We start from the raw sequence: 72,089 nt of genomic DNA, 5'->3' as shown, positions 1-72,089 counted from the left end.
GCTGCTAACCGGCTAACGGCTAACAGACACTAAGAACAGTAGCCTACTATTTATGCGCGTTAAAAGTACATGATACAGTTCGCTTTCCAATATTTTCTTGAGGGTTTTACTATCCACACTGTCTTAACCGACAAAGACGTGTGTGCAGTAAGAGAGAATCAAGTAAATAATGTATTTACCTTATAATAAGCTCCATTGGAGCCACGGACCTCCACCGTCAATTCCTCCATGTTGAGCGCGAAGAGGATGCTGGGTAAAGTTCTCGAACTCTACAGGGCTCAGCAGTGAACCCTGAGGAACTCCTCCATACTACAGACAGTATTTCAGACTGAGATAATGAAGTATAAAACTGTGCTATTTACTTAAAAAAAAAAAAAAAAAAGTAATATTTATACTTTACTCAAGCGTAGGTTCTGTTTGCGTTTATTTTTACTTTCACTATATTTTGAAAGGAAAACACACATCAAAGATTTCTTAAATTCACCATGAAATCAAAACTGACAATTCTTATTTCTTAAAGCTGCAGTCCGCAACTTTTTTGTGTTAAAAATTTACAAAAATTATATAATGAGAATATACAACATGAATCCATTTTCCAAACCGTGTTTTTGTCTTATCCTGAATCATTATGGTACACTTATAATAAGTGTTTATATTCGGACTATTTCAGACCAGACTGGTAGGACCGCCGCAGAGTATCACAGTAACTGCGTGACTCGCCATAGACATACACAGAGAAAAGTAGCTCTGGCTAGAATGTTCCTCCGCAAGACGCGTGCAGTTCTGTTTATTAACCGCTAGAGGGCCAAAAATCGCGGACCGCAGCTTTAATGGAATATTGAAGAATTTATTATAAATGCTTTATCCATGCGCATTATTTTTTAATGACATGTGTCCTCGTAATCTTGAATCAAAATAACTTCCATCTCTTTTCTGATGACGTGTTTACTGGCACAAGGGCGGGACAACCTGTCACCAATAGCAAACCACAACCATCTAATAAATTCTCCATGGACAAAATCAAGTCCTGGGCTACCTTTTTTTTTTTTTTTTTTTTACTTCTTCTTCTTCTTCTTCTTGTTCTTCTTCTTTTCTTGAGCCATCTCACTCAGATACATATTTTTGCCAGTGGTGCCACGATCCATTATAAATTGTCATGAGTCACTCTCTCACTGATATACCTGATGATTTTAGAGTTAATTGCATAATATGCCATTTATCATTGTGGAAAAAAAGTGTTAGTGTCAGTTTATGTTTTGTTGTTGTTGTTGTTGTTGTTGTTGTTTCCCTTATAATACTAAATATAATATTAGAATTGCGTGTATTACAACCATCTGGGAAAAGATGTGAGATCCACCAACAGAGAGGTTTCAGAATCTCGATTTTTTGATTGGTTAAAATAAATGGAGAACATCTCATGCTAGTGCTAAGCAATTCAAATTTATAATAAGTTATAATAATTTTCATTGGACCATTAAAAAAAAAACTGATTAAACAGATAATGTGTGTTAATAGCATTTATATAGCATCATAATCTTTCATAATCTAACGTTTTTATGAGGTGTTAAAGGTGATAGAGAGGATTTTTTTCCTCAACTGAGAAACCAAAGACTGTTAGTGAGTTTTTGAAATGAGTGCATGCGTAAGAACAGCCCCCCTCCTTCACAGCTCATTTCAAGAGAACGCCTCCCAAAACTCGTGCACGAGTATTGGAACACGAGTGTTTACCACCGGCATTCGCTGTGTTGTGTTAGTGGATTCATTATGTCGGACTCACCGCAGGTAACTCATAATCTGCAGTTGTTACTCCTGTCTCCTGACAAAAACATCGCATGCGGCGCCTGTGGAGTGTGGAAAGTTACTGGAGCGCACAGCCGCGCTCGTCTCTCACAAGGAACGTCACGGCAGTGATTGACAAGCGTAAACGATTGGCTGATGTTTTTAAGGCCCTACCTCGTGCACAGATGAAGTATATTAATATTATTCCTTTCAGTGCACCTAATAAATAGTCTTTTATCAGTTAGTAAAGACAGCTTCAAGTAATATTGCAAAAATGTATAAAACAAAACATCCTCTTTAGCACCTTTAATCAGCGACCAAAAAGTAAAAATAATTTAACCTAAAACAGCTAACTTAACATGTATGCTGTAAAAAACAAGCATTTAATTAATTTCTCTTTTGCAAGTTTTGCACAAATATTTTTTAAGTAAATTTTTAAATATGGAATTAAGTAACTATACTTAACTAAGTTAAGTAAAATTGCCAAAGGAAATAAAGTAATTTTAACTTGTCCAGTAAAAGGTTGAATAATTTCTACTTAGTTGAAGTTACTTTTGCAGTACATTTTACTCAAACAACGTAACACTGAATTAAACCATGCTTGTAAAGTTTATGCTTTACTTTGAAACGTCTAAGTAATTAATACAATAGATATTGAGTAGATACCATGTCTACCTAAAAGTTAGAAATAATGCGTTATTTGAGAGAACTCAATACTTGGTTCACAATACACAATGACGGTAACATTCGATGGATCGTTTTGAGTGTGAATGTGGCATTTTGAGTAGAAAATTAACTCTAAATGTCACAAAATGGCAAGTTACTAAATATAACCACAAAAGCAGTGATAAAACAGTGTAAAAACAGTTGGAAAACAGCGAAAAAATTCAACCTCATTAATTATTCAAAGCCCAGTGCATGATGGGAACACCAGTATCAGAAAAGTTGAGTTGTTAGAATTGTTAAAAGAATTGTTACTTAATTTTACAATGTTGATATTTATTTAAATTTATTTAAATTGAGAACTAATATAGAATTTACCTATTTTTTTTATTATTCTTGTCTGAACTAACTTTTTCATGTAAAAATTATTAGTTTTTTCTGTAATATTTACTTCATAAAATAATTTTTATCAGTGTACTTTTCTTTAAACAAATATTTCATTAAAACAGGTTTATGTGGTTCATGCATAAAAGAAAATTAATAATTATTGCACAATAACTTTTACATTTTCTATAGAAAATATGAGTTCTAAATGGTTGTCATGGCATTGCTATGCAGTTGCTAAAGTGTTGTCAGTGTTTTAGTGCATTGTTTTGCGGTTACTAGGGTATTCTGGGAGGTTGCCAGGACACTGCAGTTGCTAAGGTGTTCTCAGTGGTTTGTAGAGCATTTCTAGGCAGTTGCTAGGGTTTTCTGTTTGGTTGCCAGGGTGTTTGTAAGCAGTTGTTACAGTGGCATCAGTGTTTTTTATCCATTACTATGCAGTTTTCTGGGTGTTCAGGGTTGCCAGTGTTGTGGAGAAAAAAAATTCTTCCTTGCAAATGAAGCTCAAGAGGCAGAGTTCCAGATGTCAAAATAAGACTTTATTGAACGCAGCAACAAAGCTGAGATGCCTGCAGCTCTGAGTTTGTCTCTGGCCAGGGTGTAATTCTTATACCCTTTTCTTATCTGTTATTTTACAATAACCATGTGACTTATCTCTCTGGTAAGATTCACCCTCAGTTTCACAAAGTTAGGTCTTTCTTTTCTCTCTCTAATAGTTGCAGCCTGCCAAATGATGGTCAACCCTAACATAGGTAAGATGTAGCATTTTCCAAGGAAACTCAGCTCCTTCCCAGAGGAGGGAAGCCTCACCATGACATCTGTACACAGCCACCTGTGGTGTCCTGAAAAAAACCCTAACTTGAAAGAATACTCAGTGACTTTCTCCAATGCTCCTGACCTTGTGACAGTTATTACAGTCATGTAATAGGCCATGAGGCCTAATATCTGCCTGTTATATTATTCAAACTATTTCTACAATGGTTTTATAATTAGATTGATAAAACACTAAGTCATTGCTAAGCAGTTGCTAAAGGGTTCCCTGTGTTTTTAGTGCATTGTTTTTGCAGTTACTAGGGTAATATGGGTAGTTGCTAAGCTGTTGCTAAGCTGCTGTGTAGAATGTTGTTTGTTATGCAATAGCTTATGTCTTCTGGGTAGATGCTAGGGCATTGCCATGTGGTTACTAAGGTGTTCTCATTGTTTTTAGAGCATTTCTGTGCAGCTGCTATTGTTCTCGGTGGTTGCCAGGGTGTTGCTAAGCAGTTGTTTGTGTTTACAAATGTTAAAGTTGCTAAAGTTGTTATATTGTTTTTATTGCTAAGTAGTTACAAAGTTGTTCTCTGTGTTTTAATGCATTGTTTTATGTTACTATGATGTTCTAGGTGGTTTTCAGGTCATTGCAGATGCTGAAATGTCTCAGGATTCTCAGTGTCCTCCTCCAAAAAAAAAAAAAACCCGATCCTATAGGTCGTTTTTCAAGCATCTTATTACGACCTATATTTACATTTTAAAGTCATGCGGCCTCTAGCTGGCATAAAAATAATGACAGTGTTGTGTTACATCTGTCGTTACCAATCAAAATGCATGTTCATTTAAATACAGTGTGTGGACTTTTTACACCATTTGTCCTATTTCCATTAAGAAAAACTAATTTTTTATTAACAACTACACCCACACCACCCCTAAACCTACCCTTAGTGATTTATAGTGCATATACACTTTATGAGCACATGTGTTCCCTGGGATCGAACTCACAATCGCATGATCACATGATTGCATATTGTTATATATTGCAATGCTCTGCCAGTTAAGCCACGCAAAACCCGAAATATGACGCAGATAAAAGGGAACAATGCATTAAAATGAAAGTGTCCTGTTGTCGATAGGGATGCAACGTTAGCAAATGCTCCTATGGGTCGTATTTCAGAGAAATGACACACAACCTAGGCGTATTGGTTGGAGAACATGTTGCAGTTGGCAGTTGCTATGATGTGGTGTGGAACAGCTTGGTTGTAGTTGCAGTGTTTTCAGTGTTTTTATCAATTGCTTTGCAGTTGCTGAATGTTTTGCTGCATTGTTTTTGTGTTTTTCTAAGGAGTTATGGATGGTTGCTAGAGCATTACAGTTGCTAAGGTGTTCTCAGACGTTTGTAGAGCAGTGCTATGCAGTAGCTAGGGTGTTTCTAAGCAGTTGTTACAGTGTTTTTAGTCCAAGGTTTTAGGTGTCATGAGTAGTTGCCAGGGCATTGCAGATGCTAAAGTGTTCTCTGTGAATTTTAGAGCATTGTTATGCAGTTCCTAGGTTGTGGTGGGGAGTTGCTTGGGAATTGCTAAGCAGTTGTTGCAGTGTTTTCAGCGAACACTTTGCGGTTGCCATAGTGTTCCATTTTAAGTGGAAGAAAGAGAATTGATATGCAGAATTATTAATAGCTAATAGGGGTGCCAAAGGGCTGAATGAAGCAAGCAGACGTGGGACTGAAGTAGGGGTGGGTGATTATGACCAAATTCTAATTTCCTGATATGAAAAATTTTATTTCACGATAACAATATTGTGGCGCGGGGGGGGGGGGGGGGTGGTTTAGCGAGGTCTGCAATGGGAGAGAGCGTCAGGAGACGCACACTGAGTGAGTAGGTTAAATGTAAATCACGAACACCTGTTTCTCATTCCAGTGATTGGCGATTATGAAGTGATACGTTCTGATAGGAGAGGAGCATGTAAAATTTACCACCTCAATCTCCTTAAAAAATGGAATGAGGCAGAATCAGTGATGTTGACGACGATTAGCGGAGAGGATGATCTCGAACCAGAGGCGAATGTAAAAAAACAATCCCTCACTATGGCCCCAGGGGGAGATCACCTCTCGCCCTCCCAGCTCACTGATTTATCTAAATTACAAGCAGAGTTTGCTGACGTGTTCTCTCCCCTACCGGGTCGTACGGATCTCATTCAGCACCACATCGAGACAGAGCCGGGCGTGGTCATTCGCAGCCAGCCATATAGGTTACCTGAACACAAGAAAAAGTAGTAGTAGTAGTGAAAAAGTAGTTCAGGCAGAATTAGGGGCAATGCTTCAAATGGGAGTAATAGAAGAATCCAGCAGTAACTGGGCGAGCCCGATAGTTTTGGTTCCCAAAACGGACGGCTCAGTGCGGTTCTGTGTGGATTATCGCAAGGTGAACGCACTGTCGAAGTTAGACGCGTATCCAATGCCACGGGTGGACGAATTGCTTGACCAGCTCAGTACGGCTCGATTTTATTCGACACTGGACTTGAAAAAAAAAGGGATATTGGCAGATCCCCTTGTCGCCATTATCCAAAGAAAAGGCTGTTTGGGGCACCGGCTACCTTTCAGCATCTCATGGATACAATTTTGTGAAGGCTGCTCTATGTGGCGGGCCATTGCTTCACTCTCCTGATTTTTCTCTCCCCTTTGTGTTGCAGACTGATGCGTCGGACAGGGGGCTGGGTGCTGTCCTGTCCCAGGAGATAGAGGGGGAGGAACGGCCGGTGCTGTACATTTGCCGTAAGCTTTCTATGAGAGAAGCTAAGTACAGCACCGTGGAGAAAAAGTGTCTTGCCATCAGGTGGGCCATCCTCACCCTCTATCTCCTGGGATGGGAATTCACCCTCTGTTCGGACCACGCTCCCCTGCAGTGGCTCCACCGCTAGGATACAAGCCACGCAATATCGCTTTCATAACGCAGATGAATCGCCTTCGATAATGAACGCGATATTGCATGGCTTGTCAGTGATCTACGGCTCTGTCTATTCAATGCCGCTCCATTTGAAAGCAGGTGATGGCGATTTAGTGGTAATCAGGGAACCGGCTTTACTGCAGAAATGCGCGTGTCAAACCGATATACCGGTCAGCCCTACTCGTTGGTACCTGGTTTTACAGCCTTTTAAGTTCAAGATGGTCCACAGGCCAGGTGCTCAGTGGGTTAAATGTAAATCACGAACACCTGTTTCTCATTCCAGTGATTGCCACGAAGACAGGATAAAATGCCGTGAGAAGCAGGAGTGTGTGAGAGAGAGGGGAACTGCTGACTGAGACACTGGTCATGACAACAAAACTGAAGTGAAGCCCTTTGTGGATTGTGTATACCGAGACTGGAGTGAAGCCCTTTGTGGATTAATTATTTTGTTGTTGTGCGTTGCACAGTCTTTCTGTTGGACATTATTGATTTATTGAATAAAGCTCAGTCAGCAGTTAAACGCCGACCGTGTCCTTTTCCTTCCCTATGAACTCTGATCGTACTACAGATATATATCACGATAGTTATTTTTTGTTATTTGATCTCATTTCTGTTATTAAAAAGCAAATTACACACAATAGGACAAATACAATATATATGAATTAAATTAGGTTTTTCAGGGACAATAGGTTTATTTAAAATGTCTGTTAGTACAGAAATAAAATATTGCATAGTCTTAACTGAATGAACTAAATATTAATGTAGTCTTATTGAAGCTAATAAAAAGATATTCAGTCAAAAGCAGTAAGTTATTTTTTATTTTGTTTCATTCACATTAATGACACAGAGCAGCAGGTTGGTACATTAGGCTGCTGTCACTTTAAGACCAAGCGCACTGATCCATTATACTGATACATATTCAAACTTTCACTTGAGACTTAACCGAAGGTTACATGAATACTCCACACGATGGGCCTTTTGACATAATTGCCTGTGTATTCGACCATTCAAGTGCAATAAGACATGAAAGAGAACTGAATTTTCTAATAAAGTCTTATTAAGCACAATAAGCACAATAATGAGTCCAGCCCTCAAGGTTATGATTATCGACACTATCCTCGACAGAAAGGTAAAGGGGGAGGTGTTGCTGTAATTTATAGTAATATTTACAGTATTAGTCAAAAGTCTTTCAAATATAATTCCTTCGAAGTGATGGTGCTTTACGTAACATTATATAAGTTGACATTTGTGTTGGCTACTGTATACAGGCCACCAGGACACCATACAGACTTTATTAAAGAATTTGCTGATTTTCTATCAGAGTTAGTACCAGCTGCAGATAAAGTCCTTGTTGTTGGTGATTTTAATATCCATGTAGATAATAAAAAAGACTCATTGGGATCGGCATTTATAGACATTCTAAATTCTATTGGTGTTAGACAACACGTGTCAGGACCCACTCATTGTCGTAATCATACTTTAGATCTAATATTGTCACATGGAATCGATATTGACGCCGTTGAAATGACGACATCTCAGATCATTATCTAGTCTCGTGTATACTACATTTAGTTAAAGAGGCTAAATTGCCTCCCTGCCATAAATATGGTAGAACCATCACTTCTACCACTAAAGATCGCTTTATGAATAACCTTCATAAAGCGAAATGATCAGTTTCATCGCCTTAGCATACCGGACAGCTTAGAAAACCTCGATGTTGCAACAGAAACTATTTCCTCTGTCTTTTCCAGTACATTAGATTCAGTCGCTCCTTTGCGTTTAAAAAAGATTAAGGAATTTAATCCAATGCCATGGTACAGTGAGCAGACTCGGGCCCTAAAAACTGCAGCGAGAAAAATGGAGCGTAGCTGGAAGAAAACAAAACTAGAAGTATTTTGCATTTCGTGGAGAGAGAAAATGATTGAGTACAGAAAGGCCTTAAAAACTGCTAGATCTGCCTATTTTTCAAAACTCTTAGAAGAAAATAAATACAACCCTAGGTATTTATTTGATACAGTGGCTAAATTAGCAAGAAATAAAGCTTCAACTTCTGATGTTTCCAAAGAGCACAGCAGTAACGACTTTATGAACTTCTTTACTTGCAAGATTGATAATATTAGAGAGAAAATTATAACCATGCAACCGTCTACTACAGTATCGTGTCAGACATTGCATTGTAGTGTCCCTGAGGAAAAATTCATTTCATTTACTGCTTTAGGAGAGGAAGAATTGTCTAAACTTGTTAATTCATCAAAATCAACAATATGTATGTCAGAACCTATACCAACTAAGCTATTGAAAGAGATGCTTCCAGAAGTCATAGATCCCCTTCTTAATATTATTAATTCATCTTTGTCATTAGGATACGTACCAAAAACTTTTAAGCTGGCTATTATTAGACCTCTTATTAAAAAACCACAACTAGATCCTAAAGAATTAGTCAATTATAGGCCAATCTCAAATCTTACTTTTCTGTCAAAAATACTAGAAAAGGCAGTTTCATCACAACTATGTTCCTTTTTAGAAAGAAATAATATCTGTGAGGATTTCCAGTCAGGATTTAGACCGTACCATAGTACTGAGACTGCTCTCATTAGAGTTACTAATTATTTGCTCTTATCATCAGATCGTGGTTGTATCTCTCTATTAGTGTTACTGGATCTTAGTACTGCATTTGACACTATCGATCACAATATTCTCTTAAATAGACTTGAAAATTATGTTGGCATTAGTGGAATTGCATTGGCATGGTTCAAATCATACTTATCTGACCGTTATCAGTTTGTAGTAGTAAACGATGAGATATCATATCAGTCACAAGTTAAATATGGAGTACCGCAAGGCTCAGTACTAGGACCATTGCTTTTCACTCTGTACATGCTACCCTTGGGAGATATCATTAGGAAGCATGGCGTTACGCTGATGATACTCAGCTCTATATTTCTTTGCGCCCTGACTAAACTTACCAATTCACAAAATTAACAGAATGTATAGCTGATATAAAAAACTGGATGACCAGTAATTTCCTACTACTAAATTCAGAAAAAAAACAGAGATTCAAATTTTTGGACCGAAAACTACTTCACGCAGTAACCTAGAATACTGTCTAACACTTGATGGCTGCGCTGTTGAGTTTTCGTCGTCAGTTAGGAACCTGTGTATGCTCTTTGATATCAATCTTTTATTTGAAGGCCATGTTACTAGCATCTGTAAAACCGCTTTCTTCCATCTTAAAAATATATCTAAACTACGACATATGCTCTCAATGAAGAATGCAGAACAGTTAGTTCATGCGTTCATGACCTCAAGGTTAGATTACTGTAACGCTCTACTGGGAGGTTGTTCCTCCCGCTTGATAAATAAACTACAGCTCGTACAAAATGCAGCAGCTAGAACTAGGAAGTATGAACATATTAGCCCAGTTCTGTCGTCACTGCATTGGCTTCCTGTTAAACATTGTATAGATTTTAAAATCTTGTTAATTACTTACAAAGCACTAAATGGTTTAGCCCCCAGTACCTAAGCAAGCTCTTAATGCATTATAGTCCTTCACGTTAATTGCGATCTCAGAATTCAGGCCAGCTGATAATACCTAGAATATCAAAATCAACCGCAGGTGGTAGATCCTTCTCCTATTTGGCACCTAAACTGTGGAACAACCTTCCTAGCATTGTTCGGGATGCAGACACACTCTGTCAGTTTAAATCTAGACTAAAAACGCATCTCTTTAACCTGGCATACACATAACACATTATATATTTATATTTTCAAATCCGTTAAAGGATTATTAGGCTGCATAAATTAGTTCAACCGGAACCGGGAACACTTCCTATAACACCAGATGTACTCATTACATCAGAAGAAGAATGGCATCTACGCTAATATTGGTCTTTCTGTTTATCCCGAGGTTTACCGTAGTCAACCGGATTCGGGGCCGTTTCCAGATGAGACTGAGGACCGGTGCCTTGACACGACCACAACACAGCCCTGAAGTATCAGCAGAGATCGAGTCGACTAGATCATCCATTGTGAAGACATCATCAACATGACAGCCAGTGCCACAGTTTCCTCAAAATTATAATCACGATTATTAATCATGTTTATTCTATCAAAAGAGTAATGTGACTATGGCTATTTTGCAAGTTCTTTACCAACCTACACTTCACCCAAAAGGCCTGTAGGTGGCACAAAGACTTAAATTTAACCAACTATGATAACTTCGTTAGATGGTAAATCAATACAAAACATGGTTTTGGTGAGCGCTTTGTAATATGTATTCACATTAGATTTTATAGCAACACAATTCGTTTGCAATAAGAAAAACCAGATTCAAATTGCCCGGCAAATTCGTAAAGCAAAGAAAATTCATTTCTAGCTGATTAACATTATGAAAACTGGTAAAACCTTTGGGAACTTCAAAAGATAAAACAGCGAAATTCCTAATATTACTTCCAATATTTCCAAATTATGTTCATTTTCATAGAGCGGGCCAATATCGTGACGATTATTTAAAATCAATCGAGAGAAGCAGATATCGTTATCGTGATAAAATACGATTAATCATGCAGCCCTAATTTAATTTAATGTGACTTGACATTTGATATTCAACAGTATCCTTGACATTTATTCAACAGTGCTTTTGGACAAGAGTTCATAAACAGCCTCTGGGGCTGATTCAGGACAGGACGAGAGTTAATTGACTGAGAGTGCATCGCTGGACGCCACCACTGGGCAAGAAGCTGAAGCAAATCCAGTCATCTCGTGAGGTTCTGCAGCGTATGCTGCCACCTCTAGGGAAATTGCAGAGGGTGTCGCTACCTCCAGAGGTTCTGCAGCATAAGCCGCAACCTCTGGAGATTCAGCGGTGTTGTACACAGCCCAGATACACCATAAAGCAACCCCCATTATGGGGAGCACTGCATACAGGGGAATCAGTTCAGGAGCAGGAGGGCTAGAGTGAACTGGTTTGGGGATACTAGCTGTGCATGCTGACATCAACGCTGCCTCCTCCATGCTGGATGCCAATCTAGGACGCTTAATGAAGGGTTCCCCTGACAGAACAGAGGAGGTTTGCAGTACAACAACCACGACAGGACATGGTTCTGGGTCGGCAGACATGATGTGGCGAGGCTCTAGAAGATCTGCTGAGGCGTGACGAGGCCGTGGAAGACAAGTCATGCCGATGCTCTTGAAGATCAGATGAGACAAAACAAGGCCCTAAAAGATAATCTGAGAAGTGACAGGGCTCTGGAAGATCTGCTGAGACATGATGAGGCTCTGGAAGATCTGCTGAGATGAGACGAGATTCTCGAAGAGCAGCTGTGAGTTGACTTGACTCAGAAATGGCAGCTGTGACATTACAGGACGTTATCGTCTGCACCATATTGCAAATGGGCTCTGCTGTCGCTGCCATTATGCGAGCGTGCTCCGGTGCGCCAGCCATTACCGGCCCAAACGCGATATCACATTCCTCCTCCACGACACCCACAGTGATTTGAGAGCCAAAAGTCAACAAAGCAAAGTCCAAAAAAACAACTCAATGATGAATGCGGCCCCCCGCATCTAAGCTCAGATCGTAGAGGTTGATTAAGGCCATCACAAAAATATATATATATCAAAAGACTGGTAGATCAGAAAAGTTGGTAGCTGGCTAAAAATTTACGAACATAGATCTCCATTGATTACGGGCCATGTCTAAGAGCTGACAAAATTATTGCCTTGTCATTCCTGGCCAGTGTTCCTCGGAAAATTGGGCCAGGATGCTGGGATAAACCCCTACTCTTTTTCGAAGGACATCCTGGGGTTTTTAATGACCACAGAGAGTCAGGACCTCAATTTAACATCTCATCCAAAACATTTATGCTTTTAATCACTCTGATGTGTCAATAGTGTTGTGATATGCATATATATTTACATACTACGATATACACGATATAGAAATATCTCTAACGATAGACCATGGTAACGATTATACCATGATAACGATATATATATTCATACTACCATTAGCTGGGTCTCTCGCTCTGCTGTGGGCTCTGGCTCCTTATCCACGGTAGGCTTGGGCTCTGGGGCTGGAGTGGTGAGGGATGTAAAGTGGGACTGGACACTGGAGACAAAATCCTCTTCAACTTTGTCCACCTTAAAAGGGGATCCGTTTACCCACAAGGCGAAGTTGATATATTACCCAAGGGTCCAACAGGAATCCCCCTTCGGCATTACCATCCAAATCTCGTCGTCCAGTCCGCTCCTGAACCTCTCCATCAGTGTGAGGTTGTCGCAGATAGTGTGATGGCTTACGTTGATGAACTCCTCCACATAATCCTCCAGGGTTCTGCCATTTTGAAAAATAAACACATAGTCCTATCTGGTCCATCAAAGAGACTAATTGGGATTTTATTGAGACCCACTATATCAATTTTTTAGGGTCCAGTATTCTATAGTGTTTAGTCCAAGGATGAAGAAGAATAGATGTTTATTAAACAAATTAATCCAATGAGGGGAAACACAAATGAAACAGTGTGCCATGCACAAACAATATCGGACAATGAACTGAAAAAATAAAAAATAAAAAATAAAAACTGAGGGACTTAAATACACAAGGATAATGCACTAAAATACAAACAGGTGTGCTTAGTCAGGGCTTATCAAACCTGTCCTGGGGACCCCTCACCATTGCACATTTTGGATGTCTCCCTCATCAGACATACCCAATTTAAGTCTTGCAATCTCTACTAATGATCTAATGAGTTAAATCATGTGTGTTAAATGAGGGGGACATACAAAATGTGCAGTGGTGGCAGGTCCCCAGGACAGTTTTGAGAAACACTGTGCTAAATAATCAAAAACCATAGTAACCAACTAAGAGAGGGAAAATTAATCAAAGTAAACAAACTAAAAGTCCATACAAAAATTGTGACATTTACACACTTTTCTGACACTTTTACATCATACAGTGCTTATTTTTAACACTTAAAACAATATTTTATGTAATAATAATAAAAAAATCTAATTCTTTATTTATTTTTTAGAAACAAAACAAAATATCTTAATTTAATCATTTTAATGATGAAATTATATAATATTGAGTAGTCCTGTAAAACCAACCAAACATAACATGTTCTGGATATGACACATTTAACTATCAATTAAAATAAATTTGAATGGCATCTTATATCAAAATGTCATCTCAAGTATTTTAGATATATTTTAGGTTGACTGTTGATAAACTGGTCTTGAGCACTAACAGAATGAGATCACAAATCAAGTGCAAGAAGTTGAAAAAATAGAGCAAATCTGATGCTGACATCTAGTGGTGAAATACCAATAATTTTATTTGGATATTCTCATAAGCTGATACCAGCCACTAATATTTGTTTGAAAAAGAGAAAGTTTGAAAAAACAATAATAGACAATAAATTGTCAAGCAAAACAATGACCTCTTAATATTATTATAAGTAATATGCCTATATTCATATTTATGTATATTCTATATACCAAACAATCTTTCAGAATTTATATTTATGTAAAATTATTATTATACACTTAGCATTACTTACTAACTTTAACATTGATTATTATTAATAATAAAAAAATTGTAAAATCTAAAAATCTAAAAATTGTAATTTATGTTGACATAAATTATTACTTGAATAGGCAAGGTCACTTAAAACTAAACTTACCTACATATTTTATTTATGTAACACTTATTCAATATAGATTTATATTCATATTTGATATGCATTAAGCATTTACATGCATTAACATGTTTGGGTGCCCAAAGCTCAGGCAAATTTATTCAGCAAATGTTATTCATCATGAGAGCTTCATGTTTCTGGGAATAAATATTTGGGGCAAGGTCCCCGCAATCACTCGCACCCCAGATGTGTAAAATCTCCAGGCAAATAACCTACAGCGTGTGCCGGTGCAGATGTTTGACTGGGTTCACCAGCGCTTTGCCATATAAGCATTTATGGTCTGACTGATAGTATAGCCCCATGTTCAGACTTAAACCAGTTTACGAATTCCATTATGCTAAGCCCGAGCACTCTCACCGCTGATGAATGATTATAAAAATACATAATCTCCCGTGGTACCATCATTGCACTATGACAGGGAAATTTCATTCATTCTATCCAATTTTTCCCTTATTTAAAAAAGAAATTACTGGCCGCCAGTAATCAGATATACAGGCAGGCTGTTTCTGGAGTTAAGCCCAACTTCTATTAGGATTTCGTCTTCTCCCATTTTTAGGAAACATGCGTACACACTGAGATACTCCAGGGCTCATTTGGCCAAGCCCCATCCTTAGTTTCAATGGTTTTAATGTGTTTATATGCTGAAATCCATCTTCAATATTTCAGTCAGAGTGCTGACAGTCTTAGATGCTAACAAAAATCATTATTAGTAAACTCAATTTAGTTCAATATAATAGCATTTCCTTCTGAAAAAGTTCACTTTTGCTTACTTTAACTTTAAGGAAAGAATAAACTTAAGTGCAAACTGACTGAAATGTATGGTCACTTCATTGCATAATTCCAATTAAATAAAAATGAATTTTAGGTTAAATTTATATTAAATGCAGTTTGCTGAACTTTAAATTGTTTTCTGACCCACTTAAATAGGACTAAAGTACATCTTTATATGCAATTTCATAATTATTTCTATTGTCTTTGAAATGGTTAAAGTCTTGCTGAATGTAGCTACTGACAAGCATTTATAGTAAACTAAAATGTACTTTAATGTCATTTCTATTGAAACTTGCATGCCATGTAATTAAATATATTTGTAATTACACATTTGTAAAGCTGAATTTGCAAATTACTACATTTTAAATACATTAACTTTTTAAGTACACTTAAGTGGCCTTTTATTTCATTAATATTGTATTATCTGCTAGTACAGGTTTTTTTATATATATACTTTATATTCACAAGGATCCGTCTTCTCAAACACACCTCGGTTTAGACATTTTCAGCTTTTCTTTTTAAAAGAAAATCCTTTGTTATGCAAAAATTAATGCCCTATTATTATTAAATAAACTCATTTTACATTTTCTCAAATTTCATCCCATACCACTTTGGTATTATGGCACATAGTTTGCAAACATCAATATTTTGAGTTATACCCATAAAGCACTTGACTCTAAAAAATCTTCCTCAGTGAAAAATGCTAATTATTTTCTCATAATCAGACAAAAATGAACAGGGTGACATGGGAGTGAGCGTATCTGTTAGTTTGTGCCCTGCACATGTCCAATTTCTCTTCAATCTGCAATGCATTTTTAGCTATAATTGAAAATTAGCCGTACATCTTTTTTTTGGGGAAGGGTAATTTATCACAGCCCATTGTTCCTCCATGACACTTTAGCCCTGCCGCTAACAAGGCTTTGGGAGCCGAGGGGTTGAGCCACGACGAGCAATTCTGGTGTACGGATGCATTTTCGCTGCTTTGTTGCTAATTGTGGCCTCCTTTCTATTGAACAGTGAGTCGTGTAAAAGAGCTTGTTGGCTCGATGCAGTGGAGCTCTCCGGTCCTCTCCGGCTATTATCAAAGATACTCTTGATCTTTTCAAAAGCAGGAAATAGATTTTTTTCCCTCCTGTACAGGAAAAAAAGTAATTTGCAATGCATCCATTAGTTCTTCATTAAAGCAAGATTAAATTGCACTGCAAATCACATCTGCCTTTGGATGATTAAAGGGTGGCATTTTATAGGCTAAAACTAATTACTAGTCCAAATGAATGAGAGTAAAAAAACAGGCATGTTTTTACATTAGATAGTGTGGCTTGTAATTAGATTGAAGCTAATTCCACTATTTCATCTCTTTTAATGAGATGAGACTGTCCTCATCTTTCCCCACGTTTTTGTCAAGCCACACTATAACGGCTCCAAATGTATAATTTCGATAATACTGAGAGTTTATAATAATGAAATTTCCAAGTAACCTGCTACAAGGTTCCATCTAGTATTGAATTATTACACATGGGAAATGAGGGGAAAGGGTTTTAAGGTCGTGAAATGATGTTTCCAGCCAGAATATGATCACATGCTTCTGCCTTTTTTATTCTGTCAGAGAAAGTCTCTTGTTATGCAGCTGGAATGTGTGATAGGTGGTTGCTCTATCATTGGTTACTAAGGTGTTCTGCATGGTTGTTAGGGTACCACTAAAATGGTATGTGGTCACTATGTGGTTGCTTGGTTGGTTGCCAAGTTCTGGGTGACTTGGGTGATTACTAGTGTGTTGCTAAGTGATTGCCATGGTGTTCAGGGTGGATGCTATGGCATTTGTAGTCAATGCAATGTTCTAGGTCAGTGCTAGGGCATTAGTAGACCATTACTAGGGTAGTCTGGTCTGTTGTTGAGTGATTAGTAGGGTGTTGCTATGTGGCTGATATAACATTCTGGGTTGTTAAGATATGTCAGATTTCTAAGGAGACTTCTCATCACCTTCATCAGTCTGCAAGTTTGAGTTTAGTTATGCTAAGTGGTTGCTGTGGTGTTCACCTTGTTGTTAGGCCTTTGCTTTCCGGTTGGAAGCTATAATGGGTAGTTTCTCTAGCGTTTTTAAGTGTTTATGGAGTGCTCTGCTTGGTATCTAGGGTGTTGATATGTGGTTGTTATGGTATTGGTGGTTGCTAGATAGGGAACTGATATTAATTGCTTAGGTGTTCAGGGTGGTTGCTGGTAAGAAGGTATAATAGTTGGTTGTTCTAGTATTGCTGAGTGCTTACAGAGGTGTTCTGTGTGTTTGCTAGGGTGTTGCTAAGTGGTTGTTTTGGTGTTCGGGGCTAAGGTTTTGCTATGCGGTTGAAGAAATGATGAGTGGTTGCTAGGGCATTGCTAGGTGGTTGCTTTAGCATTGCTAAGTGGTTACCAAAGTGTTCTGCATAGTTGATAGGCTGTTGCTAAGTGGTTGGTATGGTGTTTAGTTTTGTTGTGGTTGTTCTGGGGGTTGCTAGGGCTTTGCAGTTGCTAAGGTGTGATGGGGCATGATTCCTGGTTGTGTCTCATACCTGCAAATTAGTCACAGTTTTGCATCAAAATATGTAATTTTTGAGTAGATCCGAAGAGTTTTTTTTTTTTGTTTGTTTGTTTGTTTTTGTTGCGAGCACAATAAACCTCACAAGAATCAAAAACGGCCTACTTTCCCACAGACTGGAGTGAGACCATAGACGTCTTTCGAGCTGTCGTGATCTTTATTGGCGCCCTGTGGCATGACAGATCGCTGTAGTGCTTCAGTTCAAGCAGAGAGCACGTGAACTGATCATCTATTCCGATTTAGTTACACGAAATAAACATGAATGAACATCCAAAGGTATGTCATATGTAATCACTCAATCAGTGTTTCAACCGCGGAAAGGCGTCAATAAAACAGCTTGAAAAAATGTCTCATTTACCGTCACATTTACCTCAAAGCCGTTCAATATCCAAAAATGGAACAGAAATAAAACAGTTCTGTTTATCAACCGCTAAATCGCCAAGTTACGGACTGCAGCTTTAATATGTGCTTTAATATTGAATGTATAAATCCATTTTATGAAAGCCACCATTTAAATGTTAAGGCCTATATAAAAAATGAGTAAAAACATAATTATGTCATTAAAAATGTATTTATAAAAATTATAATGTTATAAAAATTTCCTTATGTGCATTTTATATGTAAGTAGCTTACAAATAAATTAATTACTTTTTTTTTTTGAAGATTTTTTTTATTGAGTTTTAACATTTAAAGTACATTCATCACCCCACCCCTTGATGGCATATATTTATATATAAATAATAACAATAATAATATATATATATATATATATATATATATATATATATATATATATATATATATATATATATATATAATAACAAAAGTTCTGTCATTAAAGGAATTAGGTGTCCATGTTTGTTTAGTCCATAAATTATAATTTAACAAGAAAGTCTGAAAGTGAACGTTTAGCTAATAAACATGATAAATGTGGCACTAAGCCCATAAAAAGAACTAAATAAATAAGTACATGCTGTAAGAATACCAGACCAAAAAAATAAATAAATAAATAAAAATACAATATACATTTAAAAAAAAAAAAAAAAAGGGGGGGGGGGGGGCCACAAAAATAAGAAGAGGTTCAGGCATGTCACTCCATCTTAGAGGGAGGAGAGTTGTTCAAAATATCTTATGAAGGGGGACCAAATAACCTGAAACTTACACTTCGAACCTTGAATCGTATATTTAATCTTTTCCAACTGAATGTGAAAGATTACTTCTTTCATCCAGCTGCTATGGGTTGGAGGGTCTGCCCTTTTCCACTGAAATAATATTAAACGCCTCGCCAGTAGTGTAGTAGAAGAAATAACAAATAAATTAATTTTAACCTTAAATATTATAGTGATGTACCAACTGTGGTTCCTTGTATAGTTTACATTTTTTTTTTTTTTCTTTGAGGAAATTTGTCATGTACTGTATAGGCCCCAAATTAATCAATATTGAATCGAAGGTAATCAAATTGAAATCAAATCATAAGCTTCTGAATTAAAATCGAATAAAATTGTAAAATTTGTGTCAATACCCAGCCTAGGGTCAATAATTTTTTTTTACAGCAAATGTTTTTTTTTTTGTTTTTGTTTTTTTTTTTCCAATTTATTTTCTTGTCAGAGTGCACCAGAATGCTCCATTTACATGTTAAAATAACTAAACCTTTCAAACATGTCACCTTTTTCACCCCTTGTGAGTTTTCAGGTATGGTTTCTAGGGTGAGGCCTTTTTTTTTTTTTTTTGTGGTGGTGTTGGTGGTGTAGTTTTATGGAATGTGTGATAGGTGGTTGTGGTGGTGTTGGTGGTGTAGTTTTCATCCGCCAGGCAAAAGTCGTAAGGCTGATCTCTTAGAACAGTAATAATGCCTCATGATTTGAGGTATCTTTCATGTCTTTAGCACAAACCATGTGGCATGGTTACATAGGTTGACGTCTTTGTTCAGATAACAGACCCAAAATATGAACAGCCTTACTAATTGATATAATGAATTGCCCTAAACATTAATCACATAATATACATTGATTAAATTGATTAATCTGCTATTTTTTTCTGGAATAAAGATACACAAACTCATGCAAAATTCTGCTCAGTAATGATTAGAGTTGAAAAATAGTTGACTTTCCCTAAATGTATGAACATGGCACTTTTCCAGCAAGGCCCAGACAACCTTTCCTTGCAAAAATATATGCAGTAGCACTAATTTTTACAGCCGGAATTGCCCCATTTCTGCTGAAGCGAGATTTTGCGCCACAGTCCGCAGTCGTTCCAGGAATTCAAACCTCATAAGGTTTCAGCAGAAGCTTATGCTAAGCTTGTTAGTGTTTCTGATGCCACGTGTGATAGCGCCAAAGAATTACCATAAATCAGCAGAATTAACTATGATCTTCAACGGCATGTTTAAAACTGGCCAACACAAGTTTGCAATATGCTGCACAGAATATTATGATAACAAACCATTCTAAATGCCCATAATCTGCTTATGTCCGGGGTTCATATATATTCCGAATTAGCACTTTTCCCCATCCCACACATGTTCCTACACAACCACAACAGACGAAAACATGCACATTTGATATAAAAACAAGTTTTTAGATGGCACAGTTTTAATATCGACACGATGCGATAACGCATAATGTAATATGTTTCTGCTGGCTGTTAGCAAGGTTTGAATTTGGCCGTAAAGGGGGTGTGCGACTAATGATACAAAGAACGTCCTGCATTTCATCAGATCTGAATCCTAATGTCATTTTAACTCAGAGCAAATGAATCTGTGCTGTAATAAGAAGCTTCCAGAATTAGGTTGGGGTGGCAGAAAATTGCAAGCAGCTGGCACTTTTATCTTTGAATTTCACTTGTGCACAAGCCAAAAAAAACCCTTCATACATTATTTGGTTACATTCCATCAGTATGAAGAATAACATTGTGAAAATTGTATGCATGCTAATGATAAATAGAAATCCACCTGCTTTACGATAAAATGAGTTTAATTTCCCATGCCCAGTGCCGACTGGCCTTTCATAAATTACTTATGCACAGCTATTATTAAAATAGGGGGGAAGCAAATTAGAAAGTGTTCATATCTCTTCACTGGATTTAGCCCAGCAACCGGAGTCAGCACTTTTTTTCCTTCCTGTCTCGGAAATTCTGCCCTCTTGAAATTTCCATCCTCGTTTCTGCGTTTTTCTATAGTGCCGTTGTAGACGCTGAGAGTCTGTGTTTGCCAAATTAACCCAAATCTTTTCTAGGGTACAAGTGTAATGCAATTCACTGACTTTTCTAAACCTGTATATTCAAATGTGCTTGAATACGTTGGAGTGCGCTGTACAAAAAGTCAGCACTCAGAAAAGCCTGTTTGGTGCTAATCGTGTTGCATCATCGGTTACTGCCACAACAACAAGCCTGGAGATGCCGTGCGCTCGGACGGCACAATATCTGCTCATTTGCATAGTGATTTGTTGCAAGTGGATTTGCTTACTGTATTTTTCTTGAGTTTGATTGGATGCTTTTTTGGAAAATAGTTTTAAACTGAAACTTCTGAATGCACTTTTGAAATGTGTCAAGCAAAATAATGTTTCGCTGATAAGAAAAACATTTCAATAAGAAAGTATGTGTCCTGTGAATGCGATTTCACACATTTTTTTCTTGGTCTGATTTAAAAAACAGCCAGACTAATGTGAACCTACCTGATTTCAAATGTTCCGAAGTCTGTACAAAACTCTGTACAGATTTCAACTTTTTTTTTTATATATATATATATATATATATATATATATATATATATATATATATATATATATATATATATATATTTAATGGATGGTTCAGCCAAAATGAAAATTCTGTCATTGTTTACTCACCCACAAGTTGCTCTAAACCTGTAAGAGTTTCTTTGTTCTGTTGAACCCAAAAAAGAAGATATTTTGAAGAATGTTGCTAATCAAACAGTTAACGGTGGCCGTCGACTTCCATAGAAAAAAATAAAAATACTAGCCTATTGAAGTCAGTGGCTACCGTGAACTGTCTGGTTACCTTTCTGGTTAAATACAACCCCATGCAAGAAAAATTCATAATCAAATTGCTAAGCAGACAATGAACTTAACACAAAATAGGTAACTTTTTAATGCATCTGCAACCGTTTTGATCAACTCTTAACGAGTGTTGAGTAGTCCCTCTAAAATGGAGTGTACCGCCGGCAGGCGCCACCCGGCTACAGAAAAATTAATAATCATATTTTTCAAAACTACCTTGATCAACACAAAATGTCATTTGAAAGCTTAGAGTCTGAACTTTACAATGAATGAAGCCAATTTGATTAACTCCTAAGTGCTGTTATTTGCTGTAAACCTGAACAGTACTACTAACTTATAAAGATTGAGTACACTGCAATTAAAGTCTGTTAAATCATTGATGCAACTCAAAACAATTACATTTTCTGAACGAGGAGTTTAGCTTTATTTTTGTGTAGCTCAACATTTTTGAGTAAATTATTATTTTTAAGTTTACAGAGTGACAAAAAAATGTTGTCGTCCACGTCACGTTGTTGCTCTAGCCAACGTTATCAGAAGAATCCATTCAACATTAAACAGAGTTGCAGCAGATTTCAAGTTCCCAGCATGCTTTGTGTCACACTGTGAAAGGAGAATAAATGTTGACATTGAGTGTTATTTTGTGTTTTTGCAAAAGATTAATAAAGAGGAAGGTGTGTTATTGTTTAATGTTCTGTAATGTGATGTTGGTATTTAAATGTGTTTCTATGATGTTGAGGTTGTGGGGAAGAGTAGTGCTGGTTAGGTCAGGAATGGGCTGTGAAACTTCAAGGCTATACAAACTACATGTCAGTTATCAGTTCATGCAAGTAAATAGTAATAGTCTCTTAGATGGTTATATTACATGCATGTGCTGTTGCTAACTAACACTATCTGTAAAGATTAGGTGTTAGTTTATTCAATATTTCAATTAAATTGTAATAGTAAGTACAAAATACATTTATTAAGTTCTACTATGATAATCTTTGAGTTGTTTACTTAAATGTTTTGAATATTCTGAACTCATCTGGTTTTACAACCACTGCATCAAAATAATTGAAAAATGAGAAACATTACGTATGGTAAACAACAGTTTTAAGTACGGTGGACTTAAACATTTGAATATTCAGTTTGAATATTCTGAATTTATCAGGTTTTACAGTGTGGAAAAAAAAAAATGTTTTCAAAATGTTTTCCCCAACAAAACTGTTTCCATACCGGTGTGATGAATCAGATCTTCAACCAGATGGAACTGGATTATTTTGACTGTTCTGATCCCAGTCTGAGTTATGACCTGTAATCCTGCCTGAATTATAATCACGCACTGTTCGTTGTTAGCCAAAGAAGGACTGGCCACCCGACTGAGACTGGTTTCTCCCAAGGTTTTTTTTTTCTCCATTTTTGTCACCTGATGGAGTTTGGGTTCCTTGCCACTGTCACCTCTGGCTTGCTTATTTGGGGACACTTGATATTCAACAATGTTTTTGATCTGCCTGCGTTGATACCATTGTATGCGAACTGAACTGAGCTGGATGATGACATCATTGTTTTCTCCTGAGCTGCTGTATAGATAAATTAATTAAATTAATATCTAATGATTTTTACAATGTAATGAACAACACTGAACTAACTTAAGCTGGAAAATGATACCATTTTCTTGTGGCCAAAATTGTTTTCCTGTTATCACTGTAAAGCTGCTTTGACACATTTTGCAAAATGTGTCAAAAAAAAAAAAAAGTTCTATATAAATAAAGATGACTTGACTTGACTTGACTTTTAATAATTTATGAAATACTTTTTTATACATGTACTGCAATGTGTCAAAAACATCATACAGCTCAGATAGTCATGTGTCATGTAATTTGAAAGGTGTACGGAGTAGAATACAACAAATATAATTGTTTTGGGCTTTGACTTGAGCAGGTTTTTGTACGTGAGGCCCTGCAATACCCATATGTAAATAATATACATTATTCAGCTCACATGTAGGGGAACTTCCTCAAAAAAAAAAAAAAAAAAAAGATTTTTCCTCCTACCTTATTTCCTTCCTGAGTTTATTGCATGTCAAATATGAAAGATTATATATATACATACATGTGTGTGTGTGTGTGTCTTTTATATACATATTTCTTATTTAAAATATTAAGTAATATTAGCATTAAATATAATCCATCATTTATGATGTAAGATGTGGAAGAAAAAAACAGAATTAACTTAATACCGATCAGGCATAACATTATGACATCCTTCCTAATATTGTGTTGGTCCCCGTTTTACTGCCAAAACAGCCCTGACCTGTTGAGGCATGACTCCACTAGACCCCTGAAGGTGTGCTGTGGTAGCACCAAGATGTTAGCAGCAGATCCTTTAAAGGGGACCTATTATACCCATAAGACAGTCTCTGATGTCCTTAGAGTGTGTATGTGAAGTTTTAGCTCAAAATACCCCACAGATATTTTTTTATAGCATGTTAAAATTGGCACTTTTTGGGGTTTAGCAAAAAAGCGCCATTTCACATGAGAGGGCGGAGCTTCAAATTCTCCGGTGTCAGGAGTCAGTCAGGATGCACTATAATGTCAGAAACTGCGAATATATGCTGCATGGAGATAGAACAGGTATAGTTTAGTTTAATTACAGTTATAACTTATATTGTCTTGTTTTTATCAATTATATTAGTACAAGCCTGTTGTACCGGACCCCGTCCGAATGATGACCAAAACTTTACAGATGAGTTTTATGATGTTTATTGTACTTCACACAAAAGATGAAGCATCCGTTTTCGCTCTAGAAAATCACTGTAAGAGCTTAATAAAACACAGTGCAAGTGTGCGTTAAAATATTATCCATAAACTCTCTCTCTATTATAACTAACAGTAAACAAATATATAAAGTCCTTATGCCTTTTCAGGGTGGTGCTTAATGAACTGGTAAACTTTATATCCGTAAATCAACTCCGATGAACTTTAATAAAGTGCTCTCACCTTCATTACTGCTGTATCCAGTATCACTCTGGAGACTGTAAGCTGGATCACAAACAGTTTGTACTGATCTAGCCTTGAGTAGCACAACCTCTGTTTTGTATTGACCCTTTGTATTGACATTCATTCACATAGCAGTCCAGTGTGAAATTATTCACGCAGACATAAACAAAGTTCTGTAAAGTAGAGGGGGCATTTTCTTCAAAAACAAAATTAATCCACCTCGTCTTCTGCAGCTCAGATTTCAGGATTAAATGGAGAGAGTGGATTGATCCATTCAGCTACAGAACACCTAAAACGATTGGGAGACATTCTCGTCAGTGCAGCAATGGTTGACTGTACAACTGGCTGTGAACTCGCTCAGGGCAGTTCTGTTTTTTTAAAACGGCACTGCTTATGATTTATGGGGATTAAAAAAGGAGAGGTTGGATTTTTATCACTATAGGGTGGTTGTGTACACACACTACCAACACACATTTATGTCCAAACACCATGCAAAAGTGAATTTTGCATAATAGGTCCCCTTTAAGTCCTGTAAGTTGCAAGGTGGGCCTGCATGGATCGGACTTGTTTGTTTAGAACATCCTTCAGATGCTCAACTGGATTGAGATCTAGGGAATTTGGAGGCCAAGTCAAAACCTCAAACTTGTTGTTGTGCTCCTCAAACCATTCCTGAACCATTTTTGCTTTGTGGCAGGGACCCCACAAGAGCTGCAGTTTTGAAGATGCTCTGACCCAGTCTTCTAGCCATCACAATTTGGCCCTTTTCAAACTCGCTTAAATCCTTACGCTTACCCATTTTTTCCTGCTTCTAACACATCAACTTTGAGGACAAAATGTTCACTTGCTGCCAAATATATCCTGACTAACAGGTGCCGTGATGAAGAGATAATCGGTGTTATTCACTTCACCTGTCAGAGCTCATAATGTTATGCCTGATCGGATATGTCAAACTAACTAGTAATATTTACTGTTTAACGTTAAGGTTTATTCCACCACAATGGCTTGCCCCATAGACTTCCATTGTATGTATATTTATCCCCTGGTTATCTTAAAATATGGCAGTCAGTACCATTGTTTTGTCTCAAGATGAACACCAGAATTTTTTCTTTTTTTTTTCTTTCTTAAGGCATGTTTTTAAAAGCTACTTAAATGTCTTAATTGAACTAAGGCCTAACATTGGCCTAATCAAAGCCCTATCTGTAAAACCGGGCCTAAATATTTCACTTGATTTTCCAATATGTTGGACAAGATGAAATTATTATGTGGTAGACAAAAAACATAAACCCACAAAGGACACATGGGATATATGAGATTTGGTTCTCTAAAGATGGCAGAGCAAAATCATTCCTTCTTGCTATTTATATCTAATGTATTCCTTTGTCCGAGAAGTTAAAAATGCCTTTACGTTTTAATTATTCAAACTTAAGGCACAGGATTTTACTTTAATTTTACCTTCCAACATGAAGTCATGCTCCAAGAATTCAGCAGGTACTTCCTTTAGTTTAACCAGAAGACGTCTTTTTCCCTGTTTCAGCTTGAATTGAAAGCCTCTTCATAGTCAGCATGTTCCTCAGTCTGATTATCCCTTCAGAGAATAGCTTCATACAAACCATATTTCTCCTCTGAAAGAGCCCATCCAGTTTTCCATCACTGAGTGGCAGAGGGGATGATGGGTAATTCCTGAACGGAAAATCTGCCATTTCATCAAACGCAGTCATGTCTGTCCTAGGCCCACAGCCATTATTACCTCTCAAGGACTAGTGGACCTTTAGTACACACATTCTGCTGTATGTGCTTTCATTCATTATACATTTTATATATTTGAATAATATACATTGGCCCCAAAATGTATTAAGTCATGTTTACAATAACATGGCATTAGATACAAAAATCAAAATGTCATTTATTTGAAGATACTGCAAACCCTTTGTGAAAAAGAAGTCCGCTTAATGTGCACTAGTTTTTGACTTGAAATACTTAAAAGTACTTTCAAGACTGTTTCTGAACACACTTAAGTAAAAATTGCAAATTTTAAAGAATATTTTAAATAATTGTTTTAATCTTTTGTATTGATTTAAAGAAGTACAATTATTTTGATGTTTTGACTAGCATACTAAAGCACATGTAATTATCATTTTAACTGTATTGTTATTCAATGTTTAACTTTTAAAGTTAATAGATATATTTTAAATGTATTGCATTGCTACTAATTTGTAATTAAAATACATAATAGAAGTTAATAGAAAATTACATTTTAGTTTAATATAAATGCTTGTCAGTACATTCGGCAGCACAATTTAACCACTTAAGTCCTACTTAATTGAGCCAGCAAGCACTCTAAAGTTCAGCTAATTGCATTTAATATAAATTTAAACTATAATACACCTTCACTCAATTGCAATTAACATGCAATCAAGCATCCAAAAACATTACATTCAGTTTTTTCTTCAGCATACTCTTTTAAAGTATATACAGCTATGGAAAAAATTAAGAGAAAAAAAAAAAAGTGGTCTCTTAATTTTTTCCATAGCTGTATATATATATATATATATATATATATATATATATATATATATATATATATATATATATATATTATATTATATTATATTATATTATATTATATTATATTATATTATATTATATTATATTATAGAGGAAGCCCAGTGTTACACTGCCCTCTGATGGACTACACACTGTATTTGAAAAAATGTGACATTTTGATTTCATATTTCATCTGAACATTGGCAGTATCAAACTAAAACAGTAATCCAATAAATATCTCAAATCTTAGCTATTATTCATATAATTTTCTTTAAAATACATCTTTAATAGTTTTTACCCATCATGCAATACTTGTCCCCATCATCTCTTAAAAAAAAAAAAACAGATCAAAAATATAAACAATTTAGCTTTAATAAAAAAAAAAAAAAAAAAAAAAAAATGGTATACTTAAGCACAATTTATTTGTATGTACTTTAATATAACAATGTAGGACACGATAAATTGGTATACTTAAAGTCTGTTAAATTAGAACAACTAATTTTGTACTAAATGCATTTTGTTGTCCAAAAGCTGTTAAGTTCAACTAAAGTTGTATTTAATATACTTGTTTGTGCTAAAGTGGAACTATTCCAAGCACACTTTAAATATCTACTCTTGTATTTAAGTTTTGAAAGGCAGAATACAGTCAGCATAAACTTCAAATGTATTTAGGTGACGTTACAATTGCAATTCAATTACACTGTAAGAGTGCTGAACATATATTAACTCGCTTATCTGGAGAACATCAGTGAGACATTGGGAACAGATATATGTACATTAAATGTAGGAAACACTACGGACTGGATTCGAACATGTGTCGCTACCACACAAGCGCACTCAGTTTACCAGTTGTGCCACCACGCAGAAATACGCAAAGCAACACCGGGGTTACTTTGTGTTCTTTCTGTTACGAGTAATACTATAAGCAAACAGATTTTTCCATCAATGACAGCACAAATTATATTAATTTAAAGACTGCAAATCGGCAAGAAGTCTTAATATAGGCTCATTGTCTCTGCGCACTTCTAATCTCAATGTTCTGCAACTGCTCCTGATGTAAAACGCAAGGAAATGATTTGACTTACATATCTTTAATTTTGTAACTACTTTCTATATGTATGTAATTTGCAACCATGCAAAATTGTGAGCACTACAGAAATCAATTTGAATATTCAAAGTGTATTTAAATTATCGAAAATGTAAAGATCATAATTTTAAAAAAAAAAAACTTCATGATTATGATTTTTTTTTTTTGCAACTCAAAACACATGTAAACTTTTATCTGTACTATTTTTATACTCAAGTACAGTTCATTGTACACTTAATCGTAACAGGTCAACAGAGGATTCAACAAAAATAAATTACCGATGTAGTACTTAAATATTTAACAAATTAAATTGTTTTATTTGCAAAATGCTCATTGTTACATTTGCGCGGTGGGCAAAAGTTGTGTTTGAAAATTCTAGCCTTACAGCAGCTGTTAGCAGAAACAAACTAGATGTTTCAATTCATACCTCACATTTTCTTTGGTTTGCACTAAAACAAAGTCTCATCTAAAGAAAATTACACAATCTTAAAATATCTGAATCATTCTTGGATTTGAAATATATGGTGAGACTTGTGTCTAACGGCAATGAGTTTCAAGACTCTAATCATTTCCTTCTGAGAAATGTGCCAAATCTGCAACAAAGATTCCAATAGTGTGAACTCTGAGTTCAGTTGTTTAGCAAAAGTACAGCAAAACCGATTGTTGGTGAATTCCATTTCACAGCCCATGAAAGTAAGGTGAGGAGAGATTGACTTATCAAACACATACAAAAACTGCCCTATTCACTGAACAAACATACTGTAGCCTATGTTAAAATCATATTACAATACTTCAGACACTTTTAAGGGGCAATGGAAAAAACAAATATCTATACACAGAATGTGATATTGTCTCTTGTCCCATAGCCTTAAGTGAGAACTCATACAGTGGCCTTGTTCACTTTAATGACATGACAATATACAAACAATCCCCAAATCCAAACATTAATATGACCTACGCTGTTGGGTTGAGTGAGCAGGGACATGTCATTAATTGGGGTTATGAAGTAGACATCCTCTTTCAAAGGTTCAGTCCAGTTAGTGTATATTATATACAATGGGTGGGTATATATATATATTTGTGTGTGTGCAATTGTAGGTCATATTTGTATTTTTGTGCTCAGAGAACATTATGATAATCACTTAACTTCAAATATGTAGATGGAGTTAAGAAACTAGCCCCTAATAGCCAGTGCTTTCTTAACCCTCTGAAGCACAACATGGGTCAAAAATGACCCGGCTGAGTTTTTATTTTCTATATCTTTGCAAGAAATTAATTTCATCATTCAGTATTCCAGGTATTCCTTAATTAACTTGTTTTTGATCATCACAAATCTTCATTTTAATTTTTTCTTTCTTACTTTTTGCATAAAAATCATTTTTGTATCACTACTCTTCTAATGCACAACATGGGTCAAAAATGACCCATATTCAATATTTTCAAATACACATCAAACCGTTGATCGATACACTTATTATATATTTTCACTGTTGGACAGGAACCTTGTTCAAAACTGTTACTTTTCAGGAACATAAAGGGTGACCAGTAGCATTGGTTTATGACAAAAAAAATAAAAATTATGAAATATACTATGTAGCCTAATATATGAAATATAATATGACTTTCATCCATCAAATATACATGTTGGGACATGAAATGTGTGGCGGATGAATAGTTGTCTGCAGTAAATATGTTCCTACTTGCAAAAATTTGCAAAGGCTTCTATATGGGTAATTTTTGACCCATGTGTGTAAAATTGATGTAGAAATACAAAACTGTGTTTGTTTATAAAAAGAAAGAAAAAAATAAACATAAAACAAGATATTTAAGGATTACCTGGAATAAATAAATGGTAAAATATATTTATTTCAAAGATTCAGCAAAGAAACATTCAGCCATGATTGAAATAACATAGCAAATGAATACGGGTCATTTTTGACCCATGTTGTGCATTAGAAGGTGTTTTTATAGCTTGTGCATCAAAGGGTTAAAGATGAATATATATATATATTTAATTCTTCTCCAATTGCATTTTTAAAAGGTAAACTACTTTACAAATTAATTTGTAGTATAATAGGTTTGTGATTGATGGAAGCATGAAATAACTACATTTTCAGTTAGTACATATACATGTCAATGAATTTTTAGTATACTTATTAGGAAATAAAAATAATTTTTTTAATCCCTTAAACCAATATGAAGAATTGCATTTCTGTGATTTTTTTTTTGTTTTGTTTTGTTTTTTGTATTAGTTCAATGCATTTCATTGTGTTTTAAAATGTACATAGTTCACCAAAAAGAGCAATAAAATTAACCTTAAGTTGACACACGTGCAAGTTAACTGTCAAATGCCATTGAGTAAAAAAAAGATTTCAAGTGTTTTAGCTTGACCAGAGCATATTTTTGAAAGTCTGCATTACATTTTAGTGTGCAAAGTCCTAAAACTTCAATATGACTCAATTGATAATTTGGCTTTCTGAACCCCATTCCCCCTCCTCCCCCCTCCACTTTGCATCCCATAGGAAACCATTATTAGCTGAGAGCATCATGCTTGAATAACCAGGAATGTCCAGTCAAACCCTGACCCCCCGGCTCCAATGGGCAGTTTATACCTTTAATATTACAGCAGAAACTACACATTAGCACTTATTTTACCATTACATTCATTTATTTGAACACTGAAATTACACTGAAGGCAATTTTTTAATACCGAGGCATCATTCGCACCACAAATTTTGGCCATTGCTCAATTTTTTTTTACAGGCTACTTCCCCTAAAGCAAATATATCTAACATGAAATTAGGAAAATAAACAGATTTGATCAATTTATCATAATCTATCATACAGTTAAATCACTATAATTGACGCTTAAACCTGCTAGTACTAGTGTTAATCTTACCACATCTGAGAGATCGGTAAGAAAATGGGACTTGAACCCTAAAGAGAGACTTTTACTTCTGCTGTTTTTCCTTCTCAAATTCAGCGATTTGACTAAAAATGTCCAACAAATTGGAAGGAAGTTCTTTTTTTAGGGTTCCAACTGAAGACTTTCGTCCATCTTGATCACGACTATTTCTCTCTGCTCTATCCATCTTCTCATTCCTGCCTCGTTCCGATTCACTACGTTTTCTGCCTTGTGAGGAATATTCCTTAGAGTACCGATCAGATTTGTGAGAATATTCAGATTGGTTTGAGGAGGAAGAATCCTTCCTGCTTCTGGCACGTTCTAAGGTGCTCTGAGTCCTGTAAACCTCACAGTTTACATCGGGACCTCCGAGTCTAGACCCATATTTGGCATTGTCCGGACTTCTGTCGATAACATCTTCCAACCTACCTCTGCTGTCTTCATGTTGGCTTTTGCCCCAGGACTGTTCTCCTTCGCTGATGAGCTTGGTTATGGATTGCTTCTGATTGATGTATGAGGCGGAGGTGTTAGCAGGAGCAGGAAACCAGTCGTCCTCCGCTGTTTTATCACTACAAGACGACACTCGTCGCTTGTGTTTCTTACTGCCGCGAGACGAGCGCCGATGTTTGTGTTTCCGTTTCTTAGATTTTTTACGACTTGTTGAAGGAGAGTCGTCACTTGTAGTTGAAGACGTATCTGAGGATGTAGAGGAAGAGGTCGACCGCTTCCTTTTTTTCTTCATTCTATATGGAAGCAAACATAATACTGAAACTTGCATGGGACATCAACAATGATTAAAAGAGGAAAACACAAAAGAGTTCTTACCTTGTTTTGATGGAAGAAATACTAAAATACCATTTCAATGGTCACATACACAATGCAAAGTTTTGAGAGTAACAATCCATTTTTAAATCAGGGCTAGGAGATACAGTTTAATAATGTTCATATTTTTAACTTTTGATAATATTCAATACATGTATCATGTATATACATTTTAGATATTGCACCATTTTTGGTCATGGAAAACTGTGGAAAAGCACTAAATTGATGATGGAAAAAAAATTGTTGCATTTTTGTTTTTGTTCAGACAACTTTTTTTTGGTTTCAGAACTTTTGTGGCATCACTAATCCTAATACTGAGCAAAAACATTATGACCACTGATAGGTGAACCAAATTTCATTGATTATCTCCTAACAAGGCCACAAGTCAAGGTCTGGGTAGATTAGAAGATAAGAGAACAATCATTTCTTGAAGAAAACATTTACTAATCACAAGCAACTGACAGGGTGTTGGCCTCCTAACTCGTCTGATGTGCAAGGAAAACAAAGGCTACCCTGTCTGGACTGACGGGAAGCCTTTTGTGGCACAGGTCACACAAAATTTGATAGTTATGGGAGAATGTGTCACAACACACAGTGCATTTCACCCTGATGCATATGGGGCTGTGTAGCCACTGGTCTGAGTGCCTATGATGACCCCTGTCCACAGCCAAAAGCACCTACAACCTTGCCCTTGGAGCAATGGAAGAAAGTTGACTGGTCCGATGAGCCAATGTGGACATTCATGCCACCTACCTAAACATCACTGACCTGGTGGAAGTGGCCTCTTTCAGCAGGATTTTGCACAATGCCACAATGGACGCATTGTTCAGGAATGATTTTGAGCAACATGATGAAGAGTTCAAGTTGTTACCCTGGCCTCCAAATTCCTCAGATCTCAATCTGATTGAACATGTGGGATGTACTGGACAAACAAGTCTAATTCATTGCGGCTCCACCTTAGACCAGAAGGAACTGCTGCTAATGGCTTGGTGCCTGAAACTACAGGACACCTTCGGGGCTTTTGTGGAGTGCATTTGTGGGTCTGCACAGTTTTAACAACATGCAAATAACCAACAGCATATTTGGCAGGTTGTCATAATGTTTTGGCTCATCAGTGTATACTGGACTCCATCAACAGTTTTATGTATTGACATAAACAAATTGATAAATCAGAGTTCTGCTTGATACACTGAATCATCAGAACTGATTTACATAAATTAAACTTACCAACTCAAATCCTGATTTTGCAAATCAGAAAAATTTCAGAGTATTAAGACAAGATGGGATTGTTAAATCACTCTAATGACACAATCTTCATGAAACATAACATGTATGCGTCGGATTATTTGAGTATTGTATACTGTTACTTGTTTACATTTGATTCTGAATGAATTTGAGGCTGTCCTCCATGGCTAACGGCTAATGCTACACTGTTGGAGAGATTTATAAAGAATGAAGTGGTGTTTATGAATTATACAGACTGCAGGTGTTTAATAATGAAAATAGCGACGGCTCTTGTCTCCGTGAATACAGTAAGAAACGATTGTAACTTTAACCACATTTAACAGTACATTAGCAACATGCTAACGAAACATTTAGAAAGACAGTTTACAAATATCACTAAAAATATCATGTTATCATGAATCATGTCAGTTATTATTGCTCCATCTGCCATTTTTCGCTATTGTTCTTGCTTACCTAGTCTGTTGATTCACCTGTGCTGCTCCAGACATTAATACTGGCTGCCCTTGTCTAATGCCTTTCATAATGTTGGGAACATGGGCTGGCATATGGAAATATTGGGGGCGTACACCCCGACTGTTACGTAACAGTGTTATGTTGAGATTCGCCTGTTCATCGGAGGTCTTTTAAACAAATGAGATTTATATAAGAAGGAAACAATGGAGTTTAAGACTCACTGTATGTCTTTTCCATGTACTGAACTCTTGTTTTTCAACTATGCCAAGATAAATTACATTTTTCATTCGAGGGCACCTTTAAAAAACAAAAATAAGTGCATTAAAATCATCATGGTATTTATAATGTTGCTTAAATTTATAATCACAAGAAAAAATCATGCAAAAATATTCTGAATATTCAGTATATTGCCCAGCCCCAATTTAAAAGCTGGACTGAATGACCTAAATTATAGTTTTAAAATGATCAAAATTCCGATCTGTCTGTCCATTGTTTCCCGCCTTGCCACTGTGCATAAGAAACCACAATGCAGATTTAATGTAAATTCAGCAGTTAAGGCAGGATGACACCAAGAACGAGAAATATAATGCTAAATATATTAGCATCCACATCAACGCACAATAACGTTCTGTTTATTATAAGCGTTTATGTTATCTGCTGCTTTATATGATCACACTTTTTAAAGTGGGATGGATTCTGATTGGCTTTCAATGTTCTTTATAATTCATCAACTAGAAAAAAAAATGTTCTCAAATTGATTCCAACAATTGTTCCTCTGTATTGTTATAGTTTTAGTGTGGACTTCACTATTCTTACCAAATTAGAATGATTACTAAAATTTAATATTTACTCTCCTTGGTGTGAACAGGCCTTTGCTTCCTAATTTTGGTAAATACATTAACTGTGTACAGAACAACTGTATTTAGCTGCAGTGTGTACGTGACCAAATATGTGCTTAACAGGAATAAAAACAAATTAATATGGTGGTGTTGACGTTACCTTTTCTCTTCTTTTAGGATTTTACGCAATTTCTCTGCACTTGTCTCCCCGGTCTTAGTTTTTTCCTGCTCTTTGGCAGCTTCCTGTTCTTTCAATTTAAGGGATTTCTTTAAAGCAGTTCATTGACAAGGTAAAATTTTAAAAATTTTCAGGAAATCCATCAAGCATGAATGCGTGCAGCACAAAGGATGAGCAATTTCACACAAGTGCCATTTTCACACCCCAAGCGAAGTATTTGCCGTCAGGATGTTAAGCAATGACAAAAAGCGAGAAAACATTTTATATTTAGCAATGATCATAAGATGCAGTTACCGTAGTACCAGGAACAGAATACAAACCAAAGGTGGTGGGGTTTTATGTTCACATGGGGCATTTATGTCAACCCAGTGCAATCAGGGTTAAAGGTCCCATCAGTCAGGTTTCACAGGTCCAAGATCAGATAGACACATAAATGACAAAAATACTTCATCAGTACTTCAATACTTATCAGTTAAAATAAACATCATGCAAGTTTGTCTTTGATAACGGGGAAAAAAAGGAATGCGTGTCTTAACACATGACATATCTATGTACCTTAAACACTGGAAGTTAATTGTCCGATTAAATTTGCAGTGGGAGCTAATCATGTATTTATGACAGGCAGGATTATCCAGCTCACCTGGATGCGTATCTGAAGTTTCTCCAGAGCTTCTGCTGCCTCTTGAAACGTGTCGTCTAACACCATGGCTCTTTTGTAGAGACCCTCAGCGGTCACCAACTTTTCTTCCTCTTCAAGTCTATGCAGAAAAGATCAGAGCACCATCAAAACACAAGAGTTAATTTTAAAATTATTATGAAACAAAAAAACAATGCAAAGGTGTTGTAAAAGCCTATATACACACACATCCACACAACAGATGAATTTGATAATGTAGTGAGTTTTCCTTTCTACAATGTCTGTTGATATTTGGCAAATTATACGTTTATGGTAAATGTTCATAAATTACAGAGTGTTGCTGTTGTTAGGGCATTGCTAAGTGGCTAGTATGGGGTTTTGGTAACTTCTAATGCATTACTATTCAGTTGCTAATAATATTAAAGTCCCCAATATACTTCAAGCGAAACAAACTGGTGTGACGTCATTTTGAACAAAATCAGGACAAAACGAAGTTCAGTTTGAGTTCAAAACAGCTTGCAAAGCGAACTTTCCACAAAGTTCACTCCGGCTGGTAAACGCCTTCAAACTACCATTGGTCCATGGTGATGATGTAATAGTTGGGTGTGGCTCTGAGGCTCCCCCTTCTTTGAAATGGGAATCGTCTCTAGTTCATTTCATCTGTTGTGTCTGTTAAGGTCAGATGTCCACGAGTGAACAACATTTGAGAGCTGCTTTATAGCAGAAATTTAAGTATAATTCTAAGTGAAAGCGACGCTCATACGTTTTTTTTTTTTTATGTTGTTTTTTTCCCATATATGTTTAATACTGTAAAGCTGCTTTTAAACAATCTATTGTATGAAGTGCTTTAGAAATAAACATGACTGGAGTGCTGAATTGCAGAGCTGGTGCAAACATCCACATTGCTGATCAGATGCTTTCTTAACTGCTGTTTTCTCACCACTGTCATTTTGTTGTGCGTTTATTTTGTTACTTAAATGAAAGCGTGCAGCACATATTCATATTACATATTCATGTAAACGCCACTCTCAGCAGCGTGGGCAGTGTCTAGATGTTCACCAACAGTATACTGCTTCAAAGGTTTTTCAAACTAATTTTTACCCCTAAATGAAGAACGAAAAAGAACTTCGCTGTGAGTATATTGGGGCCTTAAGTTTTCTTAAGAGCCCACATCCAAGTCTATGTGGCATTCAGGTCACTAGATAGGGCACAAATTATAGGCAACTGCTAGGGTTTTTTGGGTGGCTGCGAGTGTTGGGCACGTTACTTTAAAAAAAGTAATTAGTCATAGTTACTAGTTACTTCTCACAAATAGTAACGGAGTTACATCATTATAAAAGTAACTAATTACCAGGGAAAGTAACTATTGTGTTACTTTTAAAAAAATTCAAATGTGTCAAATAACTTGGATGCCCCCAATATTAAATAGAAGTCTAAAAATAAATTATGCATGATCCGACTCTTGACTCATGATCTGCTCTTCCTCACGACATGAAATTTATCTGTACTGTACTATGTGTTGGTAGCCATTAAAGAAAACATAGTTTCATATTTATGTTTAAATAGGCCTATGTTATGTTTTAAATTCATCTATTTGATTATGAAAAGTGAACAGCATGAGTAAGATAGAATACATCATAAGATGCACAATATATCAGAAAAAAAGGATGGGTCAGACATGATTTTGACCACTTCATTAAGTTTTGTAGAAAGCCTTTCTTTTAAGTGAATTTCGTTTTGTAAAAATTGTATCTTAATTTTTATCAATGTTTCATCAACCAATTGCCTGGATTTAATAAAGCAGCAAATACAGCAGACAATATAATCATGACATGGAGGTGCCGGCGCGATCACTTGCACGTGAACTGGAAATGTCTTTTAAACTAAATAATTCAAAACTAACAGAAATAGGCTACTCTCTGATTATGTAATCCGAATGAAATGTGCATTCTCTCCAGGCGTGTCTATTATGCAGAGATGATGAGAGTCTGCAATGTCAACTTAATCTTTGCAGCCGACACTGATTCAGAAATCATTAGTTCATTAATAAACAATTAAATTGTCTCCTTGCTGTTTTTGTCACATTCATAATCATTACTTTTGCCGGTTCTTTATGGCAAGCTTTATATGTGCGCTTGAATGCTATATAGCCTATATTACGTAAACGCTCTTTATTATGGTTTATTCTCTCCAGTATTTAAGAAATTAAACTAATATAAATGTGATTAGTCAACTAATGGCTAAAATTAACATCTACTAATTGACTAGAAAAAGAAAAAAGAAAAAAACTTTTCACATATCATTCACATTTTCAATCCGGCACGTCACAAAGGGTATTCTGGTTTGAGCTCACGCTCCGCTCTCATGCTCTGACAACACACACAGAGCATCGTACATTATTAAAATTATATTTGTGTATGACTAACCTGTACTATTTCTTTACAACAAAACGCTTTGCAGGTCTATCATCTCTAGTCACATACCAATACCAAAGTCAGATGAGCCCAACTCAAGTCTCTATGATATTCTAGGTTCGATGTCTGCAATTACATCACAAGGTTTAATATAAAACAGGTGGAATGAGTGAGCATCTCTGGGATTTCCAGAAAAAAGCATAACACACAAATAAAAACATAACCGGAATAATCACTTTAGCTGTGGCGTGCATGTAAATGCGGTTAATGTTACACCACAAACAGGTTGGATCTTGTCTCAAATGATTTTCAGGTGCTCAGGTAGCAAATGCATGGGAATTCATACAGGTGAATCATAGAGGGAGCTGCCACTATCTCTGAAGAATTAAATGCATGATGTCTCGAGATTAAGAACATAAAATAAATGCTGTTTAGTGATGTAAATGAGGACTATGGCTTGAAAGTGCTGACTGACAGCATAGTGCGTCTTAATGTAAACAAAGTTAGTCATGACTTTTATATTTAAACAGGCAGACCGTGCAAAAATTGTGTGCCAAAAGATTGAATCTGATCAAAGTTTTGCAGTGTAAATGCAGCTTAGATCATGGTAAAATCACTGTAATGCAGTGATTCCCAAAATTTTATAGTGGTGTACCCCCTAAAGCATTTAACATCTTTGCGTTTTCTCTTCCACTTATGCCGAGTTCACACTGCACGATTTTCAAAGTTGTATGATCACTGTTCTTTTCACACTGGCGTATCATTCAGTCTCTGTTGTGCGCATATTGCATGATGGATTGGCGACAGGGGTTTCACATTGCTTGACTTTACAATAGGAAGAATCTGCGACAACTCTGTCTGGTCCACAAAGTACTTTTCACAAGCAAACACACGCGCAATAAGGAAATAACGCAAGGTCACGTGTAAGACTGTTCTCGCGCAAGACTAAAATTATTAAAAATGTTAGCTCGCAAAAGCTTGCGATCCAAATTGTCTGTGTTAACTTGCAGCAAAAAGAGAAAAAAAGATTATGTTCTCCCCGAACTTGCCGCTGCCCTGTATCCTGCTCTCTCATTGGCTGTAGGTCATTGCAGACGTCATATTCCGGTAGAACATTTCACAGCAGGATAATGAATCGCAGACTGGTCCAGATATTTAGCATGCCAAATATCTCACGAGCATCAACACCACATCGTCGATTCTCTAAGATCACGTCTTTGATAATTCACACTGCGTGATAGTCATTCGCGTAAACAAGCAACGATTTGCCTCTGATTTCGGCATTTGTCACTGATTTCGCAAAATCTGTCGGCGAGTGATTCATTCAACGCTTCATGAATCATTCACGAAACACCACTGTTGCAGTTCCGCTGTGGCTTTCAGTGGAACTATTATTTTGTTGCAAAATTGAGCAAACAACACTAACAATACTGTGTTTAACATGTACATCACTTAATATTACCCTTTTGTTTGTTGAACTGGTATGAAAATCAATGTCAAGTCTCTAATTGTGTGGCTATTTGGGAAAAAATTGCATTCTTGCTTGTAAAATATATTATCAACATTAAAAACATGTTTGAGTCTTAAATCGATATCTATGCACAGTTTTGTTCTTCATGCTAATAAGTGCTAAATCCCACCTTTTACAAAGGTACATTGTAGAGAACAGCAGTAATGTAGCGCAATTTGCTAAGACAGAATACTCTACACACAATCTATCATATGCATGCTGCTTGTGTGGGTGCAGACAGTTTTGATAGCAAAAGATGAGGTGTTTTGATTGGATGTCATGTATTTATGACATTTTTGCCTGTTAGAAATACATGCTCGGGTTTAATTTAATTTTAAAAGAGGGGTAAAATTAAATGAATGGAAAAACCCATTTTCAACTTGTTCACGTACCCCCTATGTCACCTAGAAAAAATCTACCAGATTTTGAGAATCACTGCTATAACGCATAACCTCTCATGGTGTATTGTTTTGTTTTTTTCCTCTGAAAAACTAGAGAAAGTAACACTGTTTCTTGATGACATACTGTCCTCCTCTTTCCACTAGCGTCTGGCAGAGGTATTTTTTAGCATTTCTGTGTGTGGGGCAGTTCTCCAAGGCCAGTTCAAAATCATCGATAGCTTTCATCAAGCTTCCTTTGGTTGCATATCTACAATAAAATAAAAACAGGTACAGTAATTATGTAACATGAGCCAGAACAACAATTGCAAATATTACATGAAAATATTACTCTTTATATTAATGCGACTATTGTGACTTACAGAGCTCCACGTGCCACAAGCGCCTCCACATTGTTTGTGTCGATCTCTAAGGCCTTGTTGTACTCATTCATTGCTTCCACATGACGACCCGATTTGAAATGGTCAACACCAGTTTTAACACTATAAAGATTTGAAGAAACAAAGCGGTCAGTACTAGTGGTACTGCAGTAAGGACAGTATCAACAATTTGGTAAAAACAAACCATTTCAAAGCCCAGGAAACAGATTGCTTCTTCCGAATAGCCATTGCAAAATCATCTTCTTTGAAGTGCTTACTGTATATATAAGAAAAAATCTGTTTAACTGAAAAAACAGCAACAAAACTGGAAATGACAAAAGTGTATAAGCTAGAATTTACCTCTGTAACCCCCTCATTAGCGAAGGAGTTTGTGTACCACTTATTCCCAGCTTTCCCAGGAGGTAGTCCACATTTAAGGGGTTGGACAAACCAAGCGAGCTGTCCAAAAGCTTCTCATAAGTCTCGCTGCTATCTGTGGCCACGTTTTCGCCCCGGCTGAAAGAGTGAAAGTAACAATAAACAACAGGAAGTCTGAGATAAACGGGTAAATGTTCACTTTCTTGAGTCAACATACGTATAATGAAGAGGAAGATCTTCTTTGGATATGACACCCAGTTTGACTTTATTCAAGTGAGGAGCCAGCGAAGATGAATACAGTGATAATGTCAACTTCTCATGGTAGCGGTCAATGTCTTTCACCCCAGCTGTGGCATAAAACATCACTTTATCCAGTCTAATAATCATTTCATATATTAACGTATTGATTTTCCTTTTTAAAAAAAAAAAAAAAAAAAAAAAAAAAATATTATATATATATATTAAAAATAAATAAATAAATAAATACCTCTGATTAAATCCCCAATTTGGTAATAAGACAAAGGATCGTCATGATTTCCAGTCGAAGGTACATCTCTTATTGGACAGAGGGCCTTTTGATAGATAACATTTATTTTTAGAATTACATTTTGATTTCTTAGAAATTAACTGAGTATTCATGTTGGTTTCATAAGGGTTTGAAAAGTTTCCATTTAAAGACTCAAGTACAAGGTAATAACATTTTACTTACATTTTGACCTTAATCATATGGAAGCTTGTTTCTGACATGGAATAGAAAAATAAAACCGGCAACTGCAACTTTTTATCTTGCAATTCTAAATGTATAACTCGCAATTACGAGTTTATATCCAAAAAAGTCACAATTATAAAATAAGCAACAGGGGTTGAATGACTTCAGATTTTTTAAATTCAATATTTATGTGATTAAAATCGAGTTGACCGATTATTCGATGATGACGTCATTAATGAACAAATAAGTTACTGTTCACACAGAACGCACTTTTCCATTCCAATGCGCTACTTTTCCATTGTTTTTTTAATGAAAACGCACGCTAGACAGACATGTATGATCATTGAGCTCGTGGTTTGCTTCTTTTGTAGTGTCTCGTGCATGACAACTAAGTCGAGTTAAATTATATTTCCCCACAAAGACAATTCATCATATATCAGGCTCTGCACTTTGATAGGGCTATGGGACACAAGCAGTACAGAGAATCTTTTATGTTTTCTCTCCATATTCCAAAGTAACTGAAACTGTTTGCAAATGGAGAGAAACGTGAATTATCGAATGAAGAACCTTTTCATTCATTTGAGCATCCTGTCATGAAAGTGACTTTATGCCACTGCAGGAGATGCATCTTTCAGTATTACGGTTAACGATTAATTGATTTAATTTAAATGATGATCGATCATGGGACTTTGTGTAAACTGACATCACTATTGACAACCCAATTTGAGAGTTTATATTAATATTATTTATATTATATTTAGGGCTGTCAAAATAAAAAAATAACGCAGATTAATCCATTCCGTATTGACCTTTGAACCTTCAGCCGCTCTAGCCACCATTCGACTGTAAAATGAAGGAGGGAGACAACTGCTGCGCTGACGGACAGAACGAGCAGAGCTCCTCCCTCGTGCGCGCAAGCTCTCTCTGTCTTCAAAGTAAACACCGTCTTTGCACTCTCTCTACCTCACACATAATAATCTAAATCAACTGACACAATGCTAAAAGTTCAGAAGACCGAATCCATGTTTCACGAGGCGCATTCGGAGAATGTTTTGCTGAATAACCGCTGGGTGTAAATAGTGCTCAAAAGAACGTCACCTCATCTTCTCTGACACACACCCTGCACGTGCAGCTGACATAAACCACACTTTCAGTGAACAAAAAGAAAATCCTATCCAGTGGTGAAGTGTTTGTGTTGGCAAATCTTTTGCGATGTCCTAATAACAGTCGCGATTCGCACGCAACGCGTCAACGTCCGCTAATGTCCAATTTGCGACCTAATGACTCATTTGAACAGATTCATTTTAATGAATCATGACAACAACTGATCTGTCCACACGGTCTATAATGAATCATTTACTCGAACAACTCTAAAATGAGAACATAAGTGTGCTTACCCCATTTAGCAAGAGTGGTTAGTAAAATTAGCCTTAATAATAGGGGTAGGGCACTTTTTACTGTTTGTGTGGATGACCATGTCTGTCACCACCGAAGACCACTTTTGACCCAGGAAAAACCCTGCATTGATTCATTTAAATTGAAATATTTAATACTTTCACAGCAAAAATTATGTATGCGATTAATTTACAAAAATTAAAAATTACAATTATTAATCGCAAGAAAAAATTCAGAATTGTGATATAAAAAGTCGCAATGACCTTTTTTATTCTGTGGTGGAAACAAGCTTCCATACAATCATTATATGAAATAAAAAATTAAAAAAAAAGATATACAAAATTATCATTAAAAAGACAACAAAATTAAATATAATATGAAAATTTAAAAAGCTATAATTAATTATATTTCAATTCTGTAAATGATGCCAGCCATTAGTAGTGTAGAATTACACACTCCAGAGAAGGGAAAAATAAATCAACCCAACCTTTATCTCAAGATCCTCGATATCCCTCTCCAGTCCACCAGCAGTGCAGAGAAGAGTTACAAATAAACCGAAGTCTCGAACTGAATTGATCCTTCCGATAACCATGTCTCCACGCTCCACATCCCTGTAGAAGAGCTCACGTCTCTCTTCAAACGACACCTCCATGAACTGCTCCAATGGGGGCATGATGGCGTACGCCTCTGAAACAACAACATAGTCAGTGTGTGCATTAGAAGAAGAGTTTGTGTGAATCACAAAAGTAGAATTTTAGAAGAATATACTGGTTGCTCATTTCCATTCAATTAAAGTGAATGGGGACTGGGACTGTCAAGCAACAATGGAATATAACAATGTCAATCACTAGCCATTGGCTAATAAATTCTTAGATTTTACTTGCCAGTGTATGTGTTAGAAGCTAAATATAAGTTTAGCATAGATATATTTTTACTCACTGAACACTCTGACTGAGTGCTTGAGAGTTTCGCTCTCCGTCAAGCGATCTGTACTATTTCATTTCAGCTCAATGGATGTGCAGCATACCTATATTTGACATCCCAAAACTCTTGTGTGAAGGTGCATGACTCGCCACCGCTTTGCTGAGCGCGCTGTTTCTCACACAAACACACGTAGAGAGTTTGTCTTACACATCACGCAGAATCGACACGCTAGATGTAAACGATATTCTTTGTATTTTCCTTTCAAAATATTATAGAATTTGTAATTATTCAGCTTTTAATAACAACAAGCAAAAGAGATGCTGGTTTCTCTGGTAGTGGGTGGAACTAATGCGCAAACGGCAATTTCATTGGCTGGCGCTCATCTATTACAGTCCCTGTTTTGATTTCAGCAAATCAAGCTTGAGCGAACGCTGACAACATAATTAAAATTCATGAACCCAGCTGCTCATCAATCCTTAGTGCAGTTTTTATTGTTATTAGTAGAACTAGTAGTGGTTTTATTATCTTTTAATAATTACTTTTATCTATTTTTTTAACAGAAACACTGAATGACCAACAATATCTTAAGCACCACCACCAGTCCTAAGTTCAGTTAAAATGACAAATATGCATTCATACATGGTTACCAATTTTAGTTCTATTTACTTAAGTTCTTTCAATAAAGCTTAATTATTATATCATAATACAATGTTTGATTGACTGATGTTAAGAATGTACGCGTACTGTATATGAATAACAGTATATCAGTCTGGCGAGTAAACTACTACTACTAGCCAACAGTGATTCTATTGCCAAGGTGTGCATAGAGGGTTGAGTCAAACTTTCTGAGAGAAATAATGCTTTAAAGAATTAGTTCACTTTCAAATTAAAATTTCCTGATAATTTACTCACCCCCATGTCATCCAAGTTGTCCATGTCTTTCTTTCTTCAGTCGAAAAGAAATTAAGGTTTTTGATGAAAACATTCCAGGATTTTTCTCCATATAGTGGACTTCAATGGCCTCCAAACGGTTTAAGGTCAAAATTACAGTTTCAGTGCAGCTTGAAAACGTTCTACGCAATCCCAGATGAGAAATAAGGGTCTTATCTAGAGAAACCATCACTCATTTTAATAAATAAATAATATACGTTTTAACCATAAATGCATATATTGAACTAGCTCTCTTCTTCTTCTCTATTTGAATTCCAGCAGTGTAGACACTGCTAAGTGTATTACTGCCCTCCACAGGTCAAAGTTTGAACTAAATTGTCATATACAATATGCTAGTGCAAGTATATAACAATTAGTTCAAACTTTGACCTGTGGAGGGCAGTAATACACTTAGCAGTGTCTACACTGCTGGAATTCAAATAGAGAAGAAAAAGAAGAGAGCTAGTTCAAAATGAGCATTTATGGTTAAAACGCACATAATTGTTTTTGTTTTGTTTTTTGAAAATGAGTGATTTCTCTAGATAATTCCTCGTCTGGGATCGTGTAGAATGCTTTGAAGCTGCACTGAAACTGTAATTTTGACGTTCAACCGTTTGGAGGCCATTGAAGTCCACTATATGGAGAAAAATCCTGGAATGTTTTCATCAAAAACCTTAATTTCTTTTCAACTGAAGAGAGAAGGACATGAACATCTTGGGTGACATGGGGGTGAGTAAATTATCAGGGAATTGTAATTTGAGAGTGAACTATTCCTTTAACAGACATAAGATTTTGAATTTCATTTGAAGGTAATAATGGCAGTCCACCTCCAGATTCCTCCTGCCATTCATCTGCTGGCGTAGATGATTTCCATGATGTTGCAAACAGAAGATCAGCTTTTCTTGCTATGAACTGCTCCAGAACAGGACTTAGCTCTTCTTTATCCCTGTTATAAAAACCAAGAACAACATCCACCAATCAGAGATGTTGCTTATATATATTTGTGTGTGTGCGCAATATTTTGTGTGCACACTTTCTGAATTTGCCTGACATCAGATGTGTATGGAAGCCCATTTCTGGCACATAAGAAAAAAAAAAATCATGCTTTGGTAAATTATAATACCAAGTCATACTTCAGATACATGATATAAAAAGTCGAAATAACATACTAGTCAAAATTATTACAAACTGACTCGATGAGATTCTTAAAAACTTTAAAAAAAAAATCATTCTCCAAATAATTAAATAATTTTTTGGGTGAACCCTAAAAGTCATAATTATTGGATTCAAAAGTCGAAATTATGAGATACAATGGTCGAAATGACTTTCTATAACATAATTATGACTTTATATGTCATAATGTCGACTTTTTTTTTTACTCAAATATGATTTGACAAGTTTTGTTTTGTTTTTTTACTTAAGATCTGTATTGTAATAATGCAAGTCGTATGGACTACTTTAATGTTACTTTTAAACATTTTGGAGATCGACAGCTCCAAGTAATTCACTTGTACGGAAAAGAATAGCGCGGACGTTGTTAATTGTCTTAATTTGCGTTCCTCAGGGGAAAAATACATGGGATACACGTTTGAAATTGATTAAAGAGCATTATCATAATTATTCATTTTAGACAGAATAACTATTAATTTAAGTATTTTTTACGAGCAATTTAAAGGGGCTTCTCAACACAAACATGATATAAGGGATCAAATTAACCATGCACAACGATTATAAAAACGCCTCTTACCTTTGGATAATAGTTTTGGCGAGATCAGCCGCCACATGTTTAAAGTCTGGGTTTTCATTCTGTTCACATTTTAACAGTGACAAAAGGTTTTCACCATGATACGACACAGATTGTCTGAGTAAATCTCTCTCCATTATCAGTGTCTCACCACATTTTTACACTAATGTGTGCAGAAATATAACCCAGTATTAACACGGATATTAAATAGAGGAAAATTAACTGATTAAGTAAGTAATTAGATCATCTGTTAACCTTTCACATATTTGCTGAAAACCCGACACAAACTGTAGAAGGCAAAACTGTCTGAATTTAAGCAGAAATAGCAGCTGTAAATGTGCTTATGCCAAACGCGAGACGTGGAAACCGGAAGCAAACCGGAAAATGACTTTACTTTAACCATTTTTGGACATCCCTAAAGATTCGATTTAAAAATAAAAATAAAGAAATCCTCAAAATTGCATTAAAACACAGCTATTTAGAATGTAGTCTGTTCGCTTGAACGGATCATTAGTCAAACAAGAAACACACTACAGAAAAGTTTTTTTGTTGTTGTCTTGTTTTCAAAATTAAAGTCGGTGATAAAAAAAAAGCATCAGGTCTCAAAGTTTTCAAAATAAAAGTAACGCACTTAGGTAGACTTTTTCAAAATAAAAGTTATTCCTTTAACACACAAAAAACAAACTACAAAAACAGTTCAGGCAGGACTGGGAAAACAAGAACAAACAGGAACTTATTTATTTAAAATACAAAATATGAGTAACTGTATTTCATTACAGTTAAATTTTAAATGGCGGTCAAATTACAGTTACATCCGAAAAGTATTTTAGATTATCAAAGTGATTACTTTGAATTTTAATGTCATTTATTTAACATTTAAACAATAATGTAAACTGTAACGGGCAATTAATGTAAACAGCAGTTTGTGATTCTCTGACTCTGACACTGCAAAAGCATCCTAAGCTACAGTTCTGCTCATATTCATACCCCTTTCAGAACATGCAAAATTTTAATAATTTTAACAAAATAAGAGGGATCATAAAAATTGTATGTTATTTTTTAGTATTGTCCTGAATAAGCTATTTCATGTAACAGATGTTTTCCCCATTCAAAAATTGACTCTTAACTGTCTGTCATTATCCAAATGATCCACAACTTGTGATAGTTTGATTCCCTTGTTTGTCCTGAACAGTTAAAGGATTAGTTCACTTTCAAATTAAAATTTCCTGATAATTTACTCACCCCCATGTCATCCAAGCTGTCCATGTCCTTTCTTCAGTCAAAAAGAAATTAAGGTTTTTGATGAAAACATTCCAGGATTTTTCTCCTTATAGTGGACTACAATGGCCTCCAAATGGTTGAAGGTCAAAATTACAGTTTCATTGCAGCTTCAAAGCATTCTACACGATCCCAGGATCTTATCTAGAGAAACCATCACTCATTTTCTAAAAAAAAAATTAAAATTATATACGTTTTAACAATAAATGCTCATCTTGAACTAGCCTTCTTCTTCTTCTTCTCTACTAGAATTCCAGCAGTGTAGACACTGCTAAGTGCATTACTGCCCTCCATAGGTTAAAGTTTGAACTAATTGTTATATACTTGTACTAGCATATTGTATATGACAATTTAGTTAAAACTTTGACCTGAGGAGGGCAGGAAACAATTAAGAGCAGGGGGTGTAAACTTTGAACAGGGTGATGATGATGTGTATATTTTGATTAATATTTTGTTTAAATATCACTTTTTTTTTTCTTTTTTTTTTTTTTTTTTTTAATTTAGTACTGCCCTTCAGAAGCTATAATACTGCCATGTTGTTAGAAAAAATATGCAGAGGAAAAACAAGTCCTATGTTTGGTGGTCACTTTATGTTACCTTATTAATATACCAAAGTATTCTAAAGTATTTATATTAAGTTACAAACTTGTGTAATCTAACAAAATACATTACAAATTACCTTTTAAAGCATGTATTTTGTAATCTGTAGTGAAATACATTATAAAAGTAACCTTCCCAACCTAGGTGAAATTCAATATGGCATCTAACCTGACTAACCTGATGGTCCATAACACCTCAAGAGTGCCTCAGTCATGTGACATCATAGGCATCAGGCAGAGCAACTAATATATTATAGTATATATTATATTAATTTATACTATAACTACAACATTTCATTCTCATTTCAGATAATTCAGTATTATAATTTAATATTTGTGATGTGATGTGATGTGATGTGATGTGATGTGATGTTTAGGTGTCCCGTTCACACCAAAGGATGATAACTTTAATGATAAAGATAAAGCTTTAGTTTTAAAACTCGTTCTAAATTTAAAAGAGTACTAGAGTCCACTACTATAACAATACCAACACAGAGAATCAAATAACTTTCAGAACGATTCTTTCCAGTTGATGAACGATAAAAAACATTGACAGCCGATCAGAATCCATCCTGCTTTAAAGCGGTTGAGCATTTAAAGCGGTAGACGACATAATTTGAGCACACACTACTAGACATAATATTATCAATAGCTAATATACCCTTATAGTCATCTTTATTGTTATTATTCATGTTGTGAGTCAGGAGCTCATAAGCTTTAGTCAGGAGCATTTTAGGCACTGGGATTGGCTGGATAGTTTATAATATGCAAATTCCATTAATGCTTATTACTGGGAGAACTTGTTTATAATCAAATGCATTCTTCACTAACAGAAAGCAATAGCCTGATCTCTCTCTCTGTGGAACAGCATAGCACAATTGACATTGTTTAAGTCATCGTAACTTTTCATGCTTTCAGGTGAACTTCTGGAATGCAAAGATAGAACCATTCCATTAATTTCATTTCATATAGAAACACATAGAAAGAATTCATATTTGCTATTCACACAAAACCAGGAAATAAACTGGAGAAATACAAGTTGTTTTCCACAAGTTGTTTTGCAATGGTTTAATTTGATAGCATTGGTTTTCCTTACTAATAATTGTTTATTATTATTATTATTGTTATTATTATTGAGATTTATCAGATATCATACAAGACAGAGGAAAAAAAAAAAAAAAGATTTAATGTTTATGCTGTGTATGTCCAAACATGTAACATCATGTCTAGGTTAGGAGGGCACTTTTTTGTTCCTTACCGTAAAGGAGTGGTTAATGTTACTGTAAGTAAAGAGTAATCACAAAAGAATGTAGTAGGAACGTGACAGACAGTTCAATGGTATCAGTACAATTATAACAGTTAACCTAGTTATTTGCTATTTTTAACAGTATTTTTTGAGAACCTGTTATATAAGTAATACAATTATTGGTGGGTGGAGTTCAAGGTCAGTATTAGTCTGATGTTAAAACATATCAGTCCTCAGTCAGTTTCCATTTAAATCAACCAGAAGATGATCAGTCATTAAGAAAGCATTACATGTTAGGTTGTTTCTCAGAGGGATTTTTTTTTCTCACATTAAGTTTGGGAGCAAACTCTTGAAATATGAATCAACTTATTTTTTATGCTGGATTGGTTTTACTGCTTGGTAGATCAATACCAACAGGTAAGAGTTCTATTTAAATCTAAATATGTGAGTTATGTATACGGAAATGCAATCATGACTAAAGACTTTGATGCAATAAGCACTAAATATGTAAGTGAATTATATCTAGATTACAAAAATGATTTTAAAAAGTAGGAATAGATTGTGAGATATATTGATATGATAAGCTTAATTTAAGTAGAATTTAAACTTATGGTAATAATTGCATGAATGAATGTTCAAACCACAACAATGTTAAGGAATATTAAGCTAAAAAAGCTAAAATTGTCGACAGAGGCAAATGTAATGATTAAAAAAAATTATTATGATGCAAATCATGAACCACATTTTTTTTTTAATTATTTTTTACTTTTTTTAATTATTATCCTGAGGTGAACTTATATTTGATTAATATGATTTTTACATCAAAAATTGTCATAATTTAGAAATAAAAAGCTATTTTTCTACCCTGGTTTTAGCCCTCTGGTCTGAACGCTCGGTTTGAAGGGGTGTGTCTGCTGTGAAACTTCTGTGTAAACACCCACTGCTGTGATTAGCTGACATGTTTGCATGTGAAATAAGTCTTACATGTGGAACTGGTGCTGCCAGGCGGTTAGGGATTGAACCCGCATTGCGAAAACTTTACCACATTTTTATTATTAGGGCCTACAGCTGTCAAGATGAACTAATCATGAAAAGTGTTGATTATAGCACTATATTTAGATCTACTCTTGACAGCCTGGTTATCATGTGATGGCAGTGATCATGTCATTGGAAATTAGTTACTGCACTCTTACTAACAATGCAAACATGGTGTAAATAAAGAGATTCATAATGGGTGTTTTGGCAAGAGTCCAGATAAACTATAATCTTCAGCCATTATAAAGAGTGTTCTTTGATCGCTTTCTGTATATAATTTAATCACAATTTAAAAATGCATAACAGTACTTATCAAGCGATCTGTACCACATGGTGCGGCATTATCAAATCCAATGTAGTCTGCAAAGCATCATCTTTTAGTTTTAATCTTGCTGAAAATGCGTCAAATTGTGCCTTTTTTGTAAACGAATCCGTGGTAAAATGGAATAAAGGAAATTCTTACTGACGCTGTCTGGAACTTCATTAAAAACAAAGTTCATCCACTCTTTCTTAATGTTGGGATCAGAAGGAAGGCAATGCAAAAACTGTTTTTCATGTAGGGCCCTATGAAATCCGTTTTATTTTTCCCCAAATTCCGTTTTATTTTTTTTCCCCAAATTCCGTTTTATTTTATTTTTTCCCCAAATTCCGTCTTTTCCGTTTTTAATTTTTCTGGATTCCGTTTTTTTTTTAGGTTTTTTTATTTATTATTATTATTATTTTTTTTTTTACCATTTTAAATGGTAATCAAAAAGCATGTCTAATTAATTGAAAAATTGAAACTTATCCAATTTACCAACAATTTATTAAAAATTTAACAAAAAATTACATTTTTTAGGGCCCTATAATATACATTTTATTCTTTTCCCTTAAATTCTTTTTTATTTTTACCAAATTCTGTTTTCTGTTTTAACTTTTCTGGATTCCATTTGAATGGTTTAATCACATTTTAATAATCAAAAAGCATGTCTAATTGATTGAATTCTAAAAACAACAAAATTTATTAATTAAAAAAAGTATTTTTTTCAGTTTACGTATTTTAATTTTTCTGGCAATCAAATGAACGCATACCATTTTATTAATCTTTTAATCATGAAATTAAAATTTTTTTGTCAAATAATGTGCTGCACAACAGAGCTTTACTGTTAAAATTAAAACATGGAAGAAAAACTGAGATTATTCCTTAAAAAGATAGTTTTAATAATTTATTATTGAATTAATTTATCTAAATTCTGCTGTACAACACTAATATGTTTCTGTCAAGTTAAATCGAACGTTTATTTTGACGGGTTGTTGAGAGCTTTGAGTTTCTCTGTGTTTATGATGATAGTTTTCTCAAATGAAGTGGTTAAATACTGATGAAGTGACTTTCAAAGCGGCTAAACGTAACCTCGGTTCCCTGAGATACGGAACAAGTGCTGCATATGGGGGAAAAGTCTCCCTTTTTCCCCGCTACTGAAGCCTTTTCAATAACGCAGTGCAGCTGCATCGTCATTGGTTCACTCATTGCAAGTCGTTGAACCAATGACGGCGCGGCTTTGCTGCGCGGTCTATGGCGACAAAGAGCGTGAACTTTCCCGCCGAAATGGGCGGGGTAAAGCCCTATATAAGTGAGCATTTCGCCATAGGCCACTCAGGCCATATCGACTGAAGCGACGACAATGAGCCGCAGCCTAGTGGCAAAACGTAACCGAGGTTACGTTTAGTAATCGAGTAAGTTCCCTTTCGATACTTCACTCATACTGTGTATGGGGGAACGAATTCAACCACGCCGTGCCACTGCTGGGGAAACGACTGGACTTGACCGGACACTACGAGGGGACCGAATGTCAAGTAGGAAGGCCGACCGCTGTAACCCCTGTGCATTAAGAGGGAGAAACTCCCGGGTTTTGCGCAAAATGCAGAACTATTATGGCCGCGTATTTACGCCGAGAGGACCCGAGCTTGCAAGGTCGGAATGTCCAATTGATAAAATCTGGCAAAAGTGGATGGCGAGGACCAGCCGGCCGCCTCACAAATGTCTTTAATGGAAACTCTACTGGACCAGGCACAAGATGAGGCCATACCCCTAGTGGAGTGGGCTCTTACTCCTATGGGGCAAGGGGTGCCCACCGAGGAATAACAGACCGTTATAGCGTCGACAATCCAACGTGAAAGACGTTGCTTTGAGACCGGAAACCCATTGGTGCGGCCACCAAAGCAAACAAAGAGCTGATCAGACTGCCGGAAGGGTTGTGATTGCTCGATATAAACGCGCAGTGCCCTGAGAGGGCAAAGTAATTCCTGCTCCTGTTCACCCGGCATAGGGGGAAGCGCGGAGAGTGAAATAACCTGCGACCTTAAAGGTGTAGAAAGCACCTTGGGAACGTAGCCCACCTTAGGTTTCAGCACGACTCTAGAGTCGCCTGGCCCAAACTCAAGGCATGCAGGGCTAACAGAAAGGGCCTGCAAATCGCCAACACACTTGATCGACGCCAGTGCAAGAAGCAGGTGGGTGCCAGATTGTTCTGTTCGCCTGAGAGAGAAGGTCCCGTCTCAGGGGAATCGGCCAGGGGGCTTTCGTGGAAAGCCTGAACAGCTCAGAGGTCCAGACTTGGCACCTCCAGAGCGGGGCCACTAACAGAACTCTGTGTTTGTCTTCCCTGACACGCCTGATGACCTGAGGGATCAGAGCGACTGGGGGAAAAGCGTAGAGAAGGGTGTTGGGCCAAGAGTGGGCCAGCGCATCGTCCTTCTTTGAAAAATAAATTGGGCAATGAGAGTTGTCTTGAGAGGCGAAGAGGTCTACCTCCGCCTTCCCGAAGGACTCCCAAAAGGTGTGAACTGTCTGGGGATGGAGCATCCACCCGTAGGAGGGGACATTGCTCCGGGACATCATGGGGGCCTTCTGGCAAACTGGAGCGAGTAACCTAGGCTTATGGTTCTCAGAATCCAACTTGACACACCGAGGATGGCCTGCCAAGCCTTGACCCGGGCAGCAAGGGGTAGAATGACATCGGATGGCGGCCCGCTTAGAGGGGGGCCGCACACCGATATAGGAGGAAGAGGAAATAAGCTCTTTTGAGGAGTGTGTAAAAAATTGGTCGCCGTGATAACGGCGGTTGTTGAGGACGCAACAAGTGTGGGCCCTATTACTGCAGAGTGCATTTGTCCCACACCCGGAGTTAAACAAGGCGGAGGGGAGCATGCACGAGCGAGCTTTCAGGGTGGTCCGGCCATGGCGAGACATGCCCCAATCCTCTTCTTTTCTGGCTGATCAGGACGACTTCTGAGGCGCCGGGTCCAGCACAATCTTGGGCCGGGGTCCCTGGCGTTTCGGGAACGTTGTGCGCTTAGCAGAGCGCGAGCGGTGGCGGTGCTCTTTGGATGGTGCAGCCTGAGAGGCAGGAGGGACTGGTTTCGTCTGCTGAGCCGGTGCAGGCCTGGGGCGGCTAGGAGCAGATGCGGAGCTCGAACGCTTGGGCAGGAAATGTCTCATCGCTTGAGAAGTCTTCTGTGCTGCCGTGAAACGCTCTGTGAAACCTTCCACTGCTGGTCCAAAGAGTCCTGACGGGGAGACGGGTGCATCCAGGAAGGTCGTCTTGTCCTGATCTTTGATCTCCGTCAGGTTAAGCCATAAATGGCGCTCCAGCACCACCAGGCTGGCCATTGATCTGCCAATGGCCTGGGCCGCTGCCTTCGTGGCCCGCTGGGCTAAATCAGTCGCGCTGCGGAGGTCCCTGAAGGCGGTCTCTTCAACGGCAGACTCGTCCATGGAGCGGAAAAGTTTGGCTTGGAAGACCTGGAAGATGGCCATAGAATGGAGCGCTGAGGTGGCTTGGCCAGCAGAGGCGTACGCTCTCCCTGCGAGGGCGGAGGTGGTCCTGCAGGGCTTAGATGGAAGGGAATGCTTTGTTTTCCAGCCCAGAGGCATGGGCGGACAGAGGTGAGCAGCCACTGCTTCATCCATGGGTGGCAGGTGTTCGTAAACCTTCTCCTCCGAACCATCAACCGAGGTGAGGGCTGAGCGGTGTGAAGTGTGCAGGCGGGCTGAATACGGGGCGCCCCATGACTTCGCCAGTTCCTTGTGAACTTCAGGAAAGAACGGGGCCGAGCGTTGTCGAGGGGCTTGACGGCAGCCTGGGAGGAACCACTCATCCAGGCGGCTTCGTGATGTGCTCCGGTTCAGAGGCTGCCAGAGACACAGAGTCGTCAAGCTGCTCTTCATCATTTGCATCTGCTGAGGGACGTTGTTCGGGGCGGGAGAACAGAACTGGGGACTGTTCTCTGCTGGGAGAGGGCGAGGCACGCGGGCATTGGGCCGACATGAGCTCACTCAGCTCAGTGCGCTAGGCCGGTCTTCCCCGCTGTCTCTTCCTAGCTGGCTTGAGGGAGGAAGGCGAGAGGAGGGCGCGATCGGCGGGGGCTTTACCCCGCCCATTTCGGCGGGATAGTTTGCGCGCTTTGTCGCCATAGGCCGTGCAGCAAAGCCACGCCGTCATTGGTTCAACGACTTGCAATGAGTGAACCAATGACGATGCAGCTGCACTGCGTTATTGAAAAGGCTTCAGTAGCGGGGAAAAAGTGAGACTTTTCCCCCATACGCAGTACGAGTGAAGTATCTAAAGGGAACTCCTTTTTTCCTCGGTACTGAAGCCTTATTCAACAACGCAGTGTAACTGCATGGCCATTGGTTCAAACTGGAAAACTTTTTGAACCAATGACGGCGCGGCGGAGCTGCACAAGCCTATGGCAATGCAGTGTGCCAAAGCCCGCCAAAATGGGCGGGGCGTCTGGCTATACAAGCGAGCATTTTGCCATAGGATTTCAGATCTGTGGCAGGAGGGGCCTGGTTCAGCAGAGTCTGCAGCGGAAGAGAGAGAGGCAGGAGAGCCGCGGTGTGTGAGTGGGTTAAGCGCAAATAACGAACACCTGTCTGTTGTTTTAGTAATTGGCGTGGAGAGAGTATTTAATGGCAGGAGAAGCAGAAGCGTGTGAGAGAGAGAAGGACTACTGACTGCTGCACTACCGGATGCCAACGGAGTTTATTGTTTATGCCTTTTTGACCGCACTGTGCCTGTCTGCACACCTTTTTGTTGTTGTTTTGAATTATAATAAAAGCAGTCAGTAGTCAAGCCGACCCTGTCCTCTTCCTTCCTTACATCGAACATTGTTACAAGGTCATTTGACTGAAGCGACAACACTGAGTCGTGCAGCCCCGTGGCATGGCAGCGAACCCAGTACTCGTTCCATATCTCAGGGAACCAAGGTTACATTCGTAACGAGTACGTTCCCTTTCGATACTTCACTCATACTGCGTGTGGGGAATGAATACAATCATGCCGTGCCATGGGAGGGAATGACTGAACCTAAGGTAAGGAAGCCGAAGACATCAAGCCCTATGTTACACATGCTAAGGAGGGAGGTGGCTCCCTCCAGTAAAAGAGTATGATGAAGGGGCTCACTAGAGGCCGTCGGATCATACTGAAAGGACCTGAGTGTGTAGGTTATAGAATCTGGCAAAATTGGACTGCGAGGACCAGCTGGCTGCCTCACAGATGTCTTTGATAGAGACACCAGTAGACCAGGCCCACGAGGAGGTCATACCTCTAGTGGAGAGGGCTCGTACTCCTATGGGGCAAATAGTAGCAGAGAGCAATAGCGTCGACTATCCAATGCGAGAGTTGTTGCTTAGTGACCGGAAGCCCCTTGGTGTGGCCGCCAAAGCAGACGAAGAGCTGGTCAGACTGCCAGAACGGCTGTGACTGCTCGATGTAGGTCCTCAATGCCCTCACTGGGCAGAGTAAATTCAACTCTTGCTCGTCCGCCGAGGGAGGTAGCGCCAAGAGGGAAATGACCTGTGCTCTGGAGTCGAGTCAAGAGCACTTTAGGGACGTAGCCATGCCTGGGTTTCAGGATGACCTTCGAGTCGTTAGGCCCAAATTCAAGGCATGCAGGGCTCACAGAGAGGGCCTGCAGGTCGCCTACTCGATTAACCGATGCTAGAGCAAGTAGCATAGCGGTTTTAAGCGACAGGGGCCGAAGTTCAGCTGACCGCAGCAGCTCAAAGGCGGCCCCTTTGAGTGCTCTGAGGACCGTGGAGAGGTCCCAGGTGGGTACAGTGAGAGGGCGGGGGGAAACGCAGAACGCCTTGAGCATGAAAGGGGTGAGGCCCTTGTCCAGATGCTCATGGAGAAATTACATTATCGGTGATATGTTACACTCAACAGGGTCTTCGTTTCAAACTGCACACCAGTCGATGAAGACCGACCATTTCTGGGTGTAGAGGCATCTAGTATACTGAATACCAAAACATAGGGCCCTAAACTTGGTACTGCACATCGTCTCGTTGTCTTCGGAGCCATCTTTATCGTTTGGTTTCTGTGTAGACCTGTGTTTGCTTCTCTTGTTTTTTACCTACTCTGTGCGAATCAGTTGGTGGGACTAAACAGGCAGAAATGTAGAAGCAGATCTTGATCTTCTTCCGTGGAGGCGGTGCTTAGCCACACTATTACATCATAAAGTGGCACATTCCAGAATGTGCTCCCTGTCGTTTTACCAGACTGGCTTTAATATAAGCTGTTTTTAGGCTAATGAGAAAGTTTTGAGTTTTGAAACTTACAGGATGTTTTTATAGTACAATGACATATTTTCTACCTCTTAAATTTTCTTTGGACCACCTAACGCATTCATTGGATGTATACATTTTTGTATCCCATTGTGATATAAAAAGTAAAACAATAAGTAAGGCAAACAGAACCCTGTGAATCTATTTAAATGTTGCTCCATTTTTTTAGCATTCCCTGACATGGCAATATTGGCTCATCCAATTACAATCTGTTTGCTTGACCAAAGGAAGACAGGGGCTAGTGTTCAGGTAACCTGTAATTATTTTTGCAATTCCACAGAAATGACAGACTTCTCCTTTAATATTTGTAAAAAAAAAAAAAAAAAAAAAAAAAACACTGAATTTTGGGGAGTGAGGGACTTCCGGTTGTACATGATACTGAATGGCAGCAGCATAAGAAACAACTCTGATATTAGCCAAATATAATCCCAGGAAATACAAGTATGTCAGTTTTCTAAAAGAGAGACAAAACTATATTGAAATTAACATGGATTAAAAACAAGAAAATTAGGTCAGGGGTAAGAGGGGTGAAACAGAAAGAAGTTGAAAAGGGGCCAAGAGACCACACTTGCGAAGTCAGCTTAACCTTTTGCGGTACAGTCCCACATATGGGATTTTTATTTCTGTGCCCCTGGGCGTACGGTCCCACATATGGGATTTAGAATATTTAACGACGTCACATTGTTTTGACGTCGCAGTGTTTTCAGCCACATAATGTTTTTTTTTTTTTTTAAGGTTTCAGACATTTAAATATGCATAAGCACCAGTAAAACAATACATTTAGAGTTTATAAAATACACACTGATGTCAGACATCAGTGGAAGCAGCAATAACAATCCATTCAAATATAAATTGCCGACATTTATTTATATCACACACACATAATGGGCCTAAGTAACTATAAAGTTTACTCTATTATTCTTCCAGTTCACCAGCCACTTACTTGCATATATTTCATGAGAAACTGATGAATTCATGTGCTGTAAATCCGACTGACAGGACTCTGTGAACTGCAGCGCAAACTAAGATGGAGGCTCGCGTTATAGATCAAGGTAAAGATCATTTATAAAGGATTTTAAACGGCAAAACACACTCACTTACACATATTTGAAAATCAGAATATTAGATAGTTGATGCCATGGTAAGAATTTTAAATAAAAAAGGAAAAACAAAATAAAAGCGATCCATCTGTCATACAGTGTTATTGTGGCTGCGTTCAGCATACGTGACAAGCATGACGTGTCACCATGGAAGCAATGAGGGCAAACATTCTAAAATAACGGTCGCCTTAAAAAAACTCACTCTGGGGGGTCAGCTAGAATATTTTAAACTCACGCTTGAAAGGGTTAAGGGAAGATGGCAATGTTGAGGAAGACTTGGGCTTGCCAGACACGCTCAGCTCTATTCGCAAAGTGGTGAGTAAAGCATGACCAAAAGTATGGGTGACTGGGAGTCAGAAATGAAAAGACACTTTCGGAATTTCCAGTGAGTTTTCAGATTTAAAAGAACAGCTGGATGAGATGACGACCAGGCGCGGACGAGAGCCGTGAGGGAATGGCATGAGGCCGGTGGTGCGAGAGTTAATGAGCCCCACCTGGGAGGCGCACCGGCCTTGAATCTCTCACGGAGGAGCTCCGGGAGCATAAAAGGAGGAGTGATGACAGTGAAGGATGAGAGAGGACCAGGCCTGGATATTATTTTAAGTTTTATTATGTTTGTGTGGCCGGCAGACCCTCGCGGACGTCTGCCGGCTTTCGTTACTTTCGTTTTGTTCCTTGTTTATTTTGGTATTAAAGTTTTGTTGAATGTTCTCCTTCTTCCTGTATATACGAACTGCGTTAAATTGGTGCCGAAACCCGGGAGGAAGGAGGGACATACTGTCGGAGAGCCCTCGCTGCTGAGGGGGATCGTGGTGCTGCAGAGTTCGGGCAGCGCAGGAGTGTGAAGACCACGAGAGGCTGCCCGAGGCGGTGGTGCTGGAGCCTAGTGAAAGGTGGGACGGAGACCCGGATGCCATGCTCCTGGGACGAGGTGGGGTGGCTGCCGTCCTGGAGGGAGCAGAGGAGTGCGGTCGTCCGCCGTGGGCCAGAGCCTGCTACCTCCACCATAAAGGGGAGGAGCAAGGGACGGCGGACTAGCTGCCGGCTGCCCTCAACCGGAGGAGCCATTGCCGGCCGTCAGGAAGCGGTCGAGGATCGGGCCGTCCACCGAGCGTCCAGTGCCATCGTATGGCACCGCGAGGAAGAGCCTCTTTTCTTTCTTTCTTTTACCTCTCTCCCCTCTCGTCCTGTCACTCCCCATGCTTCCGTCTCCTTTCTCTCATCTCGTCTGTCCTTGTCCGCGGGAGTATTTGTATTTGTTTATTTTGGTAAGTTAAGTTTTGTTGAATGTTCGCCGGTTCGCATCTCCTTCTTCCCGTATATACAAACTGCGTTACAGTGGCGTTTTCCCCTTTTGTTTCTTTTGTTTTCCTTTCATGGACCTCCCCGTAGTTCAGTTACTCTGTCTGGAGCAGGGTGACTGTCCACTGGAAGCTTATACACAGGACATTCTACATTTTGTGTGCCAGATGCACTCCTAGTTGAAAAAAAAAGTACATTTTCAATAAAAATTCTACTTTAGTACTTCTTAAGATAATCTTAAGAACAGTGTTCTCAACTGTACTTTTTTGAGACACCCTGAAATATGAACTAAAATGTGCTTTTGATTATCTCTGTATTATCTCTGTGCTCCTTTCCTCAGTGCTACAACACAAAAATGTGTTTTCCTGTGATGTGACCAGAGCAGAAGTTTGAGTGCATGTGGATTGTTTTGCTGTAATCTACCAGCTCAAATGGAAAATATGTACGCATAAGATCGCATTACAGCGGAGAATTTAAATGTAACAAAGTGCGGCTCATTCACCTCTGCCTGCTCTGTGTTCAGACTTGCGAGCGTAGCCTATGTTTCCCTCAGCACAGCAGCACATGAGTGTTTTTTATATTTTGCCCGTGATGCGGTCAGAACTGGAGTTTGAATACGAACACATGAAAAATACGATTGTTATGATATGCACGTGGGGCGCGCATATGATCGGTTTCAGAGCGGAGCTCGCATTGTTTAACAACACTAGCCACATGGCTCATAGCTCATATACAGAATAAAGTATTCGTGTTTAAAGTTTTTATAGACATATTTCACATATTCTCCTGCACCAAACATGAACCAGCACAGTGTATACTGTCGTGGAAATTCTCAATACTAATCTGACTTTGCCACTGACAATTCAAACAACCTTCATCTGTCAATATACCGTAATATATAATACTCAGTACCAATATAGTACTACAGTACCTTCGAGCTAATTCCCGTCCCGAATATAATACAATATATTACTACAGTATCTCGAGGTAATTCCCTTCTCGAATACTTCTAATACATTTCCAATATTTCGAAGTAATTCCTTTCCCGAAATAAAGTGACGGCATCCCGTCAAGAAGCTACTATCATTACCTCAATCACACATGAGCACACAGGTCTTTAGCATCTATACACTCTGACCGTCCTTCTCAGGTGTACGCTGGTCTGACACAGGATCATTAATACTAACTCTGAGTATTACAGCCTCACCCCGAGGGTGACTCTATAATCTTCCAACACTATCACTGTCTCTGCTGTGGTCTTTTGAGCGTAGAATCTTTAGTACTTCTATTCCTTAGCTGCGCATCATATACCTGACACGACTTCCAAGTTGCTCTTTGCAGAAATTAAGTTTTATTTATGGCCGGGAGGTCACTCGTCACAACAACGGAGTGAGTCTCAATGAATAGAAAGATACATGCACATTTAAGTCTTACAGTTGAGTAAAAATCAAAGTCTTCATCTGATTTGTTCTGGTGATTGGTTTGTAATGAGCTAAGCTAATCATGTGACTGGTCTTTGACCTGAGCATCCTTAGTCTGCATTTTCTGTACATTTCATGTTGACATAAAATATTTCCATCACAATACACACATATTTCATCAAGTCTTCTTCAAGTCAAGTCAAGTCACCTTTATTTATATAGCGCTTTTTACAATGCAGATTGTGTCAAACCAGCTTTACAGTGATAATTGGTATATATTTTTTCCTTTTAAAGAATAGTGTCAATGCAGGCAGATCAAAAGCACTGTTAAATAAATGTCAAGGATACTGTTGAATATCAAATGTCAAGTCAAATTAAATTAGGGCTGCACGATTAATTGTATTTTATCACAATAACGATATCTGCTTCTCTCGATTGATTTTAAATAATCGTCACGATATTGGCCCGCTCTATGAAAATGAACATAATGTCACGGTACACACGAAGACAAAAGGTAGATCCAAGTGCAGCAGAGATTTATTAAAGGGGTAATCCAAAAACGTAATCCACAGAGCAGGCAAGGGTCAAAGTCCATGAAATCAGTCCAAACAAACAGGTACAAAATAACACAAAGAAAACTCAAAACAGACAACTAGGGAATCAGAAGACGCATGACATTAAAACAACGAACCACAACCAAGGACAGAAACAACTCAGTATAAATAGACAGACACTAATGACATGATACAATACAGATGGGTGTAATGACATTGGATAATGAGTCCGGTGAGTGTGTGTGGGAATTGTAGTCCATGTAACAGGTGGAAATGAGAGTCCGGGATGGAGTGCCCTCTAGTGGCTGATAGGGCACTCTCACTGGTGATCATGACATTACCCCCCCTCAAAGGAGTGGCCAACAGACGCTCCACCAGACAACACAAAAACACAAAAACTCAGGAGGGAGGTGGATAGGAGGAGGATCAGTGGGAGGGATGGCGGGCCAGATCCAGGGTCCCCAACTGATAGCCAGGGCGGTGCTGGAGGAACTGACCAGGCTGGTTCCAGCGGTTCTAAAGTTCTGGCTGAGTGCCAGGGTGGCGCTGGAGGAACTCACCAGGCTGGTTCCAGCGGTTCTGGAGTCCTGGCTGAATGCCTGGGTGGCGCAGGAGGAACTGACCAGGCGGGCCTCAACAGTTCAGGTAGCCTGGGCAGAGGCGGCAGGGCAGAAGGCTTGGACGGCGGCGTCAAGGCTGGCCAAGGGTGCTCCGTGGCCATATCAGGGAGAGCGGAAAGCTCTGTGACGGCAGCGGGCACGGGCTGGGACTACTCCGGGACGGCAGCGGGGTCGGGCTCGGGCTGCTCCGGGACGGCAGCGGCAGCGGGCTCGGGCTGCTCCGGGACGGCATTGGGCTGTTTATGGATGGCAGCGACCTTGAACTGGCCGCCTGATCCAGAGTCAACAACACCAGTGTGCATCCTCCAGGCACGCAAGACCACCAAGACATAAAAAGTTAAAACCACCTTCTGGGCCATGTGTGGACTGACATGGAGAGCATGCAGAGCTGGAGTGGGCTCACGGGCTGGCGAGGGCTCTGGAGCGGGCTCACGGGCTGGCGAGGGCTCTGGAGCGGACTCACGGGCTGGCGAGGGCTCTGGAGCGGACTCACGGGCTGGCGAGGGCTCTGGAGCGGACTCACGGGCTGGCGAGGGCTCTGGAGCGGACTCACGGGCTGGCGAGGGCTCTGGAGCGGACTCACGGGCTGGCGAGGGCTCTGGAGCGGACTCACGGGCTGGCGAGGGCTCTGGAGCGGACTCACGGGCTGGCGAGGGCTCTGGAGCGGACTCACGGGCTGGCGAGGGCTCTGGAGCGGACTCACGGGCTGGCGAGGGCTCTGGAGCGGACTCACGGGCTGGCGAGGGCTCTGGAGCGGACTCACGGGCTGGCTAGGGCTCTGGAGCGGACTCACGGGCTGGCGAGGGCTCTGGAGCGGACTCACGGGCTGGCGAGGGCTCTGGAGCGGACTCACGGGCTGGCGAGGGCTCTGGAGCGGACTCACGGGCTGGCGAGGGCTCTGGAGCGGACTCACGGGCTGGCGAGGGCTCTGGAGCGGACTCACGGGCTGGCGAGGGCTCTGGAGTGGACTCACGGGCTGGAAGGGGTTCTGGGAGGGCCCTCAGGCCTTGAGGGATAACTAAAGCCTTCCTCCTCCTCCTCTTACGAGTGTGAAGTGGAGACTCAGTGCCAACCTCCTCTGAGGCCTCTGGAGCGGATTCACGGGCTGAAACACCCTCATGGGCTGGAGCAGGCCTTGGAAAGGACACACGGGCTGCAGCGGGCTCTGGAGTGGACTCACTGGCTGGAGCGGGCTCTGGAATGGACTCAAGGGCTGGAGCGGGCTCTGGAATGGACTCAAGGGCTGGAGCGGGCTTACGGACTGGAGCGGAGTCACGGGCTAGAGCGGAGTCACGGGCTGGAGGTCACTGAATCTGCCCATCCCTACGCAGATACAGGTAACTGGCAAAATTCCAAAAATGTAACCTCCCCACCAGCTCCATCTCACACTGCGGCAGAGGATCATTCAGACAGTTATTAACTGTGTCCTTGAGGACCGCATCAGAGAGTCTATACCCCTCCCCCCGTGACCAGAACTTCTGGACAAATGCCCGCACTCCCATTCTCCTCTGATGAAGAGTTGACAACAGGGCCTGAGCCTCCTCAGCCCCCACTGATGACCGGAGTCTCCTGCCGCTGGATCCTTGCATAGTGATGGTTCGTTCTGTCACGGTACACACGAAGACAAAAGGTAGATCCAAGTGCAGCAGAGATTTATTAAAGGGGTAATCCAAAAACGTAATCCACAGAGCAGGCAAGGGTCAAAGTCCATGAAATCAGTCCAAACAAACAGGTACAAAATAACACAAAGAAAACCCAAAACAGACCACTGGGGAATCAGAAGACGCATGACATTAAAACAACGAACCACAACCAAGGACAGAAACAACTCAGTATAAATAGACAGACACTAATGACATGATACAATACAGCTGGGTGTAATGACATTGGATAATGAGTCCGGTGAGTGTGTGTGGGAATTGTAGTCCATGTAACAGGTGGAAATGAGAGTCCGGGATGGAGTGCCCTCTAGTGGCTGATAGGGCACTCTCACTGGTGATCATGACACATAATTTGGAAATATTGGAAGTAATATTAGGAATTTCACTGTTTTATCTTTTGAAGTTCCTAAAGGTTTTACCAGTTTTCATAATGTTGATCAGCTAGAAATGATTTTTACGAATTTGCCGGGCAATTTGAATCTGGTTTGTCTTATTGCAAACTAATTGTGTTGCTTTAAAATCTAATGTAAATACATATTACAAAGCGCTCACCAAAACCATGTTTTGTATTGATTTACCATCTAACGAAGTTATCATAGTTGGTTAAATTTAAGTCTTTGTGCCACCTACAGGCCTTTTGGGTGAAGTGTAGGTTGGTAAAGAACTTGCAAAATAGCCATAGTTACATTACTCTTTTGATAGAATAAACATGATTAATAATCGTGATTATAATTTTGAGGAAACTGTGACACTGGCTGTCTTGTTGATGATGTCTTCACAATGGATGATCTAGTCGACTCGATCTCTGCTGATACAGGGCTGCGTTGTGGTCGTGTCAAGGCACCAGTCCTCAGTCTCATCTGGAAACGGCGCCGAATCCGGTTGAATACGGTAAACCTCGGGATAAACAGAAAGACCAATATTAGCGTAGATGCCATTCTTTTTCTGATGTAACAAGTACATCTGGTGTTATAGGAAGTGTTCCCGGTTCCGGTTGAACTAATTTATGCAGCCTAATAATCCTTTAATGGATTTGAAAATATAAATATATAATGTGTTATGTGTATGCCAGGTTAAAGAGATGCGTTTTTAGTCTAGATGTAAACTGACAGAGTGTGTCTGCATCCTGAACAATGCTAGGAAGGTTGTTCCACAGTTTAGGTGCCAAATAGGAGAAGGATCTACCACTTGCGTTGATTTCGATATTCTGAATTCTGAGATCGCAATAAACGTGAAGGACTATAATGCATTAAGAGCTCGCTTAGGTACTGGGGGCTAAACCATTTAGTGCTTTGTAAGTAATTAACAAGATTTTAAAATCTATACGATGTTTAACAGGAAGCCAATGCAGTGACGACAGAACTGGGCTAATATGGTCATACTTCCAGTAAGGACTCTAGCTGCTGCATTTTGTACGAGCTGTAGTTTATTTATCAAGCGGGAGGAACAACCTCCCAGTAGAGCGTTACAGTAATCTAACCTTGAGGTCTAATCTAACCTTCTTCAGATGAATTATATGTGCAAACTGGACACTGATACAGCCTATCTGAACACAATGTCTTAAGAATTTTTAGTATAAAAATTAGTACAAAAATAGTGCACGAAAATAGAGCACTTTAATTACATTATAGAAATGTAAATTTTTTCCACCTGGGTTACCCAGACTGCTCTCTCTGTGTATTTTACCATGGCAGCCTGAGTGAGCAGTTCCCTTTCATTCTCATTCGTCATGCGCTTACTTATTACAACCAACTCATAAAACATGTTTGCTTTATTTTTCTACTACACGTCACTTGTCTACCATCTATAAATATCTTTGTTCTATTTTATCTATTAAAGCTTTGCTGTTTTATTAATTTCTTTTACATCACCAGCTGCACAAACAACAACAGAAATTACAACTGAAGTCACATCTACAACTCTTCTGGAAACATATACTACACCATTTATATTGGATTCAACTAATTCAGCAACTACATCTGAACCAACAACAATAGCTGAATCAACACTGGTAGTTCAAACAATAACAACTGAAACCACATCTACAACTCAAACAGAAACATCAACTACACCAGAATCTACATCTGAATCAATAACAGTGGCTACAACTCAATCAACAACTGCCTCGCCAACTACAACCCAACCACAAACAACAACTGAAACCACATCTACAACTCAAACAGACATATCAACTACACCAGCATCTACATCTGAACCAACAACAGCAACACAAACAACAACAGTATTTCAACCAACATCACCTGAAACCACAACTCAAACAGAAACATCAACTAATTCAGCAACTACATCTGAACCAACAACAGCAACACAAACAACAACAGTTATTCAACCAACATCAACTGAAACCACAACTCAAACAGAAACATCAACTAATTCAGCAAATACATCTGAACCAACAACAATAGCTGAATCAACACTGGTAGTTCAAACAACAACAACTGAAACCACATCTACAACTCAAACAGACATATCAACTACACCAGCATCTACATCTGAACCAACAACAGCAGCACAACCAACATCAACTCAAACAGAAACATCAACTATTTCAGCATCTTCATCTGAACCAACAACAATAGCTGAATCAACACTGGTAGTTCAAACAACAACAACTGAAACCACATCTACAACTAAAACAGACATATCAACTACACCAGCATCTACATCTGAACCAACAACAGCAACACAAACAACAACAGTATTTCAACCAACATCAACTGAAACCACAACTCAAACAGAAACATCTACTAATTCAGCAACTACATCTGAACCAACAACAATAGCTGAATCAACACTGGTAGTTAAAACAACAACAACTGAAACCACATCTTCAATTCAAACAGAAACATCAGCTACACCAGAATCTACATCTGAATCAACAACAGTGGCTACAACTCAATCAACAACTTCCTCGCCAACTACAACCCGACCACAAACAACAACTGAAACCACATCTACAACTCAAACAGACATATCAACTACACCAGCATCTACATCTGAACCAACAATAGCAACACAAACAACAGTAATTCAACCAACATCAACTGAAACCACATCTACAACTCAAACAGACATATCAACTACACCAGCATCTACATCTGAATCAACAACAGCAGGACAACCAACATCAACTGAAACCACAACTCAAACAGAAACATCAACTAATTCAGCAACTACATCTGAACCAACAACAATAGCTGAATCAACACTGGTAGTTCAAACAACAACAACTGAAACCACATCTTCAATTCAAACAGAAACATCAACTACACCAGAATCTACATCTGAATCAACAACAGTGGCTACAACTCAATCAACAACTGCCTCGCCAACTACAACCCAACCACAAACAACAACTGAAACCACATCTACAACTCAAACAGACATATCAACTACACCAGCATCTACATCTGAACCAACAACAGCAACACAAACAACAACAGTAATTCAACCAACATCAACTGAAACCACAACTCAAACAGAAACATCAACTAATTCAGCAACTACATCTGAACCAACAACAATAGCTGAATCAACACCGGTAGTTCAAACAACAACAACTGAAACCACATCTACAACTCAAACAGAAACATCAACTACACCAGAATCTACATCTGAATCAACAACAGTGGCTACAACTCAATCAACAACTTCCTCGCCAACTACAACCCAACCACAAACAACAACTGAAACCACATCTACAACTCAAACAGAAACATCAACTACACCAGAATCTACATCTGAATCAACAACAGTGGCTACAACTCAATCAACAACTTCCTCGCCAACTACAACCCAACCACAAACAACAACTGAAACCACATCTACAACTCAAACAGACATATCAACTACACCAGCATCTACATCTGAACCAACAACAGCAGGACAACCAACATCAACTCAAACCACAACTCAAACAGAAACATCAACTAATTCAGCAACTACATCTGAACCAACAACAATAGCTGAATCAACACTGGTAGTTCAAACAACAACAACTGAAACCACATCTTCAATTCAAACAGAAACATCAACTACACCAGAATCTACATCTGAATCAACAACAGTGGCTACAACTCAATCAACAACTGCCTCGCCAACTACAACACAACCACAAAAAACAACTGAAACCACATCTACAACTCAAACAGACATATCAACTACACCAGCATCTACATCTGAACCAACAACAGCAACACAAACAACAACAGTAATTCAACCAACATCAACTGAAACCACATCTACAACTCAAACAGAAACATCAACTAATTCAGCAACTACATCTGAACCAACAACAATAGCTGAATCAACACTGGTATTTCAAACAACAACAACTGAAACCACATCTACAACTCAAACAGACATATCAACTACACCAGCATCTACATCTGAACCAACAACAGCAGGAAAACCAACATCAACTCAAACCACAACTCAAACAGAAACATCAACTAATTCAGCAACTACATCTGAACCAACAACAATAGCTGAATCAACACCGGTAGTTCAAACAACAACAACTGAAACCACATCTACAATTCAAACAGAAACATCAACTACACCAGAATCTACATCTGAATCAACAACAATGGCTACAACTCAATCAACAACTTCCTCATCAACTACAACCCAACCACAAACAACAACTGAAACCACATCTACAACTCAAACAGACATATCAACTACACCAGCATCTACATCTGAACCAACAATAGCAACACAAACAACAACAGTAATTCAATCAACATCAACTGAATCCACATCTACAACTCAAACAGACATATCAACTACACCAGCATCTACATCTGAACCAACAACAGCAACACAAACAACAACAGTAATTCAACCAACATCAACTGAAACCACAACTCAAACAGAAACATCAACTAATTCAGCAAATACATCTGAACCAATAACAATAGCTGAATCAACACTGGTAGTTCAAACAACAACAACTGAAACCACATCTACAACTCAAACAGAAACATCAACTACACCAGAATCTACATCTGAATCAACAACAGTGGCTACAACTCAATCAACAACTGCCTCGCCAACTACAACCCAACCACAAACAACAACTGAAACCACATCTACAACTCAAACAGACATATCAACTACACCAGCTTCTACATCTGAACCAACAACAGCAGCACAACCAACATCAACTCAAACCACAACTCAAACAGAAACATCAACTATTTCAGCATCTTCATCTGAACCAACAACAATAGCTGAATCAACACTGGTAGTTCAAACAACAACAACTGAAACCACATCTACAACTCAAACAGACATATCAACTACACCAGCATCTACATCTGAACCAACAACAGCAACACAAACAACAACAGTATTTCAACCAACATCAACTGAAACCACAACTCAAATAGAAACATCTACTAATTCAGCAACTACATCTGAACCAACAACAATAGCTGAATCAACACTGGTAGTTAAAACAACAACAATTGAAACCACATCTTCAATTCAAACAGAAACATCAACTACACCAGAATCTACATCTGAATCAACAACAGTGGCTACAACTCAATCAACAACTTCCTCGCCAACTACAACCCAACCACAAACAACAACTGAAACCACATCTACAACTCAAACAGACATATCAACTACACCAGCATCTACATCTGAACCAACAACAGCAGGACAACCAACATCAACTCAAACAGAAACATCAACTAATTCAGCAACTACATCTGAACCAACAACAATAGCTGAATCAACACTGGTAGTTCAAACAACAACAACTGAAACCACATCTACAACTCAAACAGAAACATCAACTACACCAGAATCTACATCTGAATCAACAACAGCAGGACAACCAACATCAACTGAAACCACAACTCAAACAGAAACATCAACTAATTCAGCAACTACATCTGAACCAACAACAATAGCTGAATCAACACTGGTAGTTCAAACAACAACAACTGAAACCACATCTTCAATTCAAACAGAAACATCAACTACACCAGAATCTACATCTGAATCAACAACAGTGGCTACAACTCAATCAACAACTTCCTCGCCAACTACAACCCAACCACAAACAACAACTGAAACCACATCTACAACTCAAACAGACATATCAACTACACCAGCATCTACATCTGAACCAACAACAGCAACACAAACAACAACAGTAATTCAACCAACATCAACTGAAACCACAACTCAAACAGAAACATCAACTAATTCAGCAACTACATCTGAACCAACAACAATAGCTGAATCAACACCGGTAGTTCAAACAACAACAACTGAAACCACATCTACAACTCAAACAGAAACATCAACTACACCAGAATCTACATCTGAATCAACAACAGTGGCTACAACTCAATCAACAACTTCCTCATCAACTACAACCCAACCACAAACAACAACTGAAACCACATCTACAACTCAAACAGACATATCAACTACACCAGCATCTACATCTGAACCAACAACAGCAACACAAACAACAACAGTAATTCAACCAACATCAACTGAAACCACATCTACAATTCAAACAGAAACATCAACTACACCAGCATCTACATCTGAACCAACAACAGTGGCTACAACTCAATCAACAACTTCCTCGCCAACTACAACCCGACCACAAACAACAACTGAAACCACATCTACAACTCAAACAGAAACATCAACTACACCAGCATCTACATCTGAACCAACAACAGCAGGACAACCAACATCAACTCAAACCACAACTCAAACAGAAACATCAACTACACCAGCATCTACATCTGAACCAACAACAATAGCTGAATCAACACTGGTAGTTCAAACAACAACAACTGAAACCACATCTACAACTCAAACAGAAACATCAACTACACCAGAATCTACATCTGAATCAACAACAGTGGCTACAACTCAATCAACAACTTCCTCGCCAACTACAACCCAACCACAAACAACAACTGAAACCACATCTACAACTCAAACAGACATATCAACTACACCAGCATCTACATCTGAACCAACAACAGCAGGACAACCAACATCAACTCAAACCACAACTCAAACAGAAACATCAACTAATTCAGCAACTACATCTGAACCAACAACAATAGCTGAATCAACACCGGTAGTTCAAACAACAACAACTGAAACCACATCTACAACTCAAACAGAAACATCAACTACACCAGCATCTACATCTGAACCAACAACAGCAGGACAACCAACATCAACTCAAACCACAACTCAAACAGAAACATCAACTACACCAGCATCTACATCTGAACCAACAACAGCAGGACAACCAACATCAACTCAAACCACAACTCAAACAGAAACATCAACTAATTCAGCAACTACATCTGAACCAACAACAATAGCTGAATCAACACTGGTAGTTCAAACAACAACAACTGAAACCACATCTACAACTCAAACAGAAACATCAACTACACCAGAATCTACATCTGAATCAACAACAGTGGCTACAACTCAATCAACAACTTCCTCGCCAACTACAACCCAACCACAAACAACAACTGAAACCACATCTACAACTCAAACAGACATATCAACTACACCAGCATCTACATCTGAACCAACAACAGCAACACAAACAACAACAGTAATTCAACCAACATCAGCTGAAACCACAACTCAAACAGAAACATCAACTAATTCAGAATCTACAACAACAACAACTGCACCAACTTCAACATCAACTGTGCTAACATCTACAACACAAACAACTGCATCAACTTCAACAACAACTGCACCAACTTCAACATCAACTGCGCTAACATCTACAACTCAAACAACAACTGCACCAACATCAACAACTCAAACAACTGCACTAACTTCGACATCAACTGCGCCAACATCTACCACTCAGTCAACAACAACTGCGCCAATATCTACAACACAAACAACTGCACTAACATCTACAACTCAAACAACTGCACCAACATCAACAACTCAAACAACTGCACTAACTTCGACATCAACTGCGCAAACATCTACCACTCAGTCAACAACTGCACCAATATCTACAACACAAACAACTGCACCAACTTCAACATCAACTTTGCCAACATCTACCACTCAGTCAACATCAACTGCACTAACATCTACAACACAAACAACTGCACTAACTTCGACATCCACTGCTCCAACATCATCTGCAGATTCTCCTCCCCAAAGTAAGCAAAATATATTTTTGTTCAAGCATTTATTACTCACCACCTAGACTTTCCTATTAAAGTATTATTCAACTATGCCGATATGAATCTAATTTGAATTTTTTAGATATCACAGCATTTGCTTATGCAACTTTCAAATTGAGATCCTTTGTTGAGCTGAGCAATGATGAGATCATTACATATATTCAAAAGGTAAGCTAATATTTTGTCTTTTAACTATTTAGTTTAATTTTAATAATTCATTTGCAGATGATCTGTTAAGAAAATAATTTCTGAAGGAAAGGAAGCAAGGATACGCTGATTTTTCTAGTCGACTAGTAGTCGTTCTAATCGACTAATCACACATAATAGTAATAAGTAATAATAGTAACAAGCCTTTAGTTATATATATATATATATATATATATATATATATATATATATATAT

At 38.3% G+C, this 72,089-nt stretch overlaps 3 protein-coding genes across 5 annotated transcripts in view; 1 reads left to right on the top strand and 2 right to left on the bottom strand.

Moving 5' to 3' along the window:
- The window catches only part of fxr1 (FMR1 autosomal homolog 1), a 12,607-nt gene extending 12,323 nt beyond the window's left edge, over positions 1-284 (bottom strand). For both annotated transcript variants that reach the window (XM_067395831.1, XM_067395832.1), the window contains exon 1: positions 180-284. In XM_067395831.1, the coding sequence (XP_067251932.1) occupies positions 180-230 (51 nt within the window). In that variant the 5' untranslated portion in view covers positions 231-284. The remainder of the gene's footprint in view (positions 1-179) is intronic.
- A 30,442-nt stretch (positions 285-30,726) lies between these two features.
- Positions 30,727-46,573, bottom strand: ttc14 (tetratricopeptide repeat domain 14). Of its 2 annotated transcripts, XM_067395830.1 has the most exons (13): positions 46,279-46,572; positions 46,027-46,085; positions 45,107-45,225; positions 42,913-43,112; positions 40,809-40,893; positions 40,539-40,668; positions 40,304-40,459; positions 40,149-40,220; positions 39,947-40,066; positions 39,712-39,834; positions 35,266-35,383; positions 34,608-34,714; positions 30,728-31,831 (listed from the first exon to the last, which is right to left on the bottom strand). In XM_067395830.1, exons 4-13 carry the CDS (start codon positions 43,096-43,098, stop codon positions 31,135-31,137), a joined length of 1,794 nt encoding a protein of 597 aa, XP_067251931.1. In that variant the 5' UTR covers positions 43,099-43,112; positions 45,107-45,225; positions 46,027-46,085; positions 46,279-46,572; the 3' UTR covers positions 30,728-31,134. The 2 variants fall into 2 exon arrangements, with proteins under 2 accessions (XP_067251930.1, XP_067251931.1); XM_067395829.1 differs by having other exon boundaries at positions 30,727-31,831; positions 46,027-46,573.
- A 17,092-nt stretch (positions 46,574-63,665) lies between these two features.
- Positions 63,666-71,666, top strand: LOC137027560 (mucin-2-like). The gene is made up of 3 exons (XM_067395748.1): positions 63,666-63,687; positions 65,321-70,973; positions 71,147-71,666. The coding sequence occupies exons 1-3, from the start codon at positions 63,666-63,668 to the stop codon at positions 71,664-71,666; spliced, it is 6,195 nt and encodes a 2,064-aa protein (XP_067251849.1).
- Positions 71,667-72,089: the final 423 nt, after the last annotated feature.

The sequence above is a fragment of the Chanodichthys erythropterus genome, chromosome 10 (genome assembly GCF_024489055.1).
Source record: "Chanodichthys erythropterus isolate Z2021 chromosome 10, ASM2448905v1, whole genome shotgun sequence".
Classification (NCBI taxonomy): Eukaryota; Metazoa; Chordata; class Actinopteri; order Cypriniformes; family Xenocyprididae; genus Chanodichthys; species Chanodichthys erythropterus.
Note: the sequence above shows the minus strand (reverse complement) of the source record. Positions and strands in the feature narration are given on the sequence as shown.

Bases quoted from the DNA above. Each gene is read 5' to 3' on its own strand.
- ttc14 (XM_067395829.1), bottom strand. From the start codon at position 46,160: ATGGAGAGAGATTTACTCAGACAATCTGTGTCGTATCATGGTGAAAAC. The intron at 43,113-45,106 runs GTGGACTGCCAT...TTGTTGTTTCAG, and splicing joins ATGGCAGGAGGAATCTGGAG to AGGCGTACGCCATCATGCCC. The intron at 34,715-35,265 runs GTGAGCTGGATA...ACTGCTTTAAAG, and splicing joins AACTTCAGATACGCATCCAG to AAATCCCTTAAATTGAAAGA.
- LOC137027560 (XM_067395748.1), top strand. From the start codon at position 63,666: ATGACATTGGATAATGAGTCCG. The intron at 63,688-65,320 runs GTGAGTGTGTGT...TTACATCACCAG, and splicing joins GACATTGGATAATGAGTCCG to CTGCACAAACAACAACAGAA. The intron at 70,974-71,146 runs GCCAACTACAAC...CAACTAATTCAG, and splicing joins ACTCAATCAACAACTTCCTC to AATCTACAACAACAACAACT.